The following is a 55,433-nucleotide window of genomic DNA, read 5'->3' on the forward strand; positions in this document are numbered from 1 at the left end:
TAGTAATGTAAATAATGAACAAAGATGAAAACAAATATGCAATATATTTGGGCAAAATTATACTTTAATTCCCCAAGGCTTATGATAATCAAATTTAAAGTTCACTATTTTTTCATTTGATATGAGATCCTATTGTTTAAAGTTAAACAAAATTAGTGTTTTCTATAGGAACTGGATGTGCCAGTTTTATAACACTAGGTGTGTTTTTTTGAAATGTAATTTTTTTTATAGGTATATATAAAAAAAAAAATCACAAAAATTGTTAACATCTTCAGTTTCAAACAGATATTAGCATGAAATAAGAAATTAATGCGGTTTGGTCAAACTGACATTATCATAAGGGGGTAACTTTATTTTCCTATACAAGATTCTCTTAATTGGGGGCCAAAAGCTTTTTACTTTTCCCTCCACTTAAAGGGTGGGGGAGGAGAGAGAGAGAGTGTGAACAAGAGAAATCGGTTTAGAATAGGTTATTGATTTACCCCTTCTTCCATGGATGTACTGTTCAAGAGGAAGGATGTGAGTGGATATCTATGATTTGGATCAAGGGATGTGCAGAAAAGTGAAAAAGAGGATATACATGTGAACAGTAAATATCTTCCCCCTCAAAATGAAGAGATGTAGAGGGAAAACTATGTCAGCGTCCCTTATTTCCAAATTTACAATGCTTCATTTGAATGTATTAGTATTTTAAAAAAATTATTGTACAATGTTTAAAATATATATATATATATATATATATATATATATATATATATAATATTTAAAATGAAGAAACAAATCATAATAAAATTTAAGGAAATTTTAAGTTTGTTTATTATTTTATAAAATATTATAAATCAGTGTAAAAAAAATATAGTTAAATAAAATATTTCATTTATATATTAGTTATTAGAGTATATCAGGTAATATCTATTTTTCAAGTTCTAATCAGATATTTTATTAAATGTGATTAGATTTAATTAAAATTAAAAATATTACCTGGGTTGATCATGGCCATCACCAAAAAGTTATACTAAACATTTTTCATTTATTTTATACTAAATATTTAATTTATTTAATACAAAAAATCTCTAAAAACAATCCATCATTTAAAATAATTTTATTCTAACTTAAATTATTCATTAGAAACTGAAAATATAATTAATATATTTCACGTATTTTTACATAATTTATTAATAAAAATTACACTTTATTATAAATATTAGTTATTAAATAAATTTAACTAACACAACTATTTAATAAAACAAAATAATAATAATAATTAATTATTAAACTATATCGAATTATACTACTAATACGTTTTTATTCTTATTTTTTATTATAATTTTTTATGGAATTTTTTTCTATGGTTAATTAAGTTATATTTTTGTTACCGTTGATTTTTTAAATTGTTTTATTGTGAGGTTTTTTAATATTAAAAAATAGTAATTTTTTATTTATATAAGATATGATTTATTTTTTAATTTTATTGTATATGTTTAATATTTAAAAAAATTATTTGAAATTCTGTTTTTTTTTATGTTTATATTAATATATTTATATATATAGTTATTATGTTTATGAGTTATAATTTATTTTATTATAATTTTTTTATGAATTTTTTTTCTATTGTTAATTACGTTATATTTTTGTTGTAGTATTTTTTATTTTTCATTTTCAAAGAGTTTTTAATATTAAAAAATAATATCTTTTTATTTATATAGGATTTGATTTATTTTTCAATTTTATTATTTGAAGTTCTATTTTTATTTAATTTGTTGAATACATATTTTTTTTAATTATAATTTTTATATTATACATATTTATATTTAATATATATTTTTAATTATAATTTTTAAATCTACGAAATGTGAAAGTTTTTATTTTTAAACAAAAAACAACTCATTTTATTATTAATTTTTTTAATAGACAAGGGTTAATTTGTAAAGTAACATTTCACATTTTTAAAAAAAAATTAAAATTCTCTCATAACCATTACATAACTCACAAACTCTCATAAACTTTCTTCACACATTCACCCTAATATATCATGATCGAAACACTCTCATTTTCTTCACACTTTCCTCACACATCCACTCCATCAAATCCTCACACATTCCCTTCCTGATCCAAACATAGCCTTAGTAAGAATTTAGCGGAACACGTGAAGATGATTTTTTTTCCCACTTTATTAATTTCTTACACACCCTGCTGCTGGAATGCATCACTTGTGGACAATCTGATTTCAGTATTGGGAATCCAGCATTTGCTGATTATTAGATAATTTACTAGTTGTTAGATAAAATAAATTTGATGAAGAAAATAATTTTAATTTAAAAAGTAAAAATTATTTTCCTAAGATGGTGAAAACATTTAAGTCCATTTTAATCAATAATACCATTAACAGGAGGGACGTCACTGATGTGTTTTATATATTCTGCATAATTTACTGCAGGTTTACATCAGAACCAAGATTGAGAACTGTGCCTGGTATCACATGCCAATGATTGAAAACTGAAACACTACCAACCTTAGTTGAAAGCCAAATCTTTTCGACATAATTTTTTTTCTTCATTTCACGTTCCAATATTTATGACAAGTTATTTGTATCTCCTTTTTACTCAATAAATAGTGGGGTAATAGATCCATAGAGAAAGAACCAGATGCTTGGTGATTAACGACAATAGTGCGCAAAGAGTACCGAAATGATTACGTAGATTGCAATCAAAACCAAAACTGTATTCATAGTGCAGACAAAAGTGGTGGCTTTGTTGACATGGACGATTGGTGAAGAAGAAAAGTAAAAAAAAGAAAAAAGAGAAGCATGTGGAAAAGCCTAACTATAAGCACAAACCCCATTTCTCAGTGGTTGATGGGCCTTAGAGCCCGGAACATATCTCAAACCTTATCTCCAACATCCCATCTTCCTTGCAAAAATCAAAATTATAAAACATCCTTCAAGTTTGTTGGCATAGTTACTAAGCACATTTTAGCTACTGTCCATCTTAATATTTAATGTCTTTTTCACATTTTTATCCAAATATATGTTTCAGTGATTTAAAAAGGAGTTTGCAAAGTTTCGGTCTTAATTCTTAATATTTTGACCTTAAGTATATAAAATAGAATACGCTTTGTGTAATATCTGAGGTATATTGTCACATTTACAATTTTCATTAATTTCTACTAAAAAAAACTTTTTAAATTTTCGACTTAAAAAATTTAATATTTAATTATGTATATCATGTAAAATTGAATCACATGAATGAATTTTCATTACTTTATTGCCAACTTCTACGCACCATAACCATCATCAATTCATCATCATAATACTACTTTAGAATCAAATACCCAATCATGCCAAATTATTGGTTGGTCCACCTACTCTATCCTTGGCACCATGTCAACGTGGCACCGTTGATTCATTTGCATCTGTGAAAACAAAAAGGAATCAGTGTGTACGTGCCACTTACTTTGTTCACCAATTTGCTAGCAAACTGCTAAGGAACAAGATGATGAGAAAATCAACATTTATTGGAGAACCAGAATCAGTGCTATGCTTAGGACATCTATCCTTCATTTTGAAGCTATCCATGTTTCTTTGTTTTCTCTCTCTGGTTCCATCGTTTTGGTGTCTAATCCAGTACATTTGGAGTATGAGACTGTTTTTTTTTTTTGTTTAATCCCAATCATGATTTGGTTTAATTGATGCTTTTGATTCTCTATGGTTAAGTCAATATCTATCTAATCTGACAAGAGCATTGTTGGCTTAGAGACTATTTATACACAATATATGTTTTCATGATAGGAAATACTTAGCCCACTTAATTAGTTACTATTCTTTTTATCTTAAATTATCTTAAAAGTTCATCAAACCTATTTTATAAAATTTTAATATTCATACAGAACAATTAAAGGTGTAGAAAATTCAAATAATTAAGGATAACTCATCATTTCAATTTCTCAATCATGATCCATTGAACTAATTGATTCGTCGGTGATTCATGTCAATCATCACCGTGCAATTATATTTTCTTAACCCTATTGTCTTATTTAAACTAAATATATACATTACTTCTTCTTAAATAACCATTTGAGCTCCGTTTTATTAAGCATTAAATATACGTATTGACCTTTCTGTATGTATTCGTATACTGGCCATAAACCATTTCTTCACATTTACGAATTATAATTTATGTTTTATGTTCACCAAGCAGTGCAGGATAGGTTTGATGGCCTAGTCTTGCTGGTTTTTTACTTCAAATTCTCATTCACACCACAATTACGAAACACAATACTCTTAACACCCCTTCACGCCTCTTTTCTATAATTTTATAGTTTTTCAGCTTGTGGCATTGAGATTTACCAAATAAATAATGATTAGGTGTGAAATTCTAAGGGTTTAAAAATTTCATCATTAGGTTGTCATTTTCTAACCCCATAGAACTGAAAACAAATCACTAATCCAAAGTTGACTTTAATCTCACTCACAAGCAACTTAACCTTGTTAGGAAATCCATGTAAAAAAGCAAATTTGGTAACAAATGCATAAATTTAAAAAATTGGTATTTATTTTTCATAATAGAGTTAAAATAGTACACCCCTAAATAATGAAATCATGATGATGGTTTCAACTATTGGATTCAAAGATTAAAAATGAGAAAAAAAAAATGCTTGAGAAACATGTTTGCTAGTGGATGTTGCTTTCATTTTTCACTTGTCATTTCTTGCTACCTTGATGGGTGCGTAGCTACCTTTCAAGTCTAACCACAACTCTGTCTTTTTTTCTTCACAGGCAATCCTTTTTTTTTTAATTATAAAAACAATTATTTTAACTTGTTGAACAAAAGTTTATTAAAAGTAAAATCTGGAAACATCAAATTAGTTTAAATATTAAAAATGTCATAATATTTAAATTTAAATTGTGTCTCAATCCTCAGTAATATTAATAATAATAATATTTAAATTATTTAAATATTAAAAATATCACATTTTTGTTGTTTGTGTCTATAGTTAGACATTTCCAGTAACATTTGAATCATTGTTGGATAGAGTTCAGCCTTTTTGTTTTAGTATTAAAAATAAAAGTTATTATTGCTTCAGTCTCAAACATATCCTCTTTTTATACTCCAGTCAAAACTCAAACAATTTTATTTATAAGAAAATAAGTTACGTATATTTCCCAACATTATGTTATGAGATTAAAGAGTATAAAAGTCATTTTAATAATCTCAAATGCTACATTAAAATGTTTTCACATAAACTTATTCATTCTCCAAAGATTAGTTAAAAAGTATTAAACGCAGAAAATATATTTTTTTTTTTTTACGAGACAGAAAAAGTTAGTAAACAATACTTAAGAAGTTTAAACTTTTACTTAATATTCATTAACAATTAATCAGTTAATATAAATTAATAGATTAATTGAAGTTAATATTTAAAACAAAATTAATGAGTGAATTAATGATATTTGTAAAGCTGTTCTTGAGTCAAGGGTGGATATACATTATGGATATTGTGGGATATGTCTCCACAAAATGTTTATTTTATTTGTTAACGTATGAAAAAAAAAATCATTTCCATATATATATATATATATAACTGTGGTTAATGCTCAAATATAATAAAGATGATAATTTCTATTAAAATAGTTAGTGTCTCCAAATTTAAAAATAAAATTAAAATTCGTACTGATAATGACTACAATAATATTGTAATTAAAATTACCATAAAAAGAATAAAAATAAAAAGGAAATCGAAATTAAAAATAAGAAATAGTATTTGCAAGGAATAAAAACCAAAAACGAGCTAAAAAAATTCTAAAAAATACTTTCATTTAAAAGTAGAATGCGATTTACATACCACGTAGATATGAAAGTTTAGTTCCCAATAAGAATTTGTTCAAATTTAATTATTATTTTTTTCAATCGTGGTTTAATATTTCCTATAAATACTTTATATTTTTTTACAAAAACAATTTAAATGACTCCTTTTAACGACATACTGTGTTTTAAGAATTAATGCATAAATTTATTTAAACGATAAAAAAAAGTTAAACTAATTGTATTTATATAACTTTTTATTTGTAGTGATTTTTTTAAAAATTAAATTATTAATGCCATATTTATAATTAAAAAAAATAGTTTTTTTATTGTAAAGAATAGTATGTTATAGAAGATACAAAATTCAATGAAGTTTTCATGTTATGTAGATCTGTTCTATTAAAAAAAATTACGATAATACATCTTAAAACTATATTTACGTTAAAAATGCACTTATGTACTATTTCGATTTCAACAAATAGAAAAACATATAATCAAATTAGTCAAATAAAAATAATTACAATGACACGGTTTTGCTATTTACAATAAACCGCCTTATGGAGGTAACAAAGTTACATATATTATTTTACGAAAATTATTATAAAGACGTTGATAACATTAAATAATTTTTTTCTTAAATATATTGATTAAATATAATTTAAAAATAATTATTTTAAAAAAAATATTAAAATAAGACTAGTAGAAAATGGTTTAATTAATTTTTTAAGTTGAAATTTGTATATTTTTAATTAATTTTTTATTAAAAATTTTGTTCTACTTTGAATATTTAAAATTTATATATTTTTTCAATTGAGTCATTATCATGTAAATTAGATTGATGTAGTTGTTATTTTGCATAGTAATTATTTACATGCCTTCATATGAAAAATAAATAAATAAAATGTTTGAATTAAGTTTTAAAAGTTTAGTAAATTGAATATTTTGAATTGTGTCTCTATTAAAATATTTTTTTATTTAGTATCTAAAATTTTTATATTTTTCAGTTGAATTTTTATTGTCAATTCGAATGATATGGTCATTTAATGTTTTGTATTTTTAAATAGAACATCACGAATTGGACAATAAATAAAATGAAGTTCTGGAACACTAATTTTCTTATCAAACATCCTTGTTTCGCATCTCTATATGGTTGATTTTTTGATGTTTTGTTTGAGCCGTCAAAGTTAAATGGTCATGTTACTTCCATTGACAATATAGACTAAATTGAAAATATAAAGATTTTAAATACTTAATAAATCAAAAAAGTTGTCGACTCCATTTATTAACAATTGAAACACTCATAAAAAAAACTTAAAACTTATTCAAGTCATTTTTTTTCAAAGATTTTTTTTTAGCAGAGATATATATATATATATATATATATATATATATATATATATAATAGAAGTTGAGAGATATGATATTAATCTTGATAATCTTGTTGAAGTTGTTGTTGACTAGGTGGAGGTGGATCTCTTGTTGGTCAAAAGTTAACAAATTTCCTGAAGATAAGGGCTGCTTCAGGATCTCAGGTTGAAAATTTTGTTAGTATATCCTCTTTGGAGGATGTTCATGAATAAGATTATTTGCTATAAAAATATGAGTTGTTGTCTCTTGAAAATGATGGTCTTTTAGAAGGATTCTCACATATCAAATATGTAACTAATGTAACAAGTCTTAAATTAATTATGGTTAAATTGGTTACTTCGTTTCTCAAGATTTAGTCTTAAAAAATTGTTTTAAATATCTTTCAAGTGATGAACAAGAGACTTCAGAGTCATGTCTGGTCATCTTGACAACAAAAATAGTTGAATATATCTTGGTTGATATTTTCTTAGAAGAAACCAATTTAATCTCTAAGTTGTGACTGAAAAGATGGATAAGGAAGAATGAACTGGTTCAAACCTTCACGAGACCAGAACATCCTCCTAAATCTAGAGTGAAAGCCAATAAGATGATTTCCAAAAGAGGTCAACTCAAGAAAAAATAATGGTAATGACGTTTATCAATATCATAAGATTGTATTACTATTTCTGAATGCAAGCAAAGATTATTCTGATTCGATTTTTGAGATTCAATAGTTCATCTTTGTTGTCTTTATGGAAATTACACATTAAAGAATATTCTTTTGTTTGTCTTCTTGTGTTTATTTAATTTTTCTCTCTTTTAGTTTAAACTCTCAATGCAATTGCTTAGGCTACTCTTTCAAGATATTTCTTTTTTTGTTTTTTGTTTTTTTCACATAAGTTTGATATAGCCTCTCACATTTATTTATGTTATTTTTCATATAATGACACTATCTATAATGAATTTTATTAAAAAATATCAAATCCTTTTCTATTTTTAATATAAAGAGAGCTGTAAAAAAATAAAATAATAAAAACTTAATTAAAATATATAAAATTTAAATATTCAGTAGAAGGAATATCTTTTAAAATAACTCAATTAAAAATATTCAAACTTTTTTTAATTAAAACTTATTTTTATTATTGTATAGTTTAACTATTTTTTAATAGATTTTTATTATCACTTTTGATAAAAACTTTCTATTACCGGCAATAGTTTATTTGTTTTGGTTAGAGGGAGGGGCACAACTCTTCTTATTATAGGCACTATTAGTAATTTAAAACACTGTATTTTCCTTTAATGCTTTATTTATTTCACTTGTTTCTTAATGATCAATAAATGAGTCCCCACCAAAACCTACTCCATTATAAATTGTTCTCTTTGGACCATTCCACATCTCTCTCCATTCTTTCATCTTCAACCTCCCACTCCTCTTTACTCATTTTTCTGCAGACTATTCAGAAGATTGATTGGTAGCTACATACTGCATCGATTCAACGTTGTTCACTACATCTTCTGTCTCACAATATCATGCTCTTTGATATCTCTAACCCATGCCTTCGACTTGGTCTTGGCCTCCAAGATCAGTCCCAAGAAACTTGCATGAAGAGCCATGAACAAAGGCAGAAAAAAAAGGAAGCCGATCCACGTAACAGGGCTCACCCATCACTTAGGTTAAGACCACCCCATGATGACGCAAACAATAACCACCAAGTTACAAAGACTGATTCCGATGAATATTTTAATTTTCACCCTCATGCTTCTCCTGCCAGTGCAGTGTCTTCGTTTTTTAACTCATCAAGCTTCATCAAGAGAGAGAGAGATCAGTTGGCGGGTCAAGAACTCGAGTTAGAGGTAGAGAAGTTTCCCTCGAACTTAAGGGTTGTGGATCTTGATGAATATGGTTGCTCCAAGAAGAAGCTTAGGCTCACCAAAGAACAATCTGCAGTATTGGAAGATAGCTTCAAAGAGCATTCTACTCTCACTCTGGTATATTTCATTTCCAACTCATCAATCAATAACTCTTAACATCTCTTTTCTACTTTTCCAAGAAAGATTTGAACGATTTTTATATTTTCAAGATATTAAATAATTTCTTTAAGGGCTGAAAAGAAGATATTTATGGTACCACATAAATTTAATGACAGAGGTAGTACTGTTATTTATTTATTTTACTAATCAATCTTTCATTTAATGAAAGTTCTCTCCTCCTTCTTGGTTTTTGGCATGTCTAATAAGCTTTTCAGTTACTGATCCGAAAATAGTAAATGCATTAAAGTTTTTAGACTTTTCTGAATGCAGTTATCTAATAATTATTATCAGTTATTAGTCATTTCTAGTGGATATACTATTTACTTTATTAGGTGTAGTTTAAGTTTTTCTAAATTTTTTTAAATCAAGCATTATTTACATTTTATTTCAAATAAATATTAAGACTAATTTCATAAATCAAATAAATGAGAGAAATATTGTTCACTAATTAATTATTGTTGCATTAAAAATTATAAACTAATTAAGTGGGAGAATGATTTAGTATTTTAATTTATTTTATAGAAAATACTATAAGAATATTTTAGTAAAAGTTTACAATTCATTAACTTATTTAATATTTTTTCAAATATGTGAGATAAAATCTTAAACTTATAAAGTAAAATGGAAGGTGTAATCGTTTATTAATGATTAATCTCCTGTCTCAGAATATCACGGTATTTCTCTAATAGTTAAAGTTCAAATACTAATAAGGAATATGATTTTGATTCTTAATATGGATGATGATGTTTTAAAATAACTATTGTTGGCATTTGCTTCAGACACATAAGCAAGAATTGGCAAAGAAACTGAATCTGCGAGCAAGACAAGTGGAGGTATGGTTTCAGAACAGGAGAGCCAGGTGAGTTATAATTGCTCTCATATTTGGACTACATATTCACTACAAATCTTTAAGAAGTTATTTACATAATAATTACTATAATGAAATAATGAAAGATAATAATCATTGTAATTATAATATATAGTTATATATAAAAATATATAAAAGAAGATTCATTATAACTGGTGTAATAATTTTTTTTATTCTACTTTTATTTAATATATCTCATTTTATTAATATAATAAAATATTTTTTCATTTCATATGAATTACTTAATTTTATTTTTTTAAAATTAATATTAATGTACAGATTTTATATGACTTCTTTACCCTTATCTTAGTTCTTTATTTTAAGACAATAAAGAAAACATACTCTCACACATTTTCACACAAAATCTCACATATAAAATAAAATAATCTTTACTTTTAATCATTATTTGCACTCCATTTTTTACTTTTTTTCAATTTTGACTTATCCAAAATTATTTTTGTATGTATGTTACATTTCTATCATCATAAAAATTTAGTAAAAGAGAAAAATGTGGATACACAATAGCAATCGCACATGTATTTTCATTAGTAATTAATAAAATAGATTATTTGTCTAACTATTTTCTTTACGTATACATTATTTCATATTTTAATATAAGTTTTAATAACCTTTTTTATTTTGATAATTGTCGTAATAATTACCTTTTAACTCTATTTTATTTCTATAACTATCAAAATCATTATTTCTTTTTTACAATCTTATTTTATTTAATTACGTATAAACCACATCATAAATCTTTCACTATTTACTATTTAACCTAGATAATTTACTATTTATTTGTTTTTATGGATTTGTTGAACATGTAACGAGATGTTTCTTATTCAATTACTATTGTTTATATAAACAATGTTATGTATGTATTTTGATCAATAAAAAATATACTTTCCAGGTCAAGAAAACAGAATAAATAAATAAAGCACTTCAATATATACTTTTAGTATTTGAAGTACAATATTTTTTAAATCAATGATATATATAGTATAAGATCTTCAAATTTAAAATAAACCATTCATTTAAGTTATATAGATATATTGTAATGATATTGAGTGTGTGAATAAGAATATATAAGTGACTGGTGGCAATATTATTGTTTCTAATGTCATTTATTATACATATGCGTGGTAGGAATAAACTGAAACAAACGGAAGTGAACTGTGAGTTACTGAAAAAGTGCTGCAAAAGTCTAACAGAGGAGAACAAGATTCTGCAAAAAGAGTTGGAAGAGCTTAAATCGATGAAAACAGCATTGCAGGGACCCATTTTTATGCAGCTTCCAGTGGCAACCCTTAGAATATGCCCTTCCTGTGAGAGAATTTGCGGTGGCAGCGGCGCCACCACCAACAATGGCTCCTCTCCCACCACCAACTCCACCTTGCTTGTGGGCCCAAAGCCCCCTCATGATCACCACTTCTATAAAAATAACTATACATTCACACAATCATCTGCAGCTTGCTAGCTACCTACCTAAGGAAGCTAAATAATACAACTTAATTAAATATTAATAAATAAAACCTTTTTTACTGTTAAAAATCATTTAAAATTATGATAAAAGTGTATTCACGATATCCCTTATTTTTATCATTTTTTATAATTTTTGTTTCTTAAATAGTACCTTGTGTATATACTTGTTAGAATTTTTTTTTTTCTTACAAGAATATTTCACTTCTACCAATGATATATATATATATATATATATATATATATATATATATATATTTCACTTTTACCATTGTTATATATACAGTATCATCCTCCTCCAATTATTTAGATCTATCTTGTAATATTATTGTAAACATGCAGCTTATTGTTAATGCATGTGATTAAGCTACAAGAAAGTGTATTAATTTTTGCGAATCTCATTGGTTATGAACTACAGAGTATGGGCTGATAAAAAAATGGATTAGTGAATATGATTATCCGTTGATTAATCTTTAAATGGCAAGAACGATTTACTTCTTGCATGTGATTTACTTGTTGTACATATAAATAATAATAACAATAACAATAAATATATTTTTTAATAATAAAGAAAGAAATTTATATAATAATTATATTAGTTATAAAAAAAGGTAAAGATAAAAATAATAATGTTATTTAATATAAAAATAAGCTTTTGTCAAATATTTATAATTATAAATATTTTGGTTAAAATAATTATAATTTATAAATAAATAAATCAAATTAATTTTTTAATAATTTTTAAATATAAGGGTAAATTTGTAAACTTACATTTTTATCAATTAAAAAAAATATAATTTTAATCACACTCTCATCAGATCACTCACAAACTTTCATAAACTTTTTTAACACTCTTTACTTTATTTATCTTAATCCAAACAACTTCATTTTCTTCACACTTTTTCTTTAAATCATCTCAAATCAACTTTTTCAGATTTATTCCCTAATCGAAACAAAGCATAAATATACAAATGAGATAGTTATTATACTTCTTTTTAGAAGTATAGAGAATCTTTCATTAGTTTTGGGTTCTACTCCTATCCCTCCTATTTTATGTTTATGAACAAAGTTTATTAAAGTTTGTGAGTGATGTGATAGTTGTAAAAATATTTTTATTTTTTTTAAATGTATAAAAGATAAGTTTACAAAATTATTCTTATTTTTAAAAAAATTAAATATTTAAATAATAAAATATGAGATATGTTTGTATAAATTTAATTTAATTTTATTTGAACTTCAAATAAATTGATATAAAAGACATAATTTTATTTTTATTCTTTCATAGTTTTTATATTTATATTACTAATTTATTTTCTTTTACTATTATATAAATACATTGATATTATTATTATATAAATACATTGATATTATTATCATATAAATATATAATTTTTATTATTATATTATATTATTATAATAATTAATTATAATATTATTAAATTTATAACCTAGTCCATTAAGTTTAATATATAATCTATTATGTTACAAATTTTTATAACATCATGGATTTTCATAATCCATTAATTATCTTATAAAATTTATAAAAATACTACACATCAAACAACTTAATTTATTATGTTATAAAATTTATAATTAATTTTTATTTATTTATAATATAAATATTTTTTATTGTAATATATAAAGTGTTATTTTATACGTGTATAAAAACAGAGGGTAATTTTGACTTTTTGACAATAATATGTAAACTTTTTTAACTTTCTTGTCTTTTCTTCGTTCCACAGAGGAGGCTGATTTTATTCCTCTCCCAAATCTTTGTCTACGAAGCATTAATCTTATAGAAGTTTACCTTAAAGCTAGAAGTCACTTCGGAGGATGCTCTTCAACATCAAGATATTTTGGGTTCTAGCCTTGTAGAAGAAAATTGTTTCATCTGCGAACTGCAACAGATTCACTTCTAGATTTTTCTTTCCCACCTTTATCCCATCCAACATTTGTTTTCTTGCAACCTACTTAACTAATTCTGCTAATCATCCCATCACTATTAAAACACAGGAATGGAGCTAGCAAATTCCCCTTTAGTTGAAACGAAATTCTTTGTTGAACTTTCATTAACTAATAAGATATAAATTGTACATGATTCTAGACAACTTTTTATTTGCTTAATCCATTTTAAACAACAAAAGCTAGTTTTTTTTTATCATATAATAAAAGAATTATCAATTAACTGAATCATACACTTTAGAAATTCACTTCTTCAATCACCTTACTTTCTTCTTTTTTTTCTCCTTATTTCATTCACTTCTTCGATCACCTTACTTTCCTTCTTTTTTTTTCTCCTTATTTCATCCACCACGTCCTACAACATTCTCTAATAAAACATCTATCTTCTATAAGTGCACATTGTTTATGGTTAACGAATTTTTGTAAAACTCTCTTATTTATGGATTGTTTTTGTTATTAGGGATGATAAAGTGGGTCGAGCCTAGGGTCGGTCCACCAACCTGTCATCATTTAGGTGGCATGGGTCAACCTTTTGAATCCGTTATAGTTCGTATTGGTTTGGTATACCTAATTTGTCAATCCGGCTAGGCTAACCTGTCAACCTTACCTTTTTTATTTTTGTCACTTTTAAAGAGAAATCTTATGTTTTTAGAATTAAAATTGGTGGTGATCAGTGTTTTATATAGGACTTTACTTACATTCATTTCTTTATACATAGTTTAATTCATTAAAGTATTGTTGATATTTACTTTATTTTGTTTGACATTAAACCTTCTTTGATCAAAATATTAAAGTTTGATTCATTTTATTGTCAAAGTGATATCAATAACTACAACCAAATAAATATATATAAAACAAAAAAATTATAAAAAAATTTGAAAAGTGATGGATAAGCTCGCTAGTTCACCATATGATGAGGAGGATTACTAATTTCAACAATGATATAACTTTGAATGGTTAGCCCGATCCACCTCATTTTTAGTGGGTCATTGGCAAATCGGGTTAAATCAGATGGACCCATTTTGCGCCTTCTATTTGTTTTGTAAGCTTGGTGACAAATTTATAATTTTTTAAAATGGTAATGTTGTTACATCTTATTAATCCTCTTAACATTATATAGAAAAATAAGTAAAAACACAATTTATAACTTAAAATATTAAATTAAATTTATTTTTTATATTTTGAAATTAATATTTTTATAAAATATTTGGTATTAAATATAAAAATGTTAATTTTTCTTGTGTATTATTTCATAATAGAAAATTATATTTTGACAATTTTTAAACGAAACATTCACTTTACAATTTACTTTAATAATATATATTAGTATTTAAATTTATTTTTTTAAAATATGATTAAAATGTTAATTTTTTTTCTGCTGTTTATCAAAATATGAACACCCAAAAATAATATACCTTTTAAATTTTTAAAAATAAGATTTGAAATCACTAAATAGAAACTAATTTTAGAGACAAGATTAATTAGTTATTATAATGACTAAATTATATACTACTTTAGAGACTTAAAAAAATGATTGGTATCTAAAGTAGTTTTTAAAATTATAAAGTAGTTTTTAAATTGGTATCTAATTAATTAATTGGTATATAATTAGTTACCAAAGTTTTAGCTACCTATTTTGGAATCTAAATAGTTGGTAGTTAAAACCCATCTAATTACCTACACATTTTAGTTGGTAGCTAAAACCTACCTTGGTAACTAATTATATACCAATTTAAAATTTATTTTATAATTTTATAACCTATTTTAGATACAAATAATTTTTTTTTAATTTATAAAGTATATCTAATTTAATTAATATAATGACTAATAATTTTTAGTTTTTAAAATTGATTTTTATTTAATAATTTTTTTAATAGTAAATATTTATAAACTCATAGATAGATAGTTGATTGGAGACAACCTTCAGCACTTGGTCATTTATTTACTGAGTTGATTTGACTTGAATAAGAAGCCTCTCTATGTTATGTAATTTAAAACTGGTTCAATAGGTTTATACATGGATATAAACTAGTTTTGAGATATTAAGGTTGTTTGAATGGATATAAATAGTTTTTGAGATATCCCATCTCTTCACTTGTACGTACTTTTGACAAATAGTAAGCTCTTCATATAGGAACAAAACTTGAGTTTCATGGAAACAGAACACATTAAAATAAATAGTAAGATAATGAGAACAAAATTGTAATTTAGGTCTAATGAAATTAATACTATCACTATTATTTTCTTGATTGAAAATAAACTATTTACTTTTTAACTATTATTATTCTTGCTTCTTTTTTTAACAGAACCTGAAACTAATAGATACTGCTATACTAAAGCATTCCAAGAAGAAGTAATTTGGAGACTGAAAGAAACACAGAAACTTAAATGAAGCGATCCTTGCAATGTTTTAAACATTCACAATTTGTTTAGATTATAGAATGTAAGAAAATAAGGAAAGAAAAGAATATGTAATGACAAATAAATTTTTTCAAATTAAATAAAAAGAAAGTAAAAAAGAAAAATTAAAGAAAAAATTACCAATTAATTATTTAATGTGATAAAATAAAAATATAATTAAATATGAATAAATATTCAAAATACTTATCACCCCGTTTTTACTTAAAAAAAATTATTTCATTACAAATTGATGTCTGCTTAAAATATAATAGTAGATTATTTGAATTGCATAATTTAGATAATATTATGCAAAAGAATTTAAAATATAAATTAAACAAAAAATAAAATTCAATCACAAAATCTAGGTAGATATATTTTTTTCCCTAAGAATTGATGTAGATTATCAAACTTAAATAAAAATTAATAACATCTTCAACAACATGAATGGATGATATATGCTCAATTTGAAAAATTATAGTTATGAAACTGGTTTGTTTTGGTCGCAGAGGATAAGTTAATAGAGAAAACTGTCACATGTGAATAAACTCCAATGTGAAACTATTGAAAGATGTGTTTTAATAAACTTATAAATAAATAGTCAACACAATGAACTGTAATTCATCTCTTTAATTAAAAAACTGAGAGATAAAAGATGTTGCGAAAATATTTGGTTCTCTTTCTTTTATAATATAATGTAATTTTTTTTAATTCAAGCTTTAGATTTTATGCGTACTTGCTATAAAAAAAATTATTAGAATAAATTACTAATTTTAATTTTTTTTAACAAACAAATTTTTAACATAAATTATATTATAATATTATAATTAACATTCTGATCAATAATTTTATATGAAATATTTTAATATCTTATCCCACATTAAACATAAATTTGTCACACAAAATTCTAATGATTTTATTTGAAGTATAAAATTTAAATTAAAAACGAAAACCAATATAAAATATAAGAAAAACAAATATATTTAATCTTAAAATAAATTTAGAAATGAGAAAATAACGAATAACGATATAAAATCATGAATTTCTCTACAATAATTCGTCAGACGTGAGACATTTTTTGAATTGTTGTCACATCTCTATCTCAACTATCTTTTGAAACTAATTAGTTAAAATGGTTGATGATTAAATTTTCACGGATTTCTAATATAATATTTTGTTCATCGGTAATACGTTCTTAAGTTCCAAACATTTTGTTGATTTCTAATATGTGGTTGGTAATTTTAATTTATATAGATTTAAATTTTTTTTCTTATAAACAATAAACATAAAAATTCGTTAGAACAAGTCTTAATGATTTGATTACTTACTACACTATTATACTTTAATACGATTAAATTGGTGATGTTAGGTTTCTCTTTCAAAACAAAAACAAAAATTATTAAATAATTTTAAATCACAATATTTATATTGATTTTCATATAACATGTAATGTTTTTAAAATTAGAAACTTAGATACGCATGGTATAAATTTTCTGAGACTATAAACAAACGATCCTATTCCTTGAGCATCAAAAAAATTATTGGAATAGTGGATTTTTCTTAATTTTATATTTCTTTTATCTTGTTTTTGTTCTTCACATCGACACTATGGCATTGTTAAACATCTCCTTCCTTGTTAAGCTTAAAGACGGAACGATGAAGCTGAAAAGGAAAGCCACGATAGCAGAAGAATAATAGGAGCAGCTATGATGAATTGAAATGTAGTGTAGACAGTGATGAATTGAAATGTAGTGTAGACAGAGATGAAACAACTTAGTTGAAATGAAGACGGTTATGCATAACCAACCTGGTATTCAGCAAAGCGCACAAAGAATTAAAAAAATGTTGAAAATCAGAGTAGAAGATAACACAACCAAGAAATACAAATTCCAAAGTGAAGAAGACGCTTATAAATCGATTGATACCACCAGTGAGGAGTCACCCTTGTCAACAACGAATGTCTTGGAAACTTTCTCTGCTAAGGTCACAACTTCCACCTTGTATGTTCCACTGAAGCCTCTGAAGCTGAATTGCCCTTGCGCATCAGCATAACCATGGCTGTGAGACAACCACTCTTGTTTGAGAGCAAGGAATCTTTTCCCAGCTTCATTGAGTTCCCCTTCTGCATCCACCAGGTGTGAATTTTCCCGGCTCATAAACAACTCCCAAAATCCCCAGAGCATTACACCATCTATTGCTGGGTGTGCCATAGTTTCCCGCAGCATAACTTCTAGATCATCAGCTCTGACATATTCATTGGTGGATGACACATCAAGCTCAGTAAACCATATTGGTATACCAAGAGTGCCCAATTTATCAAGGGCAGAACAAACAATAGGCCCCACAGGACTATCTATGTGACCTTGAATTCCTATTCCCCCAACTGGGGCACCTTGCTGCTGCAAATCAAGAATATGTTGAATGTACTTTTCTGGGGATGATCTGGTGTCACATCCATCTTCAACATGGTAGTCATTCACAAAAAGAGTAGCAGATGGATCTAGTTGGTGTGCAGTCTTGAACATGTTTGCCCTTATATCCTTACCCAGTCTATCCTGATAAAACGAACCATGCAACATTTCGTTGTTGACATCATAGTGTCTGAACTTACCCTTGTAGCGAGTCAACAAGTCATTCAGGCGGTTTTGGACAGCTTTCATCAAATCAGTTTTATTTAGTGATTTAATCCATTGCTGAACATTGCCGTCCACTTCCCAGAAGATACAATGGCCCCGAGTGTCTATCTTGTTTTTCTGACATAAGTCTAGCATTTCATCAGCATCCTTGTAATTCAGATTCCCTTGTTGTGGCTCAGTCCAATACCACTTCAACTCATTCCCAAAAACGGCCCAGTTAAAATGTTTCACAAAGAAGTCTACAAAATCTTCATTGTCAATATTGCTTCTACTGATGCACGTTCCTATGGGAAAATCATTTTGTATTTGTCTAACTCTCACCAAGGTTCCAAGATTTCCAATTGAATCCAAGCCAGAGAATTTTAGGGTAATATCACGCTTACGGATCTGCATGGAGGCAAGTGCGAAATAGTTGAAACGAGAAACGGGGGAAAACTACAAAGAATGCAAGCTGTGACTTGTTCTATAATGCATATAATGGAAAAGGATTAGGGATTATAGTCTGATCTTTTAAAAAAAAAAGCATTAGAGTCTAAACATATCAAGCTTCCTATAACATTTTTTTTTCTGCCGCGTATAGCATTTTATTTTGTCATAAAAGGGAATGATTTATGTCAGTTGGCAGATCATACAAAGACATAGCCATGGGAAAAAGGAAGTAGATAAGCATGCATTATGCTTCAATCTTACGGACAAGACAACATTGTAAAATTTCAAGAAATATTTCGGTCCCATTACAATCTATTAATCATTTTCTGAACATGTTTGAGTATGGAGACTAATGGCCACCAGGCACAGATATTTCCTGCACCAGAGAATTATCAGCAGATCATTTGAACTTGAGTTCTTATACCATTTTTTGCTTTCTACTTTTGGTACGGATGGGGCATGAATGCAAGACAAGTTGGATTTGATAAATTAAATGAAAACAAATGGATAGTAACATATGCTTTAGCTCTTGTAACTGTAAATATAGTCAATTTGATTTTAGTCCTCCAACTTTTTTTAATTCCAAAAAGAATCAATTAACTTTATACAATCCTATCACCATTTACTATTGGTCTGAGACATTAATCTAAACAAGTCATGTAACCTGCTTCAGAATGATCTCTATCGTGATAATTTTGATGTATATCATGTCACTGCTAAAAGATGAGGAACTATTCTTAAAATCTATGAAAACTAAAATCAATCATGTTTTTAGAATTATGACAAAGTGTAATCATATTTTCATGATTAAAAACATATTTAAGTCTAATAAGATATAAAATACTGATAGATTTTACCTTGTCTGTCTGCCTCCTCAAATATTTAAACCTCGCTTGTCTGTCAACAGCAAAAATTTGAAGTCCAGCAATCATTAAATCAACACCAGAAGCAGGACCTTGAATATAAACCATAACCTTAGATGCCTGCTTTTCAATTCTAAAAGACCCACAAATTTCGTGCCACCTGCCATCAGCAATCTCAACTTGTCCCCCATTGACCCACTGGTTATCAACACTAAGAGCAACATTAACATTCTGAGGCCCAGTTGATCCGGAACCGATCCTGACCCAAGCAGATACTTGATAAGTTAGAAAGAGTTTAAATTTATCAGTGATCATCTGAGCAGGACCCATCCATGTTTGTGTGCGATTGGTTACAAGGAGGTAGCGCCCACTCAAGGATTCATGAGGCCCAAGAGAGTCTCTTGCCATTGGTGGAATTATACGCGGTGAACCACTCTGAACGCTCAAAGTACAATTACCAAGTGGAAACCATCCATTGGTTCCATTGCCCAGATTACTGTTTTCAATTATGTTAACACCAAAAGCAGCAATCTGCAAAAGCAAAATTAATCTTAAGTGCTTAAAAAACATACATAGTTGATCATTCAACAAAACTGTACCAATATGCGTACAAACTATTGTCACATTTTTTATTTAAACAAGGAATGAGCGCAAAGAAATTCCAGCAATTACTGATTTGATATATGAAAGTAATTTACAGACAATAATTTGAAAGCCCAACCTCACAATCTGGTGGTGTTGAAGGTGGTGTTTTAGCTGCATGTTTTATAACCAAAGTATTGACAAGAATGTCAGTGCCTGGAGGGGGGCCTTCTAAATAAACTACTACTTTTGATGGGGAACCATTTAGAAGGAATTTTCCCTGCATTTGAACCCAATCTTTATCTGTTGCCTGCACACTTTAAATACAAATAACTTTTAATCCAATTATAGAAGCATTCTGATATCAATCATTGATCAAATAATAGTGCACCAAATTCGTTTCTTATTTTTGTGATTAAAATAATAAGCCTATGAGAAACGATGCAATAAAGCATTAAGATGGAAACTAACTTGGCAATGCCTATATACTGCTCCCGAAGATCTGGTGCTTGAACCCACAAAGTAGCCCTTACATCAGAAGTGGTGACATTGTTCCCAAATATCCGAACTAATACAGTAACCTCGTAGGCAAGCTTGCGCTGCACTCTTCCAGTAATCTCCTGCTGAATCCCGTTCCAGCTTTGGGTACGATCTGTTGCAGATGCAAAGAATTTACCAGACTTCGGAAGAATTTTCCCATCTTCCATGGAGTCATGTAAGGCAATCTTGCAGCCTCTTCCAGACCAATTATTCAGGCCATCATCAAACTGGGGATTTATTATGATGTCTTCATCTTCGGTGGACTCGCACCCCTTGTTTATTATCTTCTGAAATAAGGGGAAAACGCATCACATGTTAGTGTTTGTGAAAATATAAAGATTTCATGAAACAAAAAAGAAATGAAATGGCACATCACACTTGTTGCAATTTTGGTCTAGCATTTGAAAAGGTGGAACCACAGCAAGTATGAGCTTAATGCGAAATACATTAGATTTTACCAAGATGTAGAATTCACAAACATCTAACAGTATTAAATTCATTATTACTGTATGTTCATAATCATTTGGACTGGAGCAGGTAATGATGTTCACTGATTTTATAAGCAAACAAGGGGTTTAGCCAAAAAAAAGTCATGATTTAATAAAATATTAGTAGTGTGGCTCCCACCAGGACCAGATATGTTTCCCTCCATTTTCTGCCAGAGAAAACATAAAAAAAAACAGTTGGAAACTTGAAGATCAACTTAGGCATGGTGTTTTATGAATTGTTTGATTGTTTGGCACTCACCAGTCAGGTTATTTTGTAGGTGAATAGGTTTTTTTTATATATGAAAGAAGAGTAACATTATATTAACAAGGAAAATAGTTAGGAAGTACTTTAGTTCTAGATGAACCATATTCTATTATTTGCTATAACTTCCTATTCACACACCTTAACATTTCAATTTGGTAAATACAGGGCTCTTCTTGTTAACAAATGTAAAAGAAAAAGCAACAGAATAATATGAAAACATGCTGAATAAGGAGAAGTAAAAGTGCATGCCTCAGAGTGGTTTCCTTCATTGATCTTCGGTAAGTTTTCCATGGCTTCTTCAGACTTCTAACCCAATAAAAAACCAACCAGAAGACCTTCAATTAGGAAACAATTTTGACTCACTAAGAAGTAGGAGCGAAAGTTGGAGACTCTGCTTGTGAAGGCAAAGGGCCATAACCTCTTCCATATATATATACACACACAAAGTGAGTGAGGAAATTTGAGAGTGAAGGCTACGAAAAAGTGTGGGGCCAAGCAGCCAAACTCATAAACGAGAACCCCATTGTGGGAATGCCGTTAGCTTTCGTCTGAAATGAAATACATAACTGATTGTTATTAAATATCCTCTAAAGTAATCCCAAAAAAGAAAACAGAGTGAAGGAGTTGGCTTTCTGTTTTTGCTTATATTTTTCATTCCCTGTTGCTTTGTCCTGCAGATAACCAATGCTTGAATTGGAATGGAAGCCTAAGGCGCCTAGGTCGAGGAACAGCGCTTTTCTTCCTTAATTTAACATTACCACTCATTCATTCGCACCACACTTCAAGGTTTTGCCACAGTTTGGTGGACATAGCTGTTCCCATACACTATCAATTTCTTCCTAAGACTACTAATCTATGAGGTTCGGACACTTCTCTTAAATGACATATTTGTATCGGGCACACGTACACACTAGTATGATACTTATAAGTGAAGTGTTCAATTCAAAAAGTATTTGTTAGATTTTTGAAAATTCTAGCATGGTTCTATAACACAATTTTAAAAGATATAAATACAATAATTTTCTAAAAACTCAAATTTATTGTATAAATTTTTATTATGATTATAAAAATAAGAAATAAATTATTTAAATCAGTCATAAAAATATTTTGTCTGCTCCCAAAAGAATCTAAAACATACTTTTGCACATAAATATTTATTTTCAATTTATATAATTCAAAATTATATAATATATAAATTTGTGTCTATGTGTCCTACATTTTAGAAATTATACATATCTGTACTAACATAAACTCCTTTTGTTATTCTATTGTACTTGCTACTAACATAAACTCCTTATGTTATTCTATCGTACTTGTGTGTGTTTTCTTTTACAGAAAGCATTTACTTTTTCTATCTTTAATATAATTTGATGAGATAGGTTATTTATTACGCTGTTAATAATAATACTTAACAAAAAGGTTTAACATATGTATTATCTTAACGTATATGATAATATTATATTTTTTTGTTTGTTAAAAGTTAGACGATATGTGTATATTTATTTCTCCACAATTTTTTTATAGAAGAGAAAAAACATAAGCTAATTTATAAGAGGTTTTTCATATAATTTATTTCAAAAATATATATATTTTGTTCGTAAAATATAGTTTTAACTTAACATAAATTTAATTAAAAATTTGTCAATTATTATGTATGTTTTATACATACATATTCTGGATTGGAATAACCATTATTTAAAAAAAGTTGAAAGAATATTATTTTAAAATGGGAAAAATAATACATAAATGATGACTATCAGATAAGATTCTCATGTAAGGGAAGCATATCAAATTATCATTCTCTTTTGAACTTGCAAGCAACAAATATGTAATGGTGCAACGTTGCCAAAATATCCAAATGAGATGTTGGAGATCATGAGATAAGGGAAAATGAATTGTTCAATTTGAGTTTATGTTTATCTATCGTGATCTAATGTGATATATTAAAAAAGATTCCTTGTAAGTGAGGTGAACCATTGTGCTTGCAGGGGTTCTTCCTTCTTGAAACTTGCAGTTTTAGCAACTAAGATGATTGGATTGGATTAACAAAACTCATTTTCGTTTTTGATTCTACTATATACTTATTAGAATGGAAGACATTGAAGAAGAAAGAAATCAAAGTTGGCATCATTGAGGAGGAGAAACAATAATAAAGTGTTTTTTCTTTCAAAATTCTAGTTAAAGAAGTCATTATTGAAAATGATGTTGGACATTCAGTGTAAACATGGTTTCTGCAGGGATGCTTACCTTCTTCTCTCACTTCCATAGATTTTCGTATTTCCAAAATATTCTCTCTGTAATATTCCAGATTCCAGATTACATAATCCGGAAGTCATTTTTTAAATTTGTAATTAGCTTCCAGATTATATAATCCAGAAGTCTTTTTTTCAGATGCATGATTACTTTATGGATTACATAATTCAAAAGTCTTTTTTAACTTTCGGATTATGTAATCCGGAAGTCTTTTTCCAAATGCGTTTCCAGATTACACATAATCCAGAAGTTATTCTATGGGTGAGGCACAAGAAGAATAAAAATGTATTTTCATATTGTGTATGAAGGTGCCAGAAGAAGATATGGAGGTACAGGAAGAAACAGTCTTTCTGCAGACTGTGGTCAAAGCGGCCGGAGACAACATAAATTAGGAAATTTCTTCCAACACCTTCATACTTTGTTTCTGCACCTCATATTTCTTAGAGTACTAAAATTATTGTGTGTATTCTATTGATTTTTTTTTCCAATTTCACAATGTATTATGAAGACTTTCATAATCAAAGAATCTGAAAGTTGATGTTTAGAGTTTTTTCAATTCTAAATATAAAATTTGTATTTTTATAATCTAAAATATAATATAAAATTTATATTCTAAATTATGTAATTTAAAATATCATATATTTCATTCTGAATTATATAATTTATAATTTAATATAAATTTTATATTTTAGATTGTAAAATCTATAATACAATATAAATTTTATATTTCAGATTAACATGTATTTTGTATACTAAGCTTTAATGCATTTGTAGATGTTTATGTCTTTGTAGAAATATCTTGTACATATTTATATGCTTTTGAATATTTGGATTGACATATTTTTTATCATTTTCATCTTCTTCTTGGCTTACAGGAACGTATCGTGCCACCCCAAGAACCTCAAGCACATCCTTCGCATGCAGTCTTTTATAATCTCCTCGAACACCACGACATCTTCAATAATATATAATGATAACACCTGACTAATGCAGTATAAAACCGTTGTTTTCAAGTACACCCTCTCAAACATTCCATGTCTCACTAGGTTAACCGTTCTGTCAATAACCGCCGCTCCATCAGAAACCGCTTGTGGTGTATGGACAAAGTGAATAAGAGAAAATAAGAGGGGTGCTTCAAGGTTTTTTTTTTTAAATTAAGAGTCAAGTAGTAAATTCACCAACTCATGGAACTGTGGAAAGAAAATATGAAGGTGCAGAAAAAAACTGGCCCATAAATTATGCGTACTCCTTTCGTGGACTTTGAAATATAGAGGTTACATTGTTTTTTTGGCAATTGCTTCCTGACAATTTCTTCCTACACCGTATCAATTTCAGCATGCACCCAATCAGTTCTAGAAAATGATAAAAATATCTTTTCTAAATGACGAAAATAACCTTACACAAAATGGGAAAAATTATTTTTGAAACTTTTATCTGAAATATTTTGGATTTCAATTTTCGGAACATATTTTTCAATTCTGAAATTTTTTATTCAGAATGTGCTTTTAGTTTTGTGTTCAAAATTTCTTTTCCAGAATATATTTTTTTATTTCTCAATTATAGTTATTATTTTGAATTTTTTAATTTGAAATAAGTGTAATTTTGAAAATTTAAAAAATTGATATGGGAGAGGTTAAAATTGATATAGTGCAGAAGGGTAATTTTGGAAATTTAAAAAATTGATATGGTGCAGGAAGAATTTGCCTTGCTTCCTGCACCATATCATTGCACCCAATCACAGGGGAAATACCGAAAATACCCTTAAGAAAATGGGGTACATATAAAATTACATTCTGGACCCCCTTTTCCGGAACACAATAATCTCTTCTGGATAATTTTTTCCGTAATGTATTATTTTCAGTTTTGGATTTTTTTACCTGGAATGGAATTTTGATTTTTTTTCCGGATTTTTATATCCGAAACACAAAAACCTCTTCTGGATTTTTTTTTTCCGGAATGCATTATTTTCAATTCAGAATTTTTATTTCCGGAATAAAGAGTATTTTCGGGATTTTTGAAATTATGTTGGGTGCAGGTTCAAAAGTGTTGGGTGCAGGGAGCATTTGCCTGTTTTTTTTCTCTTTTTTTTTCTGAGGGACATGGACTAATAGGCCCAAGCCAGTAATTGAGATTAAAAAGTTGATAATTTAAAGTGGATAAATGTTCGCTTATGGTTTAGAATTTAGAGTTTAGGGTTTAAAGTTTATTTTTTTTATATTGAATTATAATTTATAACACTCCTTTACTATAATATGTATTATGGATTGTAAAATATCTTTTGGATTAAACAATTTGAAATACATTTTAAAATTACATTTCAGATTTTACAATCTAGAAAGTAATTTTAAATTTTACAATCAGACATACATATTATAGTAAGAAGATGTTATGATTATACAATCTAAAAGCTATTACCAAAACACCTTCTAAATTGTGTAATCTATAATAAATTTTTCAAGAAAAAAAAATATTCTGAATATTAGATTGGATCCAAAAATATCTTTTGGAATATAAAATTATAAAATATTTTGAAATTATAAAATACAGAAGTATTTTTTTAAGGACGGTTCTCTAACCTATGAAATGTCCGGAGAACTATATGGAAGTCCAGGAAGAAACAACATTTAAAGTGTGAATGCATTTTGGTTCTCGTCTACGTAGGTTATCCTCAAAATCCGACATGATATGATACAAATTAACATAAACAATTTTTTAAAATAAAATAATAATATTTGATTGTGAAGTGAATGTTGGTATCTGTTAAGAATGTCTACCTATTATTGTTGTTTGTATACCTTAACACACTTTCTTAACACAATTTCAACAATTAACATTTAAAAAAATTATTATTTTATTATAATATAATATTTTATTCCAAATAATTCTACTCTTACATTTTTCTACCTCATATGTTTCTGTTCTAGACAGGCTAATTGGAGACCTAAACCCAGAACATTCAAGGTAGTCAAGAACAAGTGTGCTCTTAACCTAATTTGTGATCTGTCTATATGTGAGGTTTTATCTAGTATATATAGAGTAAGTCTTAACCCTTTGTCTGCCGTTTTTTACTGCATGGTTAATGTTAATTAATCCACATCCTCATCCTATACTATTTTCTTTACATTATTCATTTACATCAGCCTCTTACCTAAATGAGAAAAGGTCGACCCAAGGCCCATAACCCAACATGCCCCCAGCCTTATGCACAGGCAAATAAGACTACTATTAACTTAAAATTGTACTTAATCACCAAGTTGGACTACACACGTAATAATTAGATCGACGTCCTTCCTTAATCGCCAAGAGTCGGCCCAAGACCATAACCCAACCGTTTCAAAATAAGGTATACATTTAACAGGTTAAAAAATTTAAGAAAAAATTCACAGAATTAGAATTTAATAATAAAGATATATAATTAACTAAATAAAAAAATATTAAACCTCTCATTAATATTTTACTCTAAATTGTAAGTCTTTTTTTTTTTGCAGAGATCAGATATTGATATGAATTAATCATATATATATATGCTTCTTCTTTTTTCTGAAAGAAATCCTTCTTAAGAAATATTCAAATAAATCTTGTGACAATTTATATATGAAATTAGACCCACTTTATTTTTTATACTCACAATTTTTTTTTAAAAAGTCAATGTAATGATGGTTGTTCCACATAATAAATACGTATATGGATAATACATAATTAATCTATATATTTCTTATAATATTGTAATTACTATAAGATCCAAGGATAGATGTAACAAAGTTCACATTTTGAACTGGTAATATTTTAAATCCATGGTATGAGGAGTGTTACATCTACTTCAACTTATTTTTTATCTAATTTGTTTGCAAACAGATATTTACAATACCATTTTCAATCAACAGTTATATGCAGTATATTTATCCAACTTATTTTTTATAATCAAAAGTTAAAGTTCGTGTATGAGTACAAATGTCTCCACAAAGTGAAAATAATATATTTAATTTCAATGTCTAATCGAAATCTTTCCAATAATTACCACCACCACCCAACCCCAAGGTTGATTGTGAAATGATCACCAAAGACTAAACATTTATTATCGTAATAAAATTGTTATATAATCAAATACAAAATTATAATTAATGAAAACTTCATTTTAAAAATTCTCTTTTTACATTTAGTGTCAAATCATTTAACTTTCCTATAAATTAACACACATTTTATTAATTCAATTAACTTACCCTGAATAAAATAAATACAAAATAACAATCTTATAAGAATAAGTTACATCTTTTCAAAATATTTTTTCAGCAATCATTCCATCCAAAATTTTATTTATACCAAATTAAATTTAACTAAACTTTTTGGGTAGATTATTGGCAATCAGAATTTAATTAGAAAGAAATTCTGTACATAAATAGTAAACTGATCTAATGTAGTAAATAAAGTTGATACAAATTTATTTTTTATTATTTTATTTTAAAAAGTGATATATATTTGATAGAAAGTTCCAGCTTTGGAAGTTTGCTACAGAGTACACACGTGCCCAAAATAGCATCATCTATCAAATAACATACAGGAATTAACGAAATTAAAAATATTATTTGTCCGTTGTATTAGACAAAAGGATGGAAAGAGAAGAAAGGCTAACAAACTCAAACATTTTTTTTAAAAGATCAGTCGCCTACTTATATCGGATACCTAGTATGATACTATGATATCTATTGGTAAAGTATTAAATTTAAAAAATATTTATTAAATTTTTGATAAATTTAATATGATTTTAATACAATTTTAAAAAGTAAAAATATATTAATTTTTTAAAAATTTAAATTTATTATATAAATTTTATTATAATTATAATTAAGAAACAAATTTTGTGTTAACAAATCATAAAAAAATTATTTAAAAAATAATATAAAACTTACTAAAATAATATAATAGTTATGTATATAAATCTTTATTATCAATTTATAATTATATATATTCGTGTTTAGATATCATATTTATGTGTAATAAGTGTCTCTTTTAGATAGATACCAACTCTTACAGTAACAAAGTCACAGCCACGTGGAAACTGTACACCTCATCATCGTCATCATAAATCCACAGATATTTTTATGTTACTTATCATTGACTCAACCTCTGTTAAAAATAGGAAAACCGCATGCCCCTTTTACCCCGCACCACACCAACCTTATTATATATTCACTATCACTCACCCCCAACAAACAAACACAAACCAAATCACATGATACCAAACGTTCAAATACACCTCTGGGACTCCGCCGCCGCAGACGGAGGACCACTCTCCCCGTTCTCTCCCAATGCGCCCGACACCGCCTCCTTCTCCACCGATCATTTCCTGATGTTTCAGTTCAAGGTACTCACCTGTCCACGTGCCAGGTCCCACGACTGGACCGAGTGTCCCTACGCCCACCCCGCCGAGAAGGCTCGCCGCCGGGACCCCCGCAAGTTCCTCTACTCCGCCACGGCCTGCCCTGATTACCGGAAGGGGAACTGCAAGAGGGGTGACACGTGTCAGTTCGCGCATGGCGTCTTCGAGTGCTGGCTCCACCCTTCTCGCTACAGAACCCACCTCTGTAAAGACGGGACTAATTGCCGCCGCAGAGTTTGCTTCTTCGCTCACACCAACGACCAGCTCCGCCTCGTACCCGAATCGTCCTCTCTTTCCTCTCCCACTTCCGTTATGAACTCTTCCTTCTTCGATTCTCCGCCCTCTTCTCCTTACGTACACAACATACAAGAGATAGTTAGCTCAATGCGGAGTGTTCAACTGGACGATGGGCTTTTTTCGGGTTTGACCCGGTGCGTGTTCGGGTCGCCACGTGGCGGTATTTTAAGTGGCAATGCGTGTGAGGAAGAAGAGGCTGCTATGGAGAGAGTGGAATCTGGGAGAGATATTAGGGCGAGAATCTACGCCAAGCTTAGCAGGGATAATTCCATTGGAGGTTCTGCTCCTCACATTGGATTTGGTGGCCTTTGATTTCTCTCTCTACTGTTAAGTTGCATAATGCAATGTCAAATAAAATAGAATTTTATGTACATAGTTGATGAGTTCAGAAAATACTACTGTGTGTCTCTGCTTTCTACTTCCTTCTCTCACCTATGTCTGAGGAATGCCAGAAATCTGAAGATTCAACACTACTGTCCTTTTTTTTATCTGCCAAGTCATGTAACGCATGTTGGATTCCCTGCTTCCAAGTGAAAATTCGATTAACTTCACACCCAAATTCTCCTCTCATTTCACCACATGCAATTGCTCCATTGTCTCTAGACTACTTCTGTATGATAACTCGTTGTGAAGCTTAAATTCTTCAAGCACCTCTTTCTGGCCTCTGCTGTATATTATTTTAATGCTCTTCATTTTCTCTGATTTTGGATCATTTCAATTCTGATTATGTTTGCATAAAAGTTAGGAAAGTTATTTTATAAATTTCGACGTACTGTATTAAATTCTAATGCATACGACGATGAAGGAAGAATTTGTTCTTTCCTCGGTAATTTTTTAGTCTCCCAATTCCAACCACGGAGATGGTATAATAACATTACATGAAATACATCCCTTTAAAAATGTACTGGAAGAGTTTATGGATTTTTTCATGAAAAAATAAGAGAAAATAATAAATAAAAAAAAGAAAAAAAATAAATATATATATATATATATATATTAATAAATAAATTTTACATTTAACTCAACTTTATATGTGATTTGATATTGATCCGATTGTGGGTAATGTTATAGAATTAATAAACTCGTTAGAATATTTAGATAACTCTAATATCATATTAAGAAGTGAATATTAAATCTAATTTATTTTTATAAAATTAATTTATAAGGTTACACTTACTTATATATTATTATGAAGGTGATATCCAACAATTAATATATATTTTTATAATATTAAAAGTAAAAAAAATAATTAAGATAATCTAATTAAATGATCTAGTGATGATCAAACAGGTTAGATAATATAGTGTTAATTAAATAAATTAGATGATCTAGCATTAAAAAAATACATAAAGAGTCTATTAATAGATTAAATGGTTTAATGAAAACAAGCAAATTAGATGATTTATAAAAAAAAATCATCTACTAAAAAAACTATACAATGTAAATAAATATAATTTATACATAAATTAGACGGTCTAATGTAACCATATATACATGATAAACAACGGAATAAATAGTTTGTAAAAGTTACTGATGCCAGAATGCTAGCAGACAACGGGGGCAAAGTAGAAACCAAGGTAAAAACGAAACATTGTTATCTTCTTCTATAATTCAGTTATTTCAGTGTTTGAAATGTGTGTTGTGTTGCAATGGCTGCTCTTGTGTTTAGAGAAGGTGTGTAGTAAACGACGTGAGGTGATGACATTTTAATTATTTTTATAATCCGAAGGTAAACAATTTGCACAACGAAACCACTTTGTTATCTAATATAGGTTAAGCTTGGTTGAGGTAACTTGGGGTCCAAGTACTCAAATGGAATTTAATGATTGAAATTTATGAAGCTTCTTGGTGAATATCAACAGAAATGATAATACCTCACTTTTTAATACATTAATCTAAATTTGCATGGTAGATTGTGTATTGTACCTGACAAAAATTGTTTTACATGATTAAAAATTATAATAAATAAACAGTTTGCTTACACGAATTGTATTTTAACTTTGCAATAAAAAATTAAATTATGATATAATATTATGTTTAATTATTATTAATAAGTAAAAATATGTATATTTAATTAAAGTATAAGTATAGAGAGACGGTGATTACAGGTTATTGAAAGAGGAAATATTTGGTTAATTGTGAGTATGCAAAGTACACTTCTAAAATAGAAAAAATAATATCGAGAATCTTTAATTTGAAGAGTGGAGAGAACGAAAGTTTTATTTTGTAAGTTAAATATTCTAATTTAATATATAAAAGATGCTTTTTATTTAAGTTATATTCTAAATCATAAAAACTGGGTCAATTTCATCTCCTATTAAAAACGTTCTAATTTATAATTTGATAGCTTTTGATAAATTTTAATTAATAAAATATAGTACATTAGGGAATACTTTGTTATTTCTCCTCTTTTATGAAATATAATTTTGTTATATGCACTTTTGGTGGCATGTACTAATAAGAAGTGAAAAATGAAATATATAATAAGTAGGACATAAATATGAAATATATAGTAAATAATAATAATTATTATTATTATAGATAAATACGTCGAGATATATCATTATTAGTTATAACTCTCCATAAAATATATATGTCTCCATCATCATTGACTTTTAAAGAAACTATATACAACTAAATAACATTAATTTAAAAAAAGGTATAATTATATTTGACTTCATTTTCTAACATAAGTATAATATACTATATAAAAAGATTATACTATGAACAAATCCTAAATTGTTATACTATTAAAAACCGATTGAGAATGAAGAAATAATAGAATATTGTGAAAGGTTTATGAGTTATGAGTAATATGAAATGCTTAAAGTAATAATAAAGCAAGATTAGATAGGGGATGTGGATGGCGATGCTGACACAGCGAGGCTTATCTTGTATTCTAAGACGAATCTTATAGGTGTTGATCCACTTGGTGCCACTTGTAGTTGCTACTTGACTCTTTCTTTATTGCATTGTATGAACAAAAGAAAACAATTAATGTTGATAATATCCACTCATGTGAAAATCTAAGAGTTGGAAGAGACAAGGTGTGGTCAAGGATGCACCATTTGGAATGGAGGGGCCCTTGTGGTTGTTTCAATTTTAAGCAATGTGATGAATAAAGAGCGATTGTAGGCAACAAAAGAGCGCGTTAATGACTATGGGTAAGCAAGATTATAAATGAGAAACACGACAAAAATGGACGGTGGTTTCTCAATTCCATCCAAAATCGACCACGTTTTCTAAATTCTTAGAAAAGGACAAAAAGGTTACTCTAGTTAGGAGATGCTGCGTGGAACCATGCCATCGAGATTATCCATCAACCATCACAATCCACACACCCATGTTTAGGATAGTTTGGTGCTTGAAAATTAGTAATTATCTTTTTTTTTTATTATATTAATGGTTGTGTTTCGGTATGTAAATATAGTTTCACATTGTTTAGGAGGCGAGGTTAATGGCAGGTTATACACTCTCTTCTCCCTCAATCTATTGAGACGTCTTTTAAGAACAAAACTGTGACGGAACACTGACCTTCAAAACGAACAATACTTCAAATGTGATAATTGATCCTAACGATACTATCTCTCGGACTTGAAGTCGGAATAGATTGAAAACAATTTTTTTTTCTCTCTATCAAATATTATATAAATTATATAAATTAATAATAAAAAATTCAATTGAATTTAGTAAAAAAATTTAATTACACTCAAACCATTTCAACCAGAAATTATGAACATAGAAAAAATCAATTACACACAATTTTTTTAACTAAAATAGCCTAATTTCGTAATAGAATCATTTGAAGATTTGAAGATGAACAACCATTCTATATTATATTCAACTCCCATTGCTATGAACAACTAACAGCTTGACTTTACTTAAAGAGAAACTGATCAAATAACATCTACAATAAAGAGTTTGACTTAAAATAGGATCAATTCTCGTTAAGAACATCTGTCATTTATTATGTTGGACCTTAAAATTTATCTCGGTCACATAAATTAAAAGTCTTCATTTTTTAAATCATTATATCAATTATTTGTTGTCACCATCATTACATTTTTTTTTTACTATTGGTTGTTTAATGCGTATTGTATAACGAATTATAATTCTTGTTCCTCGTATAATATTATAATAATATTAATAATTGAATTGTTTGAAAATTTCATGAATTTATCACTACGTAAATCCTCGTGCATGATTTAAAAGATATTATATCATGACAATATTTGACTATGTAATATTTTGAATGTCTCAAATTCATTATAGTGTTTTTTAATTACACTACTTCAGTAGCATCATTACTAATTGAACTTATGAATTTCAACTAATATCAAACAAAAAAAAATATTGACATAAATACTAATTATAACATACGTATATATGTATTGACATAAATTATATATATTTTTTTCTATTATTTTTAAATTAAAATAATAATCATACGTATATATGTATCATCTTAAAAAATATATTTAATATAATATTTTATTTATGAATTTATTAGCATGATTGAAATTCAAATTTAATTGAAAAAGATAACATTATTATAATATGTTTTTATCTATAATTATGTGCGAAAATAATATTATGAATCAATTTAACTAATTTATTTAAATAAGAAAAACTTAATAAATAAAAAATAAATTTATTCAAAATTAATATTAATTTTTTTAATGAAAAAAACTACTTTTTATACATATGATTCATATACTCAAAGAGTAGTCCACATACAAAATGGACTAATCCAAACCATATTTTATTAAATTAAAAGTCAAATGTAACTTGGATTCTTTCTTCCTGCACTTCTATATGTTTTTCTTCAACCTTCATAAATTTTTGATATTTTTTGATATTCCAAAAATGTTTTTTTTAATATTTCAGATTACGTAATCCTGAAGTATTTTTTCAAATTCGTAATTAGGTTTTGGATTATGTAATCTGAAATCATTTTTTCAGATGTATGATTAGTTTTCGAATTACATAATCCAGAAGTCTAAATTAACTTTCGGATTGTGTAATTCATAAGCTTTTTTTCAAATGAGTGTATGAATTACATAATCTGAAAACTACTCTAAAATCCAGACTTTCAAATTATATAGTCCAAAATATAATTTTTAAAAATATATTCCAAATTACATAATTCATAAACTATTTTCAAATCTAATATTAATTTTCAGACTATGTAATCCAAAATATGAGAGTGACACAATAAAGATAAAAAAGTGTATTAAAAAATTTTGTATGGAGGTGTAGGAAGAAACAGTTTGTAACTTGGGGTGTGGTGGGTGTGCTCGCTGCCATACTATTATCCAGTCAACATTGCTTAAAGCGCCACTTGAAACATTAGTTGAGCTAATATTACAAGCTACTAAAGTAAATTTATTTACCGAACTAATAATTCGGCCCACTAAAAAACTATTAATATGGTAAATAGCATTTTAACTAATAAAAAAAATTATAGTTTAAAATTCTCTGCAAAACATACTCTGTAAGTAAGGGTATTTTTCTAGAGTTTACTGATATAGTTAAAGTGTTATTGACTACAAATCTAATAAATAACTAGTCGTAATTCACCATCTATTTAGGTTTTTTTATCATTGGTTTTAGAAGAAGGTATTATTGTACGATCATCAATACAGAATCAGAGAAAATAGGTTAGATTTTATTAATATATATCAGAGGAGAGGAGGTAAAAAAAAAAGATCATTTTTTATACATAAACCAAGGATGCACTTATTTTGAACTAATCAATGTTCTAGGTTTAAGGTCATTCAACCTTGTAGTCTAAAACATAAAACAATTGATATTGGTTCGTATTGGATTTAAACAGTAAAATCTAAATCAAATTTTGGAAATTAATTTTTATGTTGTATAATTATGCAGTGCTATAACTTTTAATCAAGTTTTTGTTTATCTACTGTTTTATTTATAGAGTCAATGACCCGACCCAATGCATTCTGAGTACCAAAAAGAAGAATTGAAAAAAATTGAATGAACTAAAACCGAATAATTTTGATGCATTTGAAAACAAATACTAAATAAAGTTGCTGAAATTGGGGTCTCGAGATCGGAGTAGCCCACAAGAGGAGCAACTTCCAACAATGAACGTAGCCCAACATCAAGGCTCCAGTTTATACTCATAGCCACTACATTAGTATAACACAAAAGTTCTATCTAATTATATTTCTTTGATTAATTTTTCATCTGACAGTTTGGCCGAGTGGTCTAAGGCGCCAGATTTAGGCTCTGGTCCGAAAGGGCGTGGGTTCAAATCCCACAGCTGTCATTTTTTTTTCTGATAAAAAATGAAACATCTTGCTCGTTAGTTTAATGATTTTGCAATTAAAATTTTAGGGATTAATTTCTTTAATTAGAATTTTAACATAATTAACAACTATTTTAAATTCACATTAAGTTGCAGAGATAGAGGTAGAAGGCCTTTAAAGCTTACTCACAATTTTCATTGTAATTGTTTGACATAACAATTCTATTTATTTTATGTTAAGTTTAACAATAGTTTAAAGGATCTGTAATGAATTGGTTCTCTTTCAATATAGAACAAACACAATGGCAAAATCAAGTAAGGAAAAGAGAAATGAGTATGAATGTATGCGCTCAAAAAGTATTTTCATTGGGTTAACACACAAACTTATTTATAAAGTACACAGAGTCATTTGAAAGATTCATGCAGTAATTATTATTATATGTGGATCAGGGACAATGGGGTAGGTCTCTTCCGGGACCTCCAAAATAAAACTCAGGTTCGATCCCAGGTCTGGCATCATTGACGGCGGTGTAACAAAAGGGTTCTTGAGTCATTGGAGTTACATCTCTGGGATATTTAAGTTGAAGCGAATAATCCACAATCCTTATGTTCCGCATGAAGCATGACTGTTGAAATCGACCATTTGCGAACTCTCCACTACCCATTTGTGTACTTGTGTGAGGGGTTTTCTTTCCTACATTCATGCTTGATACTTGTCCCCCCCACTGAACCGCTATCGCACTGTGTCTTAGTGACCCCATTATTTCAGCCGGCCAATAACCAATAGCGATATTGTTCTTCAATTTCAGATACCAATTTCCCGAGTTTGGTTCCTACATCATACACACCATGTTAATCTTCTTACTATCAAAGTTAACGTACTGATAATTCAATACCACATTTTAACATTATTTTACCAGAAACATTCCAACGTTAATATCATACTGTTGTCCATAAAATGATGATATAGGTCCTATGGTACCACCAAGCACTACTTGCCCAGTTTGCACAAATCCTGAACAAGTAAGATCGAAGCAACCGGTTGACCTGTATGAATCCCTCTGCACCACATAGCCACCAAGTCAACACTCCAAAATTACACCAATGTTTGATTCTCTCCTTCATACTTCATCAATGATAAATGAATATATATACTTACTGTCCAATAGGCAAAAAATCGAGTGGCTCCGTCACCATATAGTTTGGGATTCACCTAAATCGTAATAACAAGGAAGCTTTAGTGATGTGTGTTATTTAGTGATGCAATATAGTTTGTGAAGGGAACTGACCGTCCATCCTGATTCAACGCTTTCAAAATAGGGGCCATTGTTGTTCTTAAGCCAAATCTGTGCTGTGGTGAAGTCGTTTGTTTGAGCAACCTTTGGATTCCAAAGGTTGATGTCTGCTTGTGCACCAATATAGTTGTATCCCACTGTCAAAAGATATGCTGACTGCATCACCATGTCACCTTACCATCAATTCTATCTATTACTAAAATCTATGCTGCATTTATCAAATAAAAAATGGTCACATATAATTGCAGAAGATAGTGATTGATTGAGATCATTACCGAGCGATTTTCGGGAACATATCCGTTTGCTTGGTCTGTTGAATTCTCATATTGATGTGGGGGTTTCCGGCCAAAGTTGTCCAGAGAAGCAGCTCTGAGTAAATCTTCCCTTACAATTCTGCGAATAGGGATGGTTCCTTTTGGACAGCTTCCACTTTTCTGCCATGTCTGAAATATCTCTGACTTCAAACCTTCTTCTGTGCTTGATTTTTTCAATTCTAGCAAATAATTCGGCATCATCTGCACAATCCAATCGTTGGATACAAATTACTTACTCATAATTGGAATAATAGTATCAAATTGTGATCATTACTTCCAAACCCAACAATAGAGGTAGATGTGTACACATGAAGTTATTAATATAGTAGTTACCTTAATAAAGGAGGATGTTTCATCATAGTTATAAAATTGAAATATTAAATATTTAAATTGTGTATTTGATTATAAATTTTATGTGATTTTTAATGAAAAGAATGCCATAAAATTGTAGTTAAATATGTGGTTGTTTGAGTGCCAATTTTTATCTACCAATTATCATTTTTCATCATAAAAATTATCAAAGAGTAAGAAGACCTTGATAGTGTGATTCTTTAAAGCCGGATGATCAAAAGCAGGTTGGTCATAAATGTTCACACAATCAATAATGTCGCCATCTTCACTCTGCATCAAACAAAAATACAAAAATTGAAATAACATGGAATTAGATTTTTAGAAATGAAATGCTGAATGAGATATTTCAGACTCTATACAAATAAATAATAACTGATTGATTTTCCAACTAATCATTTTTTTTTTTGCAAAGACTAGCAGCTACCTACATAAAATCATTAATTACACATATTTTATACCTCTATATCAAATTGGATTTCGAGAAAAAAAAGATATTTTGCTTAGTATTTCGTCTCTTGTACGAACTATCTATTTTAAAATTTTTACATTCTAATCATTATTAATTTTTTTTTTATGTTTTAATTCTTATAGGTTATACAATAGTAAAGTTCTCAAAATATATTTATTATGTTCCTTTTAGTCGTTAGTTTTTTATTTAAATTTTATTGTTTGTAAAGCTCAAAATTATATTGATTATCGATTATACTTTTATATTTGCAAAATGTAAACAATATTTTTTTCATATTTCTCTTTTATGAAAAAAAGAGAAAAATCAATAGTTTATTTTAAAATTAAATATAAACTATGTTATGGTAATAGAAAAAAAAATACTTTATTGCAGATGGAAAATATATTATTCAGAGTAATTTTTATGTTAAAAGATGTCAATATATTATTAAAAAAATAAGAAATTGATTAAAAATTAAAACTTAATAATTTTATTAATTAATTTGCGTAACCAAACTGTAAAGTCAGGAATTAACAACACAAGTACTTTCTATAAAAAAAAAAAAAAAACAAATGAATGTTAAAAATAATATTAGTGTTGGACGTTATTCTATTCACTTAGAATTTTTTTAAAAAAAATTAGCAAAGTCTCTTTGACTTTAAAGACTGTGTAAGAAGAATTTTATAGTAAATAAAGAAGAGAGTCATTTTGTTGAAGAAAGATATTCTGAGGGACTAACATAATATGTATGAAAAAAAGAGAAGAAAGGTTATTTGAGAATTTTAAATATCTATAGAATAAATATTTTTATTTTATTTTTTCAAAAAATAAATTATTTTACATATTCAATTGGATAATTTTATTCTGAATTTTGACAATGAAGTTTTCAATGAAATTTAAAGAAATTCTATTCGATATATTTTCTCTTTTAAGATGAAAAATTAACTCTCCTTCCAACATGGTTACATCTTGAAGCATTAGTGATTTGGTTTATGAAAATAAAGATTTAAAGAGCATTGAAATAAGGTAAAATGTGATATAAAAAGAGTGACACAATGTTGAGATTGCAAACCTTGATGGTTTTGACAGCAGGCTTGTTGAGTTGCTTCAATTTTGCTTCAATTTGTGTTTCTAGAGTTGATGATGACTTTGCTTCAACATTCAATCTCATACACACTGCAAAAAATACCCAAAGGAACAAAACTGTACCCTTTCTTTTCCACATTTCAGTTTCATGTCTTCTCTCCATTTTTTCTGCTATCTCACAAAGAGACCTCTTTAACTTATATTTGCATACCTGTCACATATAAATATTAATGACTCATTTATTGATGTATTTATTATAAAGTTAGCTTTTTTTTTGTATTTGTATACCTCTTCCTCTAATCCTACTTATTTATTGTAATTGCATCAGAAAAAGTTGACTGCCTTAAATTAAGGTTATTCTTCCCCTTTTTTTATTCAATTTTTTTTTCTGTTTATAAGTTATATGTTTAAAGTCTAAAACTCCATTAGTTTTTTAGTTTACTAATTATATTTTATCATTAAAATTTAAAAGAAATATAATAAATGAATTAAAACTTATATTAACTATATTAATATAATATTATAAATAATTAATTGCTTTTAGAAATATGTTTTTTTTTATTAACATCTATGAAGTGTTGGGATAATACATTACTTTTTATTTAGCTCTTTTTTTGGGTAAAATAAGTAAAAAATGTTTTTTTTAGATAAGGATTGAAAATGGTCATACTAAAACATTGTACGTGATTAGGAAAGTAATAAAAAAATTTATAGTAGAGGGTAATTTCTAAAAAAACACATCAGTTTAAATTTTATTATTATTATTAGTGTTATAGATTATAATTATTATTTAATAATTGTATATACCTTAAATATTGATGACAAGAAATAATAATTTTCTTCAATACATTTTATTTATTTTATATATATATATATATTAATATAGAGAAAAGACAATTATATTAGTTGTTGATATACATTTCAAAAGAGAGATAGAGGGAGAGAGAGATAATGTTTCCATAATAGAGATATGCTAATGTAAAATGGGATAGAAGGTTGTGATTAAGCATAATTCATTTCACTATACTCTTAGAGTAAGTGGATCTCACTCAAATCTATTTTATCTAAAAAGTTAAATTTATAAATCTAATTCAAAAAGAAATATGTTAAAAGAAAAAAAAAACGTTAAAGATTAAGTAAAAGTTCAACTAAAAAATGGTTGTAGTATCTCAAAAAAAAATGTTATATTGGCACTTACATAATATAATATTAAAAGTTGAACACTCTTTCCATAGCAAATAAAATGACATTGTAAGAAGATAAAATAAAGTTAAAAATTATTTTGAAAATTGCTCAAGGGACATTTGTATCATATAATCAAGATGACTCTGATAAAGTTTATAAGAGGATGAACCAAGTTAAAGATTCTCACAAAGTTATTTAAGATGTTGATTCTTTATGCTTTGTTTTCTTTCAGAGATTAGGTTGGAGTGAGGATAGACAAATAGGTAACTATGTTGTTTGTGTCCACTGTTTTGAAGGTGTCTATATGGATGGAGTAGCGAGTAAGTAGCAAATTGTTATCTTCAAACAAATGCTTGGATTTAAGAGGATTATACGTAGGAGCATACGTTACGTTGATATCCTTATCCTAACATGTACATGCATCACAATTTTCCAAGGGAGAATCAAATCTTATTTAACTTTTGGTTGATGGAATAATCCATGATTTAGACAGAATTACTGTGTGAGATTATAAAATGATTTAGAAAGAGTTGTTGTGTGGGATTATAAAATGATTTAGAAAGAGTTACTGTGTGGGATTATAAATTGACAATCGATCTAGAAAGTTATTGTGTGGAATTATAAAACCGGTTTATATAAAGTCAGAATCGATTCATAATTAATGGTAATTAATTTTAATTAATATTAATTAATTTTAATTATTGTTGTTAATCTTATTATATATACCGTATATTCTATTTTATAATATAATATTATGTAATAAGAATAAAATATTTTTCAAAAATATTAAAAGAAAATAAATAAAATTATTAAACACTACATAATAATAAAATAAAGTTATAATATAAAAAAATATATAGTTATATGTAATAAAAAAATTATACAATAATTATTATTATTTTCATAATTTATTATAAAACTATTAATATTATTTAAATGTAATGAAAAATTATTTATATTTTATTTTTTAAAATTATGAATATTTGAATAATTTATTTCTGTGTAAGAAAAATTAATTTTTACATATACTCATAATTTTCCATCTAAAAATTATTACAATTATGAATATTATCATTTTATTTTTTAATTGAAACTCAAATCTAAAAAAGAATACTTCATACTTTATTATTCAAATATTTTAAAACATAGAAGTAATGATGATGAAGAATTCAAATATTTTAAAACATAGAAATAATGACGAAGAAGAATTTGTTGAACAAGTTTTTAGATTATTTCAATAAAGACCCATTCTTCACGGTTAGAACAGATCAATTTCTGTTTGTTATTTTCTTGTTATTAGTGGAGCTAGTTGAGTCGTATCCTTTATTATCGTTTTGCAGTTTTCATGTATTTTCTATAAAAGGCATTGGAACCTGTGAATAAAGATAGATGATTCTGGTGCATTTGCCAAGTCTCTGAAACTTAAAGTTTACATTTGGTATCGTAGTCAAAACAAAACGAAAATAAAGGACACGACTCAGCTACCTCCACTAATAACAAGAAAATAGCAAACAAAAATTGACCTATGTTCTAACCCTGAAAAATAGGTCTTTATTGAAATAATCTAAAAACTTGTTCAACATTCCCTCCTTTGATTGAGTTCAGTTCAAGGGAAGGAATGTTGAACAAGTTTTTAGATTATTTCAATAAAGACCTATTCTCCAGGGTTAGAACAGGTCAATTCCTCTTTGCTATTTTCTTGTTATTAATGGAGTTAGTTGAGTCGTGTCCTTTATTTTCGTTTTACAGTTTTTATGTATTTTCTATAAAAGGCATTGGAACCTATGAATAAAGATAGATCATTCTGGTGCATTTGCTAAGTTTCTAAAAAACTTAAAGTTTAAATAATTTCAAAAAAAAAAATGATAATGATGATGAAGAATTAAATTTTTGTTGGAGTATGTTTAAAACTTATCTTCCAAAATTTCAATGAAAATTTTATAAAATTAATTTGAATTTTACATAAATTTTGAATTTTGCCTATTTTTGGAGTCTAGCATTCTAATTTCCACGTACAATTTACATTTATTTATATGTAAATGGGATTTAAAACCCGATATATAATAAGAATATTGAATTGTAAATACACAATTATGCATAAGTAATACTATTCACATTTGTTAGCTCAATTTATATTTTTATCAACTTTGAATATTATCAAATTACTGAAATAAAACTGGATTGCTCTAACATTTGATATACAATCACACATTCGTATAATTATAAGATAATCATTAAATATTAACTAAGTTTAGAGATAAAAAATAATTAATCACTAAATTAGATACTAAAAAATTATTCATATCTAAAATGATTTTTATTATTAATAAAAATTTATAAAATAGTTTATAAATTTGTATTTAAATTAGCTACCTAAGTTTTAGTTACCAATGTTTTAGATTTTAAATTGGTTTCTAAAAGACTAATAGAGATTAAGTTAGAATATAGAATAGTAAGTAGCTAAAACCTTGGTAGCTAATGATGAGACCAATTTAAAAATCATTTTATAATTTTTTATTAATAATAGAAACTACTTTATATATCAATAGTTTTTTTTAATTTATAAAATAATCTCTAATTTAATCAACTAGTAACTAATTATTTTGGTCTCTAAAATTAGTTTTTATTTAATGATTTTGTGTATCTTAAATAATTTAAAACTTCTTGAAATAATATTGAATTGCACTTAATCAATGAGTAACTCTCCTTCCATTTCTAGTCTCTCCTTGTCAACATGTGGAATTTTTTATTTATTGAAACATTAATATACATTGAATTTTATTAAATAAAAATTTTCAAATGATTTCACCATTATAGTAGCAAGCTCAATAATATTTTTAGATGATTCATTTTATTGTACAGAATAACATTAAAAAAATATCCAAGATAATAAGACATTTTAAATCTGCATATGTTGTCTGCTAACACACCTCAAACAAATGCCACAAGATTTTAACATTTAAATATTAGATGATGAAAATCTATCCTTTGTAGTTATTTTCACGTATTAGTATTTTTTTGAAGTTAATATACAACATATATAGAGTGAAATTATTAATGATATTAATTTGTTTTATGGGAAGTAAAAATCATCTCATAATGTTTCAAATCAAAAAAATTGTAGGTCAAAATTTTAGGATTAAAAAATATAGAGGGAAGCTTATTTTCATTGAAAATAAGAAAAAAAAAATGCTTCAAATACCCTATTTGAGAGATTCTTCTTTGGAGAAGAGAGAGAAAATTATATTTTATTACAAAGGTGGAATATAAGTTATTCTACGAAAAGAAAAGAAAAATTGACACTTCATTGTGGGAAAGAAAAATTGTTATTTTGAGCGATTTTACGAGCAAAAATGATAAGGGTATCATTGGAAATAAATTATAAAACTTATTAAAAATTACAGAAGCTAATGCTTTTATTGGTTCGTAAATTTAAACCTTAGAAGTCACATATTAAGAAACAAAGGAAGTGTATGATGACATTTTTTATAAACCATCACTATTTTTATAAATAAAGTAATAGAATTATCCACGATAACAAAATAATCGTTAAAAGGGCCTTCAACTAGGATATTATTAGAAATAAACTAAGCTTTATTTGAAAATTATGAAAGTTATTTTCTTTTAGTTTGTAAAGTTAAATCTTTAGGGTCGTCGAATGTTAAGAAACAAAAGATAATAACAAAATTATTGTTAAAAGGATTATTTTTTGGCTTTCCACTAGTAGGGAACAATTTCTATAAGCATAAGTACAGTGTCTTTGAATTTCAAATCAAGTACATCATGAATTAACTACATCACAACATGTAGACTACACTCCGATGGAAGGGTGATGGCAGCTTATATAGTTTAAGGAGGTACTAATGGCTTTCTCTACCAAAAGTTTGTGTTGAATTTGTGAAAAAATGAAAATAAATGTTAAACATGATTTACTCTTTTTTTTTTTTATAACTTCGTCATATTATGTTATTAGTTATTTTTTATATCGTGGATGGATATTGTGAGATCATTTTCACTGACAAAAAGATAATGTAGATTTATCTTTATCTTCGTAAACTATTTTACAAAGTTGATTGAAATCAAATTCTTGTTAAAGATAAGACAAAACAAGTTCAGAGCTTTGTGTGAAAAATATTGTGAAAAATATAGTATTCCAACTTAACATCATCATAGATAATGACAAACAACAAATAAACAAAAAATTTGGAGAATTTTACAAGAGAATTGACATTCGACATGTAACTAATTCATTTGCTCTGAAACAAATGGACAAGCCAAAGTTACAAATACGGTCATTATGGAAGAGCTAAAAAGATGTTTGGGAATTGTAAAGGGGAAATGAATGGAGGAGATGGGCTTGTCATTGTACAACTAAAGTGCAAGAGGAGAATCATCTTACAACTTAATATATGAAATCGATGTCATGATTATATTAGTCGAGATAAGGGAACAACTTATATGTTGAGGCATTTTTTACCTAACCTTAAACGAGAATTTTTTAGAGTAGAATTTGATCTTATTGAAGAAGTACAAGACAAAGTGAAAAATCGAGAAAGAACATATAAAGAGAGAGTAGTCTCACAATACAATTCAAAGTTGAATAAAAAAAATCTTCCAACAAGATAACTTACTATTATATGTAATGTATGATCGAAGGGCACACACCCAGATATATACCATCGTACACGCTTTGACACATAGTATAACCACATGCCTAATATCTAAATCAAAAGTGTTGTGTAATGTATTATGTCAGAACTAACACGGAATTAAAAACAATAATCATGCTAATCAAGAGTAGCACCTCCAAACTTCAACTCCACTCTATAAATAAGTTGATCTCACGCAGACCAAAATACGTATTTAATAACAATTAATACTCTAATCACTTTGTAGTGATCTGAAACACATTTTGAGGTATTATAATTAAGTATATTTATTGATAATGCAAGGGAAATTGATCAAGGACAATAGGGTGGCCTTTGTCCAGGGCCTCCAAAATAAAAGATAGGATCAGCCCCATATTTGACATCATTAAGGGAGCTATAGCAATAGGGCTCATCAGCCATTGCACTCACATAACTAGGATACTTTAATTGAAGTGAATAATCCATAATCCTGATCTTACGCATAAAGCATGCATCCTTAAATCGTCCACTTGCAAACTCTCCACTACCCATTTGGGTTCTTGTGTGAGGAGTTTCCTTTTTTATATTGCTACTTGCCACTTGTCCCCCCCATTCAACCAATATCGCACTGTGTCTCAAAGAACTCAATATCTCAGCCGGCCAATAACCTACAGGGATATTGTTGCTCAGTTTCAAATACCAATTTCCTGTGTTTGGATCCTACATCATGCATATCACGTTAATCTTTTACTATCAATTTTAAGACAATAATAATAATAATAACATTTTTCAACATTTTTTTACCAAGAACATTCCAACGTTAATGTCATATTGTGGGCCCCAATGTGATGATATAGGTTCTATTTTACCACCAAGCACTACCTGCCCTGTTTGCACAAATCCTGGACAATTAAGATTAAAACAACCTGTTGACCTGTATGAATCCCTCTGCACCACAATCCACCAGAGCAAAATTAAACCAATGTTTGACCTTTTCCTTCGTATTTTAAGTGATAAGTAAACTAAGATCAATGAACAAAATAACTTTTATTTGGATCAATAAATGAGTATATATTCTTACTGTCCAATAGGCAAAAAACCTGGTGGCATCATCACCAAGTAACTTGGGATTCACCTGAATCATAACAGTGAAGAAGTATTAATGATATGTGTTATAGTTATTATTAATAAGTTTTGTGAGGGAGACTAACCATCCACCCTGATTCCACGCTTTCAAAATAGGGATTGTTGTTGTTTTTTAGCCATATTTGAGCTGTGGTGAACTCGTCTGGCTCGGGAACCTTTGGATTCCAAACGTTGATTTCTGCTTGTGCGCCAATATAATTGAATCCCATTGTCACAAGATATGCTGACTGCATCACCATAACATTCAAACAATGTTTTTGTTGCATTTATTAAGTTAGTTAGCCTCACCAAATACAAAATGGTCACATGTGTGTCTTCACAACACATGACATGCGTAATTATGCATATTAATTGACAAATACCGAGCGATTTTCTGGAATAAATTGATTTCCTTCGTCTGCTGTTAAATTCTCAAAATGTTGAGGGAATTTCCGACCAAAGCTATCTAGAGAATCAGCTCTGAGTAAGTCTTCTCGTGAAATTCTGCGTATTGGAATGGTTCCTTTTGGACAACTTCCACTCTTTTGCCATGTCTGGAAAAGCTTCGACTCTGAATCATCTTCTGTGCTTGAATCTTCAGATTTTAGCATATAATCAGGCATCATCTACAAACTCAAATGTATTTATTTGAGGTAAGATAAATCATGAACATAATCCCAATTTGAATGTCAAAACTACTCATTTAAAATTAGATGACCATATAAAAAAAAACCTGGATTGTGTGGTTTTTTAAGGCCGGATGATCAAAAGCAGGTTGATCGTAGATATTGACACAATCAATAATATCTCCATCTTCGCTCTGCATAAAAAAAATATAATAATAAATTTTATATTCACATTCATTAGCCTTTCTAATTTGTTTCTATTGCTTCAATTAGATATCATATATACTGCAAATGTGTTATATATTAAAGGCAGAAGGATATCTTTTACAACATGTTGCAAAAATATTCAAATAACAATAAATTTTCTAAAAATAACGAGATATTTTACCGTCTATAGATCTCACGTCGATTAAAGATGAGGACAATTTATTGTATATAAATGAGTGCAAACTTCAACCTTATAAACTGATTTTATGGAGTTGAATTAGACTTAAAGTCCACTTAGTAATATTTAAATAAATAAATAATAATTAATTAATTTTTTAACTAATCATAATTTTTTGTAAATACTACCAGCTACCTACATTAAATAACTAATCACATCTATTTTATACCTCTATATGAAATTATATCTCAAGTTAAAAATATTTCGTCTGTAGGAATTTTTCATTTTAATTTCTACATTTAAATTTTGTACTTTCTAATTGTTATTAAAGTATTTCCGTTATGTGTTATAATTCTTATGATATTATTTTGTGTCCATTTTACTCCTCTACAAAATTAACAAGGACTAAAGTTTTAAGAAAATAGTCATATATGAAATAAAACAGAAAGTTTTATTTTATTTTTGGTATAAACACTAAAAACATTGACGCAAATATATAATTACTTAACTTTTTCATATTTATTAGCATCAAAAGGTTCTTTATACTTTATACAATAATCAAGCTTCCAAAATATGTTTATTATGTTCCTTTTAGATGTCAGATTTTTATTTAGATTTTATTTTTTGTAAAGCTCAAAACTATATTAATTGTAAATTTATCAATTATATTTTTATTTTTTGAAAAGTTAAAAAAAAAAATCATATTTCTCTTTTGCGACTAAAGAAAAAAATAATAATTTATTTTAAAAATACAATATAAATTATTTTATGGTAATAAAAAGAATTAATGTTTTATTAAAAATAGAAAGTATATTATTCAGATTAATTTTTATGTTAAAAATATAAAAAAATAATAATAAGTATATTATTAAAAATAAACTAAGAAACTGATTAAATATTAATGATTTTGTTAATTAAATTTTGTAACCAAACTTTAAATGTCAGGTATTAAAAAAACAATTACTTTTCAATAAAACAATCAAATGAACATTAAAAATAATTTTAATGCGTTGTACGTTATTTGTACTCACTTAGAAGTTTATTTTAAAATTAGCAAAAATTCTTTGACTTCAACAATTGAAGATGACATAATTAAGTTTTTTTACTTTGCCATGTACTCAGACATATATTTTTATAAGATATTTTTATCATGTTTATATAATTTTATATTTTTATTTTTATTTTATTAAATATTGTAAGTATTTGTATTTTATATTAATAAAAAATGAGAAGAGAAATTTTGAAAAATATTAATATTAAAAACAAATTTTATATATAATATACTTTAAAATTTAATTATTTGTTGTGAATGTAAAAACTATTTTATATTAAAAACAAAAAGAGAGTAATTTTTTTTAGAGGACGGACCAGAATGACTGAAATTATCTTAATGGATAGGAAAAAGAGAAGAAAGGTTATCTGAGAATTTTACATATCTATAGAATAAAAATATTTTTTATTTTTCAAAAAATTAAATTATTTTACATATTCAAGTGGATAATTTTATTTTGAATTTGAGAGTGAACTTTTCAACCAAATTGAAAGAAATTCTATTCAATAATTTTCTCTTTAAGATGAGAAATTAACCCTCCTTCCAACATGGTTACATTTTGAAGCATTAGTGATTTGGTTTATGAAAATAAAGATTTAAAGAGGGTTGAAATAAGGTAAATAAAAAGTGTAATAAAAAGAGTGAGAGAATGTTGAGATTTCAAACCTTGATGGTTTTGACAGCAGGTTTGTTGAGTTTCTTCAATTTGGCTTCAATTTGTCTTTCTAGAGTTGATGATGATTTTGCTTCAACATTCAATCTCATACACACTGCAAACAAAACCCAAAGGAACAAAACTGCACCTTTTCTCTTCCACATTTCACTTTCATGTCTTCTCTCCATTTTTTCTGCTATCCCACACAAGACATCTTCAACTTATATGTGAATGTCTGACACATATAAAATATTAATGACTCATTTATTGATGTATTTATTATAAACTTAGTTATTTTGTATTTTTACACCTCTTCCGGATATTCTATTTATTTATTATAATTGCATGAAAGTTGACCGCCTTAAATTACGGTTACTCTTTATCCCTTTTTTTTATTCAATTTTGTTTTCTGTTTATATGTTATATCTTTAAAGTCTTAAACTACGTTAATTTCATATTTAATAATTATATCTTTAAAATTAACAAAAAATTAAAATACAATAAATGAATTAGAACTTATATTAATATATTATTATAAATAATTAATCATTTTTAGAAAAAAAAAATTCTTAACATCTATGATGTGTTGGGAATAATATATTCCTTTTTATTTAGCTCTCTTTTTGGTAAAATAAGTAAGAAATGATTACTTTTAGATAAAGATTGAAAATGGTCTAAAACATTGTATGTGATTATGAAAGTAATAATTTTTTTTTTATAGTAGAGGTAATTTCTAAAAAAAATATCAATTTAAATTATTATTATTATTATTATTATTATAGATTATAATTATTATTTTAATAACTGTACATACCTTAATATTGATGATAAGAAAAGAATATTTTTTTTAATACATTATATATATAGAGAGAGAAGACAAATATATTAGTGTTGAAAAAATCAAAATTAATTCTTCCTCTTTCGTATATGTACAAAATGGATACTTATGGAAACAATAAACATACAAAAGAAAATAGGGCAAATTAGAATAATGATATTGAGAATTTGTAATGTGGAAACACCTTTTCAACTTAAGAAATAAAAACCTACGGGACCTAAACACCCTAAACCTATGGGACCTAGTTCAAAAAATGTCTCCACTATGAAAGTATGATTATAATATTTGTTTCTCTCACTCTGAGGGTAACACTTAATCTCACCTAACAATGATGAAATACAATATCTATTTAATCTCTCTCTAGCATTTTAATCTAGCACTATGATGGATAACAACTCTGTCATTTACTCTTTATGTTGCTCTTCTTACTTGATTGTTTTTCTCTTTCTCACAAGTTTTATTTATATAGAGAAGGAGAGGAAGGTTTCTTCATAAAAAGATAATGGATAATTAATGTTTGTCATAATTTACAAGAGATATAATTCTAAGACTTTGAAATGACCATCATTGAATATAGATCAATTATCAAAATTCTTGGATTGTGATCCCATTAATTAAAGATGTATAATTGTTAGCATACATTTCAAGAAAGAGATGTTAGTGTTTCCATAATAAAAATATGCTAATATTAAATGAGATCAAAAGTAAAATGAGATCAAGGTTGTGATTTATCATAATTCATTTCACTATATAATATACCTTGGAGTATGTGAATGTGACTCAAATTTATTTTATCTACAAATTTAATAATACTATTATCGATATTCTTAATATTGTTAATAATATTATTATTTTATTAATATTATTATTAACACTATTATATTAATAATATTAATAATAATAATAATATTATTATTATTAATATAATTATTACTATTACATAATAATAATAACTATAATAACAATATTAATATTATTATTAATATTAATAATTATAATTATAAAAATAATATAAAATTATTATTGCTATTAGTAATAATAATCATAATAATAATAATAAATATCATAAATTCATAATTTTATGTATAGTTTTTCTTGTGTGGTGCTCATAGATGTTGTGTGTTATAAGACATGAGTTTGATACCTCTTATATAGCAAATTGATAATAATAAAAACGTTAATAATAAATATTCATGATACTTACTTGTTAATAAGATTTGTAGATAATGATATAAAGAATTTTAAATTCTTATTTTTTAGTAAAATTTGAAATTATTAATTAAGTTATTCAATCTCTAATAAAATTTCACTGTAAGAAAATCATGAAATAGAAACAAATTTTTAGAGATAAAAAATAATTAGTTGTTATAGTGACTAAATTAGAGATATTTTAGAGACTAAAATTTGTTTGGTTTTTAAATTAGTTTATATTATTATTAAATGGTTTCTAAATTGGTATTTAATTAGCAACAAAAGTTTTTGCTGCAAAATTTATAAACTAAATAATTGATAGTTAAAACTTTGGTAACTAATTAGATACCAATTTATAAACCATTCAATAATAATATAAACTAATTTTAGAAATCAATTTTTTTTTTTAGTTTTTAAAATGATCTCTAATTTAGTTACTATATCAACTAATTATTTTTGACATCTAAAATTAATTTCTATTTCATGTTTTTCTTGTAGTATTATAGAATTTTACCTTTTTTTTAAATGATTATTCAAACAATATAGTTTGTGATAAAGCATCTCAATTTCTATAAAAAATAATTACCATCTTAAATTTCTCTATTTAAGCAAACTATTACGGTAATAATAACAATTTTTTCTTCGTGCTTCAGAAAAATATTTTGTTTTCCTCTTTATAGGTTTGTTAGGAAGTTAATGATACTTTTTTGTTTTAGTTTTAAATAAAATATTTAAGTTGGGGGTAATAATATTCTTCTTTTCTAAATGTTTGACTTAAAAATATAGAAGAAATTGTTTTGGTTAATAATATAAATATATATTTTAAAATATTAACGGAATATGATCTAAAGTCTTAATAATAAATCACATATTATGTAAACATTGTAATAGATGATACATTATCTATCTTCTATAATAAATAATATATTGTCTATATGCTATTATATTAGGTAATACATTCACACCTTATATTTGATGTATGTTTAAATTATACTAACAATGTCTATTCTAATAATTATACTTGATGCATCATCCTCGTAGGATCGAGTTGTTGATGTTAGTAATTGGTTTTTTGGTACAACTCAGTCTGCCACGAAGATATGGATTAGTTGTTTTAGATGTTATGTCGTGTATTGGTTTTGCTGTGCTTGACGCTTGGGTTTGGTACTTCAACCTGTTGCCAAAAACTTTGTTTTAGTAGTTAGATGTATTTAGTTGTTATATGTATGTCCTTGATTGAGGGTGTGACATATTTGGTGGGGTGAGGTAACTGTATTTGGTGGGTTTATGTATCTTGTCTGGATTTTTATCTTTAATCTGTAGTGCAATGTCTGTCGGATTCCTAGTTGGCAGGGTACTAGGAAACTTGGTGTCGGGGTTTTGTATAAGGGTTGAAGTGTCTCATTTTATTTTATTTATTCTTTGCTGATAAAAAAAAATTCTAAATGCTTTATAGTTTGATTTGAGTTTAATGTTTTAACGAACATAAATGATACTTTTTGCAAAATGTCAATACAGTGCTGCATAAAGTATAATACAAAAGCGCATTTTGGGCGCATAAACAATATACATTTAATGACTCTTGTTTAAATTAAATTACCAATGTCTACCTTAGAATTTACATAGTTTAATTTGAGTTTAATGTTTAAATGACCATAAATGTTAGTTAGTATTATTAAGCTTCCATTATTGTCTTTTTGGAATTTGTGGGGAAAACTTCTATTTACAAAATGTCAATACAATGTATTACATAATGAATGGTTAAAAAGGTGTTTTTGAACATAAAAACATGAGGGGGGAAAAAGCATGTTACACTTGAAGATGACGCATCTCAAGTTAGATTAACAATGTCTATTTACATGTTACATAGTCTAAATTGAGTTTAATGTTTTAATGACTATAAATGTTATTTAATATTATTAAGTTTAACATATTGTCTTTTTGGAATTTATGAAGAAAACTTCAAACTTGCAAAAAGCCATACAAGTGTTGCATTAAGTTGTATAAAAAAAACATATTTTAGCATAAATGCATGAAAAATATATTTTTTTTTGCAAAAATCATAATTAATTCTTCTTGGTGTATATACAGAATAGACACTTCCAGAAACATTAAGAAAAAAATAAAAAAAATATAATAATGACACTGAGATTTTTTAACTTGAAAAACTTCTGCAACTTGAGAAGTCAAAACTCACGGAACCTAATCTAGAAAATGTTTCTATTATGAAATTATGATTACAATAATATATGGATAACACTTAATCTCATCTAACAAGAATGGAATACAGTGTCTCTCTAACCTCTCACTTGTATTTTTTAATTTAACACTATGGTGGATATCTATTCTCTTATTTACTCTCTATGTTGTTATTTTAACTTGCTTGCTTGTATCTTTTTCTCACAAGTTCCCTTTAGAGGATGAGAGAAAGATTTCTTCGTAAAGAGATAATGGATAATTAATGTTTGTCGCATTTTCAAAATATCTTAAAAATATTATCTTCAACTTTCAAGATTGAACTTCATAGTCTATATAATTCCAAGACTTTAGAATGTCCATTGTTAAATATGCTCAATAGATCAAGTAGTAAGATTAACTGATAATTGTCTTCCATTAAAATTAACCCGGAATTTCCAACACTTTTGATACAAGTTAATTCGTTGCATAAGTTAAAAATAGTTTATCAAGTAAAAGTAAACAGTACACTAAGTTATCTTGTTAAATGAAACCACGTTAGTGAATCTATTCTCACCAGCGAGTAAACGATGCCACCTACAAATATTTCTCAACTTGTGAGTAATAACTAATTTTTGGAAAACATCTATATAAAACACTTTCAAAACATGAAGATAAAGATTCTGACCATTTTATCTATTTGTTAAGCTCTTTCTGAAAAATCCTGATTTGTACACTTTCTTACTCAGCTCTTGACTTATAGAAGGAAAATATTATAAAAATTATATATTTTTTAATTATATACATATATTATTTCCATTATCCTATTACACATTCTCAATCTAAAGAATCACAATAAAAAATTAAGTTTAATTCAATATTCAACATATTACTTTGTTGTAATTTTCACTTTTTATTAAGATGTTTTGTTACACTCAACACTTTCAAATAATTGTAATATATATCCCATCAAAGATTAATATACTTGGTTAAAAAAATAATGTTGAAATTCCCATTATGTCAAATTATAAACACATTAGGCTTAAAAGGCTTAAAACTCATTTATGTTAAATATCTCATATCTTAATATTTTTAGTTTAGATTATCCTTTTAATTTAGATTATTTTAATTTAGATTAATATACTTTGTCACCAAAAGGTTTAAGAGCGTTTTCTTCACTTACCACCCTCATGACATCCCTTGCAGTTCTATTCAGAGCTTCAAAATATAACCTATTGATCATTGGAGTTTCATCCCATATAATTAATTTAGTTGCAATCAACAATCTGGCTCAAAAACTTCCTTGAGGTATGTTGCATGTTGAATATTCATTTATTAACAAAGAAATGCAAAACGTAGAATGAGTTGTTTTTACTCCGAGTAGTAATTCGACCTACAACAAATAATTTCAAATCCGTGATAGGAATTATCATTAGTACTATAATACTATAATTAGTACACAATTCATTGTAAGAACATAATGTAATTAACAAACTTAAGAGGTAATTACATTCTTGTGGTCCCATGTGTCCAAAGTTTCGTTGAGAGCCCTACTTGATATTTCTGCTACGCAATTCAGAAAATATATTTTTTTCTTTTTCTTCTATCATATTTTGCATTAACAGGATCCAAAACTAAAATAAAAGTAATTAGAAAAAAAAGTTATAGATAAAATTAAGTTTATCATTGGTTGTCTCAAATAATGATGTTGTGTTCGGATTTTGATGTTCTCGAAAATAACACCCATGAAAAAAAAAGTCATTTTATAGAATAATATAAATAATACATGTAAATAAACAAATTATTTAAGAATAACCAAAAAAAATTCTTCCCGCTTCAAGTTTTTTTTTTTTTTTAGATTTTATTTAAGGAGAACATTAAATATTTAAAATTTGTATTTATTTAAGACTTTGAATAATTTAACAATCTTATTTATATATGACATTAAATATTCAGAGTTTCTTTCCTTAGCAATTTTGAATAATTTTAAAATATTAATTTATTTAGGATTTTTATTTAAGTAGTACATTAAATAATTTAGGTTTTGTATTTATTTAGGATTTTGAAATTTTTAGAAATTTTATTTATTTTACATTATTATTTAAGTAGAAAATATAATAATTTAAAATTTTGAAAATTTTAGAAATTTTATTAATTTTAGATTTTTAATTAATAATGACATTAAATAAATTAG

General features: G+C 26.9%; 6 protein-coding genes and 1 non-coding gene across 23 annotated transcripts in view; 4 read left to right on the forward strand and 3 right to left on the reverse strand.

Annotated features, from left to right (window-relative positions):
- LOC137821565 (uncharacterized) overlaps positions 1–2,641 on the forward strand; it is a 5,278-nt gene extending 2,637 nt beyond the window's left edge. For 9 of the 16 annotated variants that reach the window (XM_068626215.2, XM_068626222.2, XM_068626218.2 and 6 more), the window contains one exon: positions 1–68. This exon is cut by the window's left edge. The gene's annotated coding sequence lies outside the window, so the exon portion shown is untranslated. Of the gene's footprint in view, positions 69–2,437 lie in introns of those variants that run through there. The other 7 variants (XR_011082832.2, XR_011082830.2, XR_011082831.2 and 4 more) reach the window with 1 other exon arrangement.
- A 5,895-nt stretch (positions 2,642–8,536) lies between these two features.
- LOC137822907 (homeobox-leucine zipper protein HAT22) lies at positions 8,537–11,740 on the forward strand. The gene is made up of 3 exons (XM_068627932.2): positions 8,537–9,137; positions 9,959–10,038; positions 11,194–11,740. Exons 1-3 carry the CDS (start codon positions 8,679–8,681, stop codon positions 11,522–11,524), a joined length of 870 nt encoding a protein of 289 aa, XP_068484033.1. The 5' UTR covers positions 8,537–8,678; the 3' UTR covers positions 11,525–11,740.
- A 5,828-nt stretch (positions 11,741–17,568) lies between these two features.
- Positions 17,569–22,238, reverse strand: LOC137821766 (endo-1,4-beta-xylanase 1). 2 transcript variants are annotated; one of them, XM_068626513.2, is made up of 5 exons: positions 21,938–22,238; positions 20,867–21,222; positions 20,535–20,712; positions 19,808–20,344; positions 17,569–18,908 (listed from the first exon to the last, which is right to left on the reverse strand). In XM_068626513.2, exons 1-5 carry the CDS (start codon positions 21,977–21,979, stop codon positions 17,793–17,795), a joined length of 2,229 nt encoding a protein of 742 aa, XP_068482614.1. In that variant the 5' UTR covers positions 21,980–22,238; the 3' UTR covers positions 17,569–17,792. The 2 variants fall into 2 exon arrangements, with proteins under 2 accessions (XP_068482614.1, XP_068482615.1); XM_068626514.2 differs by lacking the exon at positions 21,938–22,238 and adding an exon at positions 21,314–21,451.
- Positions 22,239–29,073: 6,835 nt separating this feature from the next.
- On the forward strand, positions 29,074–30,278 carry LOC137820686 (zinc finger CCCH domain-containing protein 23). Its single transcript, XM_068624870.2, has one exon. It carries the CDS (start codon positions 29,088–29,090, stop codon positions 29,925–29,927), a length of 840 nt encoding a protein of 279 aa, XP_068480971.1. The 5' UTR covers positions 29,074–29,087; the 3' UTR covers positions 29,928–30,278.
- A 5,549-nt stretch (positions 30,279–35,827) lies between these two features.
- Positions 35,828–35,907, forward strand: TRNAL-UAG (transfer RNA leucine (anticodon UAG)). Its single transcript has one exon. It is a non-coding gene; the product is annotated as a tRNA-Leu (tRNA).
- Positions 35,908–36,293: 386 nt separating this feature from the next.
- Positions 36,294–39,543, reverse strand: LOC137821976 (protein neprosin). The gene is made up of 7 exons (XM_068626801.2): positions 39,367–39,543; positions 38,030–38,116; positions 37,457–37,696; positions 37,176–37,337; positions 37,046–37,099; positions 36,804–36,947; positions 36,294–36,719 (listed from the first exon to the last, which is right to left on the reverse strand). Exons 1-7 carry the CDS (start codon positions 39,541–39,543, stop codon positions 36,333–36,335), a joined length of 1,251 nt encoding a protein of 416 aa, XP_068482902.1. The 3' UTR covers positions 36,294–36,332.
- Positions 39,544–45,485: 5,942 nt separating this feature from the next.
- Positions 45,486–49,247, reverse strand: LOC137821381 (protein neprosin). The gene is made up of 7 exons (XM_068625942.2): positions 49,047–49,247; positions 47,052–47,138; positions 46,702–46,944; positions 46,405–46,566; positions 46,275–46,328; positions 45,998–46,141; positions 45,486–45,913 (listed from the first exon to the last, which is right to left on the reverse strand). Exons 1-7 carry the CDS (start codon positions 49,221–49,223, stop codon positions 45,527–45,529), a joined length of 1,254 nt encoding a protein of 417 aa, XP_068482043.1. The 5' UTR covers positions 49,224–49,247; the 3' UTR covers positions 45,486–45,526.
- Positions 49,248–55,433: the final 6,186 nt, after the last annotated feature.

This window comes from Phaseolus vulgaris, chromosome 9 (genome assembly GCF_051622355.1).
Source record: "Phaseolus vulgaris cultivar YP4 chromosome 9, ASM5162235v1, whole genome shotgun sequence".
Classification (NCBI taxonomy): Eukaryota; Viridiplantae; Streptophyta; class Magnoliopsida; order Fabales; family Fabaceae; genus Phaseolus; species Phaseolus vulgaris.

Bases quoted from the DNA above. Each gene is read 5' to 3' on its own strand.
- LOC137821766 (XM_068626513.2), bottom strand. From the start codon at position 21,979: ATGGAAAACTTACCGAAGATCAATGAAGGAAACCACTCTGAG. The intron at 21,223-21,937 runs GCATGCACTTTT...CCCTTATTTCAG, and splicing joins ATGAAGGAAACCACTCTGAG to AAGATAATAAACAAGGGGTG. The intron at 20,345-20,534 runs GTTGGGCTTTCA...TTGCTTTTGCAG, and splicing joins CAACACCACCAGATTGTGAG to ATTGCTGCTTTTGGTGTTAA.
- LOC137821976 (XM_068626801.2), bottom strand. From the start codon at position 39,543: ATGGAGAGAAGACATGAAACTGAAATGTGGAAAAGAAAGGGTACAGTT. The intron at 36,948-37,045 runs GTAAGTATATAT...TATGTGGTGCAG, and splicing joins GATTTTTTGCCTATTGGACA to AGGGATTCATACAGGTCAAC. The intron at 36,720-36,803 runs GTAAAATAATGT...TGTATGATGTAG, and splicing joins TTAACGTTGGAATGTTTCTG to GAACCAAACTCGGGAAATTG.
- LOC137822907 (XM_068627932.2), top strand. From the start codon at position 8,679: ATGCTCTTTGATATCTCTAACCCATGCCTTCGACTTGGTCTTGGCCTC. The intron at 9,138-9,958 runs GTATATTTCATT...CATTTGCTTCAG, and splicing joins AGCATTCTACTCTCACTCTG to ACACATAAGCAAGAATTGGC. The intron at 10,039-11,193 runs GTGAGTTATAAT...TATGCGTGGTAG, and splicing joins TTTCAGAACAGGAGAGCCAG to GAATAAACTGAAACAAACGG.
- LOC137821381 (XM_068625942.2), bottom strand. From the start codon at position 49,223: ATGGAGAGAAGACATGAAAGTGAAATGTGGAAGAGAAAAGGTGCAGTT. The intron at 46,945-47,051 runs GTTTTTTTTTAT...TTGAGTTTGTAG, and splicing joins TAAAAAACCACACAATCCAG to ATGATGCCTGATTATATGCT. The intron at 46,567-46,701 runs GTATTTGTCAAT...ATGGTGATGCAG, and splicing joins TTATTCCAGAAAATCGCTCG to TCAGCATATCTTGTGACAAT.
- LOC137820686 (XM_068624870.2), top strand. From the start codon at position 29,088: ATGCCCCTTTTACCCCGCACCACACCAACCTTATTATATATTCACTAT.